The sequence below is a fragment of the Diplotaxodon limnothrissa genome, linkage group LG5, assembly GCF_057381915.1.
Source record: "Diplotaxodon limnothrissa isolate DT_005_m linkage group LG5, D_limnothrissa_male_GT1.1, whole genome shotgun sequence".
Taxonomy (NCBI): domain Eukaryota; kingdom Metazoa; phylum Chordata; class Actinopteri; order Cichliformes; family Cichlidae; genus Diplotaxodon; species Diplotaxodon limnothrissa.
Window position 1 is genome coordinate 29082283 of NC_140600.1, and position 72089 is coordinate 29154371.

Sequence of the window (72089 nt, forward strand, 5' to 3'; positions counted from 1 at the left end):
CTTATGGAGCTCCACAGTTCTTTTTCTGGTGTTTTGGTTGACATCTCTTGATTTTCCCATTTCAAAGAAACAGGCTCTGTGTTTTGCCTTATATGCATCCACAGGTGTGCCACCAATTTACTCACATGGACTCTACTAACCTATCAGAAGCTTTTTCAGCTCAGAATGGAATCGTCTGGAGTTTTCTTATTAATTAACAATAAACTTAGTGTATATGTACTCCTAAATTTGATCAAAGTGATAAAAAATAGACAGCTCTGTCTCTCTTTATTCTGACATTTAACTAATTCAAAAGATATTTCAATATTTATCTAAAACAAAAGTTTACTCTAAATTGATGTTGTACAGTAAAAATGTTTTATGTTTTCTCCCTAAAGTGTATGTAAATATCTGGTTACAAATGTGAATATCCTGCTGTGTACTGAAATCCCTCTTGTTTTGCATAGAAATATACTGAACAACATACAAAGCATAATATATAAAATAACATTTACCTGAGTTTTTTCTTTGAAAGAACCCTCTAATGTCCATTCTTATATTTCAGTACATAACTGAAACCGATTTAGTCGGGGAGGGTAAGAACTGAAAATATGAAATAAACACACGTAAGCTAAGACTCTCTAAAAAAAATAGCATTTGTTCGGCTTTTCATTTCGCCATTTGTTGATTCACTTGAAGAGCAAGTAACGTAATATTGGTCAAGTGATCAGTTTGATATCAATCTTTCGTGATACACCGTCATATTTACATTATTTGTACGGTACGAATGATTTGCTTTGGTACCTGGTCAAACTTAAGCTCTCCTTAGTATGGCTGGCTCAGTGTTGCCAACTCCTCAGTAAGGAAAATCGCTATTGGTTGTCCTAAAAGTCGCTAGAAGTCGCTAAATGACATCATCGCCTAATTTGCATAATTGGTCATGCTAATCTATGTTGTTGGAGAGAGAAATAACATCGTGGAAGAGACATAAAGTGAGTAAAAAACGTCCTAAATGCATTTAGAGTTTATTTAGAACTACAATTAAATTTCTTTTAGCAATTATTGTTTTTTTTAATGTCACAATTCCAACCCTGCTCCTTTACCCGGGATTGGACCGGCAAAAGTGACCCAAAATAGGCACTCTGGTGGAGTTACTTTGTGTGCGTGTGTTTATAAGTAGTTTTAAACCTTGTGATCCACAAAACAGCATAAGAGTAAAAGAAGAACTGACTGCGTTACAGCACCCGCTGCTTGTTGAGAGTAAAAGCCATACGCTCTTTCACGTCTTTTTTTCTGAAAACTCGCTAAATATAGCGACAAAGTCGCTAAGTTGGCAACACTGGGCTGGCTCCGTTTCTCCAACAGCGCACTCACAGGCAGCAGCTGCCCCGCCCTCTCGCTCAGTCGCTTAGTGCCTGAGCTCGGATCATACCAATATCAGGGGGGATTCACGCACAGTCGTAAATTCCGACAGTGTACACTATGTGCTTCGAATATGTGTGTACTTTGTGTTTTAAACAGTTGTCAGCCAGACATCTAACTATGAAAAAATTACACTCCAAAAGACCCCGGGCTTCTGACAAAACAACCCGGGCTTAAGCCCAGTAAGCCACCCCCACGCTCTGCCCCTGGTTGTGCGCACACCAAAATTGGACCTTATGTTTCAAATTTCACAGTTCAAACCCAGACTTATTAGACCAGGTAATGATTTCTAATCTTACTCCAGTTTTGGATGAACCAGTTCAAATTGTTTCTGTTCTTTGCTGACAGGAGTGGAAACTGATCAAAGGAGCTTGCAAAGAAAAGCGTCTGGACTTCTTTAAGTTGCTTGAAGACGTTTCACCTCTCATCCGAGAAGCTTCTTCAGTTCTAAGGTCAAATGGTGGAGAGTCCCAGATATAAACCTAGTGGGAGTGACCCCCCACAGAGGGACAAAAGGACCCCCTGATGATCCTCTAATCGCCTGAGCCAAGGTGGGAAACTGGGCGTGAAACGTCTTCAAGCAACTTAAAGAAGTCCAGACGCTTTTCTTTGCAAGCTCCTTTGACTACGATGACCTGGATGACTGAGAACCTTCACAGACAGAGTGGAAACTGATGTATTCCTCTGCTCCTGTAGCCCACCCACTTCAATGTACTTTTTCATGTTTGTGGGGCAGTATTTCCTCACTGGATCAAGATATTCACATTGTGTTGTTGCAGAGAATCCACCTGGCTACTGTCCCACTCAATGAACACGTTTCCTAAATATCATGTTTGCTGAAGATATTATGTCTTTATTTTAATCGAAAACCCTTCATAAATCCTGTTGGCAACAGCCAGTTTAAACAAAAATATTATAATTTGCACGTTCGTTGTTAATCTAAAAACAAATTCCTAGCATTTCTGTTGATATAATTCTATTCAGTGTTTTGAATTTGTTGATGGACTATTGCAGTGTTTATGGTGCGTATCATCTGTCTCTGGTGCATTGCAGACAACATCATTTATTGGATATTGTATGTGTGTAAATATACCTCTTACTGTAGAAATGAGTAATGCATCTTATTATTTTTATAATGTAATATAATCCAAGTAATATAATGTTCAAGAAAAGGTGCAATGGGTTCAAGGTGGGGACAGAATTACATCAGGGATCTAATGTATAGTGGTCTCTTATGTATATTTCCCTCATATAAAAACACAATTTCATTGTTAAAGCATTGCACAGTTTTGCACATTATTAAGGTTGCCTGATGAAGTCATGGTATCGGTTTGAGGCATACTAAGTTTCTAAATGCATGGCGCATCTCCACCTAAAGGATAAAGGTCATTCTTTCGATGATGCCAACCTTCCCATTTTGAACCGAAGAGACTGATTGTTTGAAAAAGGAGTAAACGAGACCATCTATGCCCACTGTGAACAACCAACTTTGAACAGAGGGCATGGCCTACGACAACAACTGTCTGCCACGTGCAATCCAGACCCCTTCCCAGCTGCCTCAACCTCCTCTCACGTCTTGTATCAGGTGACCTCAATAATTTGTCAATCACTAGCCAGTGAGCATCCCTCAATTATTCTCCCTTTTGACTCTAATGTTCCTCTTGTCCTCCTGTACCAACCTACTGTTTTCTATCCATTTGTCTTCCTTGGTTTTCTCTCTGTCAGTGTGAGTGGATTAACTCTGCTTGCCTGTTTCACATGTGGATTTCCTGAAGGAGGCCCCGCCCTCCTGACTTACACACTTGGAAGCTGTTAGCAGTTAACTCATCTATGTGCAATTGGCATTTCCTGTCTGCTGTTTAACACTGAAGAAATATCTCATATAATGCCAGACAACTGAACTGTGATAGTGTGGTTAGCCTTGTCTTGCTCTGTGGTTTTGCCTTGTTGTTTGGATCAGTATTAGAACTTGGACCCACCTTTTCCCCCTCTGCACAGATGCTTCTAGTCTAGTAGAGAAAAAGATCTGTAGATTTCCCATCCTGCCCCTCATTCCCAAACACTCCACACCCGTTTAATCAACATGTTTTCCTTCATTTCCTACAGTAAACCTGTTGAACTTTTAATGTGTGTCCAGCATTTGAGTCCAGCCTTGAGACTTTGCCTTGGCATAACATAGTTTTAAAAAAATTACAGTCATGTTATTTTCAATAAAACTTAAAATTAGTGACAGTAGATTATTATTTTTTGAAGTACAACTAAGGAGGATTTCAACATATGCAGCAGTGGACTTCAAGAAATCTCTAAGCAAGGGCAAGCCTAAATTAAATATAGATTAAATGTCAGTGGTGAATGGTGATCTTCCTAGTGCAAGTTTCCTAAGATTACAGCCAAAAATGCAACTTTAAACTCTGTCATGAAAGAAACAAACAAATAAATTATTGATATAGGTTGTGGATGTGTGCATAAAGTTTAGGTTCTTTGAATAAAATGTGTTTCTAATTAATCAAAGTTGAATTTTGTTTTCAGATGTACATGTTGTTTTTTTTTAATATTTGCCATAGAGCTGGGCGATAGAACGATAACGATATGTATCGCGATATAACTTTTACTCGATAGAGAAATTAAGCTATCGCGATAGACCTCGCCGCTCTTGTCCTCAAAAAAAAAAAAAAAAAAAAAAAGGTCAGCCAATCCAAATTAAGTAGCGCAGAGCCGAACCAATCACAGCCGCAGCGTCACGTCGCGTGACTTGTTAGGTACAGCACAAGTGCCAAGCCGCACGTGTGTTTGTTTGGGAAGCAGCCAGCGGGTAATGGAGCCAGCGCATAATGGAGGACATGAGTGTGCCGACTAGAAAAATCAACCGAGCGTGACCGAAGAGAAAACAGACGATGGTTCCAATGCCGGAGAGATTGTCGAACGGAAGAGCCATAGAAGTTCCGTAGTGTGAAGGTATTTCAGCTATTTCAAGTCTGACAAAAAACAGAGTAGCGTGCACTGTAAATTGTGCCGAAAGCAAGTCTGGAAATACAATAAACTGGTGCATGCGTCACACTGTGCGCCACGTTATTGTTTCGGTGAAATGAATTTCTACAATACTGTTACTGTTAATTCTACTCTCTGCAGTGTTTAAATGCTTACATATACACACAGTTACTGTCCCTCCACACATACGACTCGGTTCTGCTTCTATGCCCCAGCTTTGTTTACTTTTTCCCACCGAGGCTTCTAGACTTCTGATTGGCCAACATTTCTGCACGGTTAGGAATCTAGCTCCACCTGCTGCTTTGGCATGTTCCTAGCAGCGTTTTTCTTCATTTCTGCCTTTATGTGTGGACGGGATTATTTTTTAAAACGAAAACGGAAAATCTCAGTTTTCAAAAATACCCGTGTACGTGTGGACGTAGCCTCAGTCTCTGACTGGAAGCGCTAATTCGTCATTCGGCTTTTGTCAGACTAAAGTAACTGTTAAAACTGTTTGAAAAGCTAAGCTATACAACAAGGAGAGATTGAGAATTTCCTTTTAGTTCTCAGTTTATTTGATATTGACAAAAGTTAGTCAGTTTTGTCTGTTCTTCTGTAAAACAAACTAAGATTTATTTTTAGAATTAATATTTTGTTTCTAAGTGGAATTGACAATTTAGTCTGTTTCGTTTGTTCTATTTTGAAACTTAAACGCTTTAGTGGCTGCCTTTTGTGTAGTTTGCAATATTTGCCTTTATTTATCTGAAAAAGTCTCATGTTCCTTAAGTACATCTACCCTGTTGAACTTATTATGGGAAATAAATATTTAAATAAAAACAAGCTGCTGATTATTTCACATTTTACTTGTGAGCAACGGCACATTTAAATCTTACAAATATAGTTATTTGGCTTATATCGTGATAGATATCGTTATCGCCTGAAATGAAAAAAACATATCGTGATATGAAAAAATCTCATATCGCCCAGCTCTAATTTGCCATCTTCATTAGCCATGAAGATTTCAAAACTGATTGCTGAAAGAAAGTTGAGGGGAAATAAATTATGGCTATTTTATCATGTGAATCTAGTTATTCTCTGGTGTTATCAGTGTTGTTTCTGTTTGGCATCCTGTGTGACTAAGTCTCCACTAGATGGCATTACGAGACCATTAAATGCAGGCTTCTTTTCATGCATGAACAGTGGAGAAGCAACAATCTATGAGTGCAGAGTTGATATTCAGTATGTTGAATATTTTGGTAAAAATTAGACCTACAATAAACTTTAAAAGGCTTTAGGACAAGAGTAATACTGAAGGACGGATAAAAAACAAAGGGTCACCAAACCTGGATGAAAGGTTCAGAAAGTGTAAACTGGAATATAATCTAATACACTAGAAAAACAACTAAATAGACATTGTGATACAATTTTTGGCATTTTTGTCCTACAATCCATTGCCTCTTTAGCAAAAGAGTAAAAACAGACAACAAACCAAAATATGTTTCTATTATTAAATGTAGCTTAAATACATGAACAGATATGAACATGGACACCACATGAAAGACAGGTGTAATAATCTCTATATCTTGTCACAAGGTAATGATCATGATCTCCATGACTGCAGACCAACTCTCTTCTATATTCTGTTGGGTTGCCTGAAACTGTCCTTTGTTAACTGATGTTTTATATATTATACATACAGTAGCCTTGGCCATTGATCCTTTGATACAGTCTGTGCATTTGTGAGTGTCTGCACATCTAGAGATGTGTCTGAGCATAAAAACTGCCTACTGTCTAGGCCAAGTCTATATACTTACATATCTGAATAGTAAGCAATCACTCTCAGAAGTATACACACACACACACACACACACACACACACACACACACACACACACACACACACACACACAGATTGTTTGTTAGATTTTCATGGGATCATTTTCTTTAATCTTGTGCACTGAAACTTTCAAGGCCTTCTGAGAAATAAGCAGATATTTTTTTCTAAGATGTCTTGTGCAGAGAGTGGAGTTAGTGGAAAGTAGGATGGATTAGATAGGCAAGGAAACAAAGAGGAGCAAAATAGGATTCAATGCGAGGGTTAGCAGGGGGAAAGGGAAAAGAGGTGCAGGAAAGGAAAGTTGGAAGAGTAATAAAAGAAGAATTAGGCACCCAGCTAACTGGTCGATGTCAGATACACATGAGGGTTTTTTTTGGCTGTATTTGTCTATTACCATTGCCTTCAAATGTATACTGTACTCTACAATTAATTGCTTTGTTAAATATTTAAATCATTTTGATGATTTTTCCACATTTCTAAACACACTTAAGGCAAAAGATGGATTGGGTCATTTGCACTGAACGTTTCATTCATTATGGTTTTGGACTCAGAAATGATCTTTGAGAATTAATTATTCTGTTAACTAAATAACAGGACATTACATCCTGACATTACAGAGCATAAAACCTAGAGTTTGTCTCACCAAAAGTTTTCTCTTCTGGACAGTCATGTGCCAGGTTGTGTGCGTAATGTAAATAATAAGACAAATAGTAAGAGAAAGGAGCTGATAGTGGACTTCAGCACTAAGCAGGAGAGGAACTACCAGACCCCCATCATCAACGAGTGCCCAGTGGAGAGAGTGGACAGCTTCAAATACCTCGGAGTTCACATCACGCAGGACCTGTCATGGTCCTGTCACATCAACACCGTGGTGAAAAAGGCCCGACAGCGTCTCTACCACCTCAGACGCTTGAGAGACTTCCAACTGCCCTCCAAGGTGCTCAGGAACTTTTACTCGTGCACCATAGAGAGCATCCTGGCGGGAAACATCTTAACCTGGTTCGGAAACAGCACCATGCAGGACAGACGAGCTCTACAGAGGGTTGTGCGGTCAGCTGAGCGCACCATCCGCTCCGAGCTCCCTGACCTGCACTCAATCTACAGCAGGCGGTGCTGGACCAAGGCCAGGAAGATCGTGAAGGACCTCAGCCATCCCAACAACAGACTGTTCTCTCTGTTGAGGTCAGGAAAGCGATTCTGCTCCCTGAAGACCAACACAGAGAGACTGAGGAGGAGCTTCTTCCCGCAGGCGATACGGTCTCTCAATCACACCACCACACAGTACTGACCCACACATACAGTTCTTACACACACACTGGACTTTCTGGACTTTGGTTTTGCACAACACTGGTCACTATATTCTTCATTTCCGGTTAATACTTGTACAGCTGCTGTTATTGTGTATATATTTATTTATATTTAGATTTCTTCATACATTCTTATATAGTTCTATATTGTGTATTGTGTATTTTGTTGTACAGTTATTTTATTTTCAACTTTAATTTATATATTTATCTTTATCTTATTCTTCCCAGTTAAATTTACCCTTCATTCTAATTTGTGTTGTACAGTTATTTCATTTTTAACCTTAATTTATATTTTATTCCTTCCTAGTTAAATTTACCCTTTTTAATTTTTCATATTTATTTCCTATCTTATTCATAGCCTTTCCTTTTTTGTTTTCTTTAGGTCACGAGCAGTTGTCCAAGCATTTCACTACATATCGTACTGTGTATGACTGTGTACGTGACAAATAAAATTTGAATTTGAATTTGAATTAATAGCACCCCAGTTACATATTTCATTTTACTATAATGATTGTGTGGGCCAATCTGAAGGAAAGTTACATGGCACCATCACACATACTTTATTGTTATTAACATCCATCCATCCATTCATTCGTGGAGCCTATCCCAGCTGTCTTAGAGGCAGGGTACAGCCATAGACACAGACAGCCATCAGCACTCACATTCACTCCCACATTTACACCTATGGGCAATTTAGAGTTTCCAGTTAGGAAACAGTGCTAACCACCGTGCCTCTGTATAAAAAAAAAATATTATAAATCCAAGTTATTTTTGCTTTTCCTATATATTATGTTCATTTCATCATCACCCAGGAAATGTGGTGTTATGAATGTGTGAAGTTAAATGAATGTATACATATGTAACTTAAGGGTCCCCAACATTTATATCTAGGATGGGATTTTGTTTGACTCATCACTAAATATCCAACTGACTCCTTTCGATGTGGAGGAGCAGCAGCTCTACTCTGAGCCCCTCCCGGATAGCTGAACTTCCCACCCTATCTCTAAGAGAGAGGCCATCCACCCTTTTTAGGAAGCTCATTTCTGCTGCTTGTATCCGCGATCTTGTTCTTTCAGTCATTATCCACAGCTCATGACCATAGGTGAGGGTAGGGACATAGATCGATGGGTAAATTGAGAGCTTCGCTTTTACACTCAGCTCTCTCTTCACCACGGCAGACCGGTACAGCGTCCGTATCACTGCAGCCACAGCACCAATCCGTCTGTCGATCTCCGGCACCCTTCTCCTGTCACTTGTGAACAAGACCCCGAGATACTTAAACTCACCCACTTGGGGCAACAACTTGTCCCTGACCCTGAGTGGGCACTCCACCCTTAATAATAATTAGAATTATAATAGTGAGCATAAAGATGCCACTCTTATACTGGTATGTTTTAACTTACAAATGTTGTGTTTCTGTAGCTGCTCACCAGGTAAACTTCTTGCTGCATTTCACCCACAGTGGACGTCCTGATTACCTTTGAAATATACCACCTGTCTTCATTAGAAGAAGAAGAAGTCTTCAAGTAGCTCTTAGTGCTTTAACACACATAGATGGCACTTTTTGTGTCCTTTTTACTTTAATATACTTAAAAACCCTGGCTTTGTTATTGAAGTGAGCACCCTTCTCTGTGCATATGTAAAGACTGAAGCTATGAGAGAAATAGCAAGGACATGAATGAAAGGAGGTACTGGGTTAAAGGTTAGTTGTAAAGCATCTTGTGGATGCACAGCAAATGTTGGTAGGCTAAAAATGTGCCCTATATGAGATTTATCAGTTGGATGTGCATCAGCTGAGTCATCATCTCATGCTTCCTAGCATTTAGATCACCTAATCTCTGAGGATTGCGAACTGATCTTGAATTGGCCTGAACTAATGTTTAACTTTGTCTCTGTGCTGAGAAGAAAAAAAACAACAACATATTTTGTGATTGCCTATGAACTTGGGAAATCATTTTCAGTGCTGAATATAAATGAATGCGTAAACAGAAGCTTCTATTTTTTTATGCATTGATTTGTTTACACTGGAATATGTGACATTACTCCTAAGAAGGCTGGGTTCTTATTCTGTTTTCTGGTCATCCACATTCTGACTGATATCAAACAAAGACAAATATAATATATACTACTTCCAGGTAGCTTATCTGTAAATGCACATAGAATTTTGATTATCATTTTATCATATCATGATATTTGGATGTCTGGCTTACATTGTATTTGGATCTCAGCTAGGTGAAAGAAACAGACACAACGAGGAGAGTTTTCACCGCGCATTCACCTTTTCATGAAGAAATTTACTTTACTCACACCCAAACAGATTACACACATACTTAACAATGCAAAAAGTCTATCACTGGCTTATCTGATATTAGCTTGTGTTATCTTATCTTCTTAACCCTTCTGTCATATTTAGTCTTTGCATGTTTTGTCTGAAGTCACTGATGTGTTTGGCTTCTAGGAACTGCTATGGAATGTTTAGATTCAGTTTCTTGCATTAGCTGATTCATCCCCAGTGCAATTTCATGATTAAATTTGTACATATAATCACGTTGCCTCTAGAGCTTTGTTCATACTCATTTCTCACCAAACCAATCAATGCCTTTTCTTTCCTATCTGCAGTTGGATGTTATAGAGGTATTTACAAGGTAATAAATATTTAAATGATCTGGTGGTGGTGGTGGTGGTGGTGGTGGGGGGGGGGCATGGCAAAAGAGTTAATCCTCAAAGGCTAATGATGCAAAGTCTAATTTGAGGATGAGTGTTTTCTACCTCCCTTCCTCTGCTATTTCATCAAATACGCTCGCTTTCCACACAAATGCAATACTATTGTGTCAGATGAATGACGCTGAGGGCTTTTAATTAAATAGTGGATTGGAGTAAGGACTGCAGCCATTTTCACATGTTGTTCAATGGGACAAATTAATTACGCAAATCTTTCTCTAATCAGTTCCTGAAATTATTGAGTTCCTCTCTGCATTACTATAGAACAAGGGCACACTCAGAGGTTGGAGAGTTTATAAAATGTTTCAGAGACTGTGTTGTGATGCTACTACTGAAGATAAGCAGGGTAATATTCTTTAGATGTGCTTTATGATTTGCTATGTATCTTCACTTAGCCCCAAACTTAACTCTTAAATCTACAACATAAAAAGAGTGCATACATAAAAAGAGTAATGATCATCATCAATCATGGCAGTATTTCAAGATCAACAACATTCATTCATTTTCAACCTTCATTTAGCAGGAGACAAGAATGTCAGATTTGTCTGAATGCACACACACGCACGCACACACACACACACACACACACACACACACACACACACACACACACACACACACACACACACACACACACACAGATATGCACACCCCAGAGCCTTCACAAAGACACCTGCAGTAAAAAGCTGCAATAGTTTGGATTCCTACCTTGTAATTATCTAAGTTGGCCTTTATTATACACCCTCCACATCCCATCAGTTATCTTCGTACATTTATGGAGTGCTTACCTTGCACCTTAAAATTATATTAATAGGTATATTAAAGGTATTTCTTTTATTCTTATATGATCTGAATGTACACCATTTAGTGATGTCGCACACTAAAATGAATTAGAATATCCATTTAGTGATGTAAAACTATTGTGCTAACTTTTGGGGTGGTGCTATAGTTTGTCCTTGCCCTCTTCAGTTAACTCTATATTTCATAGAATTTTAGGCAATCTACTTCAGGCAGTGAACTTCCTTACAGATACTTTTGCATTACACATAAATTATACACAAGAGGGTTCCCATAACTAACTAGCAGGAGTGAGACAGATTGAACTTTAAGTTACTTCTCGTAGCTCCTATTAAGGTTGCAAAAGACCAATATACATCTTGTGCAAAATTCTTGAACCAACCCTTATTTCTTTATCTTTTGGTAGGTAAATGGGAAATTAAATTGTGGTCAGAACTTGACATACACTCATCACGGCCATGAATGTTAAGGTAATTTATGACTTTTAATTTGAACTCTAAATACATCATTCCATCCTCATTGTGGAACGTACTGGTATCACTGACCAGCCTCACAGCATGATGCTACTACTACCACAGCGCTTGACAGTTGGTACAGTGCTCTTAGGTTTGAAAGCCTCACCTTTACTCTTCCAAAGATGCCTTTTGTCATTGTGGCTAGTCTCAGTTTGAAAGTGTCAGAAACTTCTTTAGTCCATGGTAATGTGAAACTCCCTTCACTGTTGACAGTGACACTGCTGTTTCAGCAGTTTCCTTTAGTCTTGGTAGGTCCTGGGTTGCTCCTCAAAATCCAAACCAATTTCCTCCCATGTGAGGGTGAGTTTGCGTCTTCTTCTAGATGTTGTAAAAGTTATGATACAACAAAATAACTTGTCCTTCTTCAACATAACCTGAAAACTCTTAGGCAAGTTTTCTTTTGAGTTCTTTAAGAAGTCTGCAGTAATACTTCTCTAGATGTCTTGAAGATATTCCAAAGTTTTTCTTTAAATGTCGGCTTTCTTTTCCAGAGTACCTCAATAATGTTAAGGTCTGAACTCTGGGTAGACCAATCCATGACTGATAGCGTTTCATTGTGTATTTTTCTATCCACGTATGCTTTGATTTTATCGGCAGCGTGTTTGAGATAACTGGCATGATGAAACATGATTCAATTGCTAATTAGATACTTTCCAGGTATTAGCCTTTTATTGTGCATGGAAATCTAACTTCAATTTTTTGCATTCATTATTCCATCAATTTTGTTCCTTAACCCTTTAAGACCTACCATAGAACCAAGTCCGCCAGAGCTTATATTATATTTTTACATGTTGTAGTGCCATTTTTGGGAGCATTTCAAGTTGATATACATCAATACAACCATTATAACCCAAATTTTAATAATATGTCTGCATTAAGTGCATAGTAATTACATAAACTTCAAAAAATCGTTTTTGTTTTTTTAACATGTGTCACTAGCCGTGTCTGGGCCTAAACTCCGCTGCAGGTCCATACATCAAACGATCACTATGGCATTACTGAGAGTTGAAAAACTGTCTAAAGTCTTTCATCCTTAATAAAATGATCAGCGTTCTGCTCTACCAGGTGTAACAATTGAGTTTAACATTCAGCATAATGTAAACACGCTAACTTTTTTTCCACTCGATAAAAGTTAACGTGAGTGTTCTCGGTGGTCAGGAACAAATGTAATCGCATGGCAGGATGCTGTAAAAGGACCAAACTTCAGCCAGGAGAACAACTGAGATAATCCATCCACAATACGAGGTTAGTCATTCATATACTGCTGCATGGGATGGGCTGTAGTTACATCCTAAGGTTTTAAAAACTGAGCTTAAATAAATGATCAGCGGTAATAAAAGCCGAGGGAGGTCAACAGTGATTTTTGAGATTAAATAGAAGAAAATACAAAACATTAAACATGTTAACAACACAAAAGCCATATTAAACGCAGACTACTTTAGGCCCGGAAGTAGGATTCGTCACGTCATCACTTAACGACCAGATAGGCTCATAAGGCCCTGATGGTAAAAATTTCCGCAAAATGACGTCACTTCCGGTTTCGGGCAGGTCATGGCGGACATGCGATAGTTCGTGCTGATGGATGTAGGAAGTGTTACAAACAGCTGATCTGATCGGCAAAGCATGTTTCTGGAATATTGTGTTTTTGTTGCTGCAAGTGCTTTTTATGCAGTTTTTGCAAAGCTATATGTGGAAGGAAACTGTGACCTAGGACAAGCTGAACTTGGCGGTGTGAGCCCAGTGAATGACGGCAGAGTGATAGGATGAAAACACAAATATGCTTCAGCCCATGCATGCGCTTTCTCCCTCAGCAGTCCTACCAAGTAGAAGATTTTGGTGACATTGTTGGGGAAAGAGCATAGTGAGCGACTGAACTCGAGACAGAAACATACCAGACACTCACTCGGATTATAACAGTATGTTTGTTGTGTGGTACACTACAAGAAAAAAGTCTGTCTATAAGTCAGTTTAATCTAAGAAAGATGCAGACAGTTGAAGATAAAAGATACTACCTGGAGAAACAAGATGCCTTTGGTGAGAGGTAAGGAAATGGATAGTTCATTTGCAAAAAATGGAGAAGGTATGGCAGAATTAAAAAATATAAAGTGATATGGATACAGAGAACAAAAGACTTTGAAAGACAAAGGAAAAGAGGAAAGCATGGTGAGAGAAAACAGAAGGACGTTTATTAAAGTGGATTGCTATGTGTAAGCACCCAAAGGTTTACTGACCACACAATGTGCTCTCATCCCAGGGCATAGCACAGTACAGGTTTGTCAGATGCCACCTGTGTCTCCCCATTACACAAAATGGTGCTTTCACGCATCAGCTATGGCAGTATGGAAATTTTACTCAGCATAAACGCGTCTGAAGGTCTTTAAGGTCTTATTGTATTTTTACCGTCAAGCTGCTTATGGACTTTACAAATCATTCATCATTCTTAATATTATTGATGATATTTTCATCAGTATTTTGAGTCAATATCAAGATGCAGAAAATATCAGAAATTATACATAACCAAAGATAAAACTCACTTTAAACTTCCCAGTCACTGAATAATATTAGTTATCTGGCTTTACTGCTAAAAACAAAAAGGTTAGGCATTTAAAAGTTGTATCAACACACTTTTACATTTTTAGTCTAATAAATGGTCTTGAAAATTGCTTCACCACTTATAGTAGCACCACATGAATTTGGGGTTTACCTGAGAGAAATAAATAATAAATCTGTCCACTGAATGGAAAACAGTGTTGCCCCTGTTTGGCTTTGCTTTGATTGTATGCTTTCAAAGTTTATTTTGTAAAACTGCAGGAATAAACATCCCAATGATTATATTTTTAGAATAACTCTAAATAATGGTCTAGTGTGGAGTCTGAAGTTATTTTTTAATGGTTGCTTATCATATTTCCAAAAGCAGTACAAAAAGAGAAAAAATAAATCCACATGCATAATGTTTATGTGGTAGATCATTATCCATTCAATGTAAAACAGGTTAACAGTTAAACTATGAAGTAAGCCATGAGTTATAAAATAGCTTGGTCAAGTACAAGTACTTAGTCTTATCAAGTACAAGATCAAAGAACAGTGCGAAACACTGAAGAACTGGATTTGAACAGAGAAATTATCCCCCCAAAAAGCAGCTTAAGAGTCACTGAAACACAAGGAGATTGAAACTTTAAAACTGATTGAAAACAAACGAGTAAATGACTCAAAGAGGGGAGAGAAGTTGGTGTTTAAAATTACAAAAGCAAATAAGCAAGAGGTAGAACACTGCAGATTTCTTAGGAGGTTTTATTGAGGGGAATCACGTATACACTACACAGACTGGCACTTCCAATCAGTACAACAGGCGATGGATTTGTTTGCAGTATCTTCTTGATTCTTTGGAAAAGTGTCACTTAACTTCTCATATTTCAATACTGACTGGAGAAACAAACAAACAAACAAACAAAAATAGAAAGGGTGAGTGACGAGAAGGATTACTGGTAATTGAAAGATAAAATGTAGTCACGCATAAGGTGAAGAACATAGAACTTTTTCGTTTAGGAGATCAGCACATGGGAGCAATAGAGATGGTGAAAAAGACTAAGAAAAGAGAGCTTAGTAGAAGAGAGAAATAAAGAAAGAGAAGGAAGAGGAGATGGAGAAAAGTGTGAGAGAGAAGTGGATAGGAAAAGAAAAGAGTGATTTGCTCAAATTCCACTTTTCTACTGCTCATCTTTCTTCATAATAGAACTGTCAAAGTAGAGCTTAACGACAACCTGCTTCCCTGCCTCTTGCTTTTAACTCTTCTTTCTGCTATTCTCACTTCTCTCTCATATTCTGATTCTTTTTAAATCAAAACATTTATTTTGTTCAACTAAGTCTCTGAGCACTTTATTTTAAAGAAAATATCACTAAAAAATATGTGTCTTACACATTATCTCATCTTGTTGTCTTCTCATCTACAGCTCTTCTTTTTTGCTGAATCCCTACTCTCCTTCTGGCTTCCTGTTTTGCCCTCTGTATATAGTATTATTTAATTCATTTCTTCCTCCTCTGCTCATGTATTTTTATCTGTTCCACCTCCCCTTACTCTGTAAATGCCGCTTAATTTACACCCTCTTTAGTGCATGAAAATTTTCTTAAAGCCTTTCTACTTAAACAGCAGTGGCTGCCTGGACTATGAATATTTGATATAGGCTATATCCTACTTTCATGCTGAAAATGAACTTAAACAGACTTTAACCTGCATATAAAATAAACATTTTAGTAAAGTAATGTTTAGAAAGTAATAACATTACAATAGTCTAGTCAACTGTCATAAACAAGATGTGGCAAGTGATAATAATAATAACAACTGTACTGCATTAAAACATTCACAGCAGGTGGGATATCCGGTCTTTAAGTGATGACGTATGAATCCTGCTTCTGGGTCAAAACTACTCTGCGTTTATCAAGGCTGTTGTGTTTTTAATATGTTTTAATGCTTTGTATCTTGTTCTATTTAACATGAACAAGCCCCTAAAAAAGGCAGTGATCACTGTTGGCCTTGGTTTGTATTACAACTGTTTATTTTAAATCTCAGTTTTTAAAACCTTACGATGTTTTAAAAACTGAGCTTTCATCCTACAGCTTCACTGTGCTATTGTGTTTATATTATGTTAACCTTAGCTGTGTAGTTAGCTACAGCTAGCACATCATTATGTACCAGCTAGCCCAACTTCTGTAACCCTACAAACGTCACTACTGTTTAGTTTCCTGTCTTCATTTATGTTGGAAGTGATAACAGAGCGGTACGTTTAAATTTTTCAAAAATCCCTCAATCAGAACATGGAATAGTTTATCTTAAAAATTTTTTGGAGACTTCCCGTGTACCACTAGAGGGAGCCCACCAACCACAGTTTGAGAACCACTGGTCTAGAACACTCTACAGTTTGAAATTAAAGGTCAGTTTGTTGATTTGAGACATTTGAGGTCAGCATTCAGTTATGGCTGTAAAAACTAAATATATATCCTGTACCTAAACCATGAACAGATCATAGTGCCATGTTTATCCAAAACTGATTAACAACACACCCAGCACTAACATGTTAGGTGTTCAGTTTTTGTACACTTGTACACTTTCACACTGGTTGTTCAAAGGATTTAAACTATGACTTGTCAGCTTTTTTTTTTAACTGCCCTAATGGTCCTGCCAAGATAATGAGAGTAGGAGGAATTGCATCTTCCTATCAACGTTCCCCCCTCCTGGTTTTCAATTCCTCCCTTTGAGAGTGTATGGATAAAAACATGAATAATAGTCTCTCTCTGAATCATTCTTTCTGTTGCTTGCTCTCTCCAATACACTTTGCTGCAGGTTCTTGCAGGGAGAATGATTCGTTTCAGTTTCTTTCTCCATTTGTCTTCACTGTGGGCTGGCAAAAGAAAAATGTCGTAAAGGAATGCTCTCAATTTTTCTCCTCTTGCTGTCTTCCATGCTTGTCCTTTATTTCTTTTTTTCATTCATACATGTCTTGAGGAATCCTTAAGAAGACAAATAGTATTTGTTTGTTTGGTCGAACTTCCATCCTGCACATTTTGTAAGGTCTTTGGTAAAAGTCGTTACCATAAAGACTTGAAGATACTACCCATGCATTTTTCACTGCTTATCCAGGTTTGTGTCATGGTTCTTGAACACTGAAACCGCTTGAAGACGATACAAATCCTAAAAGGCATTCTAAATATATGCTATAAAAAAATTTTTTATAACATATAACTGCACTAACATGACATGCTTTGTGTCTTGATTCAAATCAGCTGTTACCTGTAAAACAAAAAACTGTACTTAAGCTGCGAGAAACCGCCTCTGTCCGCCGATCAACAGACCTTAATCCTGACCATAACCCTTTAATAAACGGTAAGCAGAATTAATATTGTCCTTGCAACATTGGAATTTCATAAATGCACGAATGGCGTGGCACGCAAAAAGAATAACGTCACAACAATGTGATTGGTCACTTGCAATGTTGAACCTGGAACAACATTTTCATGATGATCTGGGAACAACACCAACACGACGATATCAGATCATCCATGAGACCACTGGGAATGCCATGTTTTAGAGTGGTTTCTGTGGGTTTTGAGATGGTTCCTCAGTTGATTGTTTGGGTTGGAATCTGAAAAGTGTAGAGGCCAGATCAATGGCTTGGGCTCTATGCCGTGTTCCTTGATAACTTCCTAAACAATGCTCCATTGTGCCAAGTGTATTTTCCTGCTGGGGGAGAATCCTGCTAGTCTACAACACTGTTTAGGTGGATGGTGCTTTTGAATTTCCTTGACCTGATAATGGTTGTAATCGTACGGCTTGGTGTACAGTAGCTGTATAGCTTTTGTATAGATTGTTTAGGTAGACCAAATCACAGGGGTTAGAAGACATTCCATCTACTTTGAAAAGGTAACGGCCAAAGAGCTATCTCAAATCTTCTCTAGATTAGACAATGACTGCGAAAACTGGATCTTACTTACTAGATCACCTTTTCTTAAATAGCAGCAACAACATATTGTAAAACTATTGGGACCTAATCGATCCATTTCACATATGTTGTTGTGTCCCTGTTTTTCTTTACTTGAAATGTAATCTTTAAAGACAACTGATTTTAAGTATTCCTCGCTCTGAGTGGTAAAACAAGACATATTGCTAAAGTGTGTCACAATGCAATGCTGTAAGGACGATAAAATTTCATATCTCAAATGTAATACAATCCACACTATTTTGCCTCATCAGCAAGTAGCCGATGTATACTAATTCAGCCCTAAATCAACCTGCCAGAAGTTACGTGTTTGGTTCCACTGGTTCTGTAACCTTTTAAACTTCTATTTCAGTCCCCTCGTTTGCAGGGCTAGTGGTTCACTCGAGTGCTTACTGTCTAAGTTATTTTCCACAATAATAGTGCACAAAAAAATGAGGAAAAGGAATATTTTTTTCTGCATTCGGGGCACCTCTCTGTGCATGATATTGTGTTGGAACTGCAAAATCAAAAGCTGCGGTGTGCATACTCAGCTGCTGTATTTATGTGTGTGCTCCAGTTTTGACAAATAAATACCATCCCAGAGAGTAGCCTGAGGATGAGAACTGAATCCAGGTTACTCATTCATATTGGAGGACTGTGAAATTGTGGGGAAGAAAAAAAAAAAGAGCAGAGAGAAGAATGTGCTGAAAACAGGAAGAAGGTGAACAGGAGGAAATGCAGTCAACAAGGTGGTTTAGAGGAAAAGAAGGACAAGAAGAAAGAACATTTGATATGGGGATACAGAATGAAAAATCAAAGGGAAGTGGAAAGCTGGAGAGAAATTTTTAGATGCAGAGATGAGGTTATGGAAAATTTTCAAGGAAGGAGCAGGACTAATGTGTGATAATGTGAGGAATCAGTTTTGCATTTACCCACAATGTGTAAAACACTTCCATTACGTTAAGTCAGCCCCCCCCCCCGTTATAATTTGAACAGGATTCAGATGCATGATTCATACTTTATATTTGCTGACTGTCAGTGACAGATTTTGTCTTTTCATTAGAATTACAAGGTTATGCATAATGGAGAATATGCAAATATGATGAAGTAAAAATTGTATTTTAATCTGGACAGGTGTTTGTACTAATGAAGCAGAAAGGGCAAAATAAGCTTTTTTGAAGTGTTTTTTCATACAAGTGATGCATTCATTGCATGTCTTTTATGCAAAACATTAAGAGTTCCTTTCACTGAAACTAAGAGAGTGAGTCCAACTCCTGAAAAACACTCCCTTACAATAACCCCCCCTCCACCAAACTCTGCACTTGTCACAATGTAATCAGACAAATACCATAGTACCATTCTACTGGCAACTGCCAAACTCAAACCCTTCCCCCAGACCCCCTCTAACCCTTCCATCAGATTGCCAGACTGAAAAGCGTGATTTGTCAAGCCAGAGATCACATCTCCACTGCTCCAGTGGCGGCTTGTTTTACACCATTGCATCCAACACGTTACTTTGCTCTTCATGCAATTTGTGTTTTATTGGCCTTCAGTCTTGTTGTGAGTTCATTTGTCCTGCAGTATTTTCATACTGATTCCTCCTTCTGGCACCTGTGTCTTTTAGCACATTTCCCTGTCTGCTTTTTTCATGTTAACGCGACATCTTGTTTTTGTGGGTTTTTTTCATGTTTTAATTTCAAGGTTAGTTTCTTTCATCCACTGTGTTTGTTGTACTTCCTGTCTGCATTCCCCAGATTACCCAATTATTTTCACCTGTTCTTAATTAATTAAATCCACATTTTGTTCCACACCTACTTGTCTTCTGTAGTCAGTTCTAAAAGCTTTTATAGTTTTGTCTCCCATGTCTCAAGCTATCTGTTGATGTTCCCTGATTTGTGGCCCTGATTTCATTGTGGGTTCTTCTTGTTTGGTTCTTTGTTTTATTTTGGAACAAATTATCCTTTTGATTTGATTCCAATGTTTCTGCATCATGCATTTGGTCCTCTCAACTCCGTACCAAGTGACAGTATTTGACTGTGCATTTACCTCTGCATGTACCAATTTAACTGCATTGCATAGCAGGCTGATTTTGGATCTTATCCAATCTTGTTCATTTTCTCTGCACTGTAATCCCTAACAGTTGTCCTAGCTCATAACTAATAAGCTCATAACACTCAAATGTCGTTTTGTAGTTGAGCAAACTATAAAGTATTGAGCTCTGTTGGCTTTTATGCAGCTTTAATTGAATAGGGCTCAATATTTTTTAGCTAATTTTTTTGGAACGCTCAGAAAGTTTAAGAAGCATATATTAGTGACGTTCTGGTGGGTGGAGTCTTGTCGCTCCCTCAGGAAAGCTGAGTCAGCCATCTTGAATTTACCTTGATGCAGGGAAGATTTGGCCAGCCCTGTGGATTAAGAGTCCCCAACTTCAACCCACCACGACCACCACCTTATTTTTTTTCATCAACTGCCCTAAATTTGGTAAGTCTAACGTGTTTTTGTTTTGTTTAAATTTAATTTCGATAAACATTCTTTTTTTATTTTTTACTGGAAATATATTCGTACTTTGTGCACAGTGAATGTTTGTTATAAATGAATTCGAATCCAAGTAATTGTAATTTTTGAAGTTTTCGAATGTGACAAATACGTAATGTTATTTCAAATTAGAATGGTGTAACGTTTTGGCGGTTTTCCGTGGGGGACAACATTTCCCATAATGCATTGTATTCTTGCCCGGGAGGTTGACGGTGGCAGTTCTAGCTCCATGCGTTTGAACTTTCTACTAAAACGTTCTACTGTCCGTTTTTACCGGTTGTCGTATTCGCCGGTAATGCACGTGCGTATTGTGAGTATACTTATTTCAATAATTGTCCGTGTTACACAGTCAGTAGTTTACGCTGTTGAGCTGTGTGTGTGTGTGTGTGTGTGTGTGCTAGCATGAAGCGAACAATAATAAACAACATGAGTGTGTTATCATTATGGTAATTAGACACATGTTTGTATTTTTTCGTAGTCTCAAATGTGTGGTTGTGAGATAATCTCGAAATCCTTTTAACAGTTTAGAGGGGTATTCCACTAAGCGAGCTCTACAAGTCAAGGCTTGCGGAAAAATGCATCGCCTGATTCAGCCTAACATTATACACTGGTCGAACTCTGTGCTACGAACGAAGTTCAGCTAAATTGTTCACGCTAATTCGACAAGGCTCAACCAGCCAGACTGAGGCGCCTCCTTGACACCTTTAAGCCAGACCCTATCGATCTTTGATAGATAAATTGAAATGAAATGAAAATAAAGAGCCACGTTCTGCTCCCAGGCTAAGAAAGAATCATTGATGCAGACTGTGCGGATCACAAATACTCCATAACCTGTAAGGCTGGGGTGTCCAAACTTTTTTCTCTGAGGGCCACTTACTAGAAATTAGGTAAATAACCTTAACTTTAGTGTATTAAAGATCACAAAATCACTTAAAAGTGGTCGAATATGTTATATTGTTGAATATAATTAAAGACAAAACTGCCTTCATCACAGCTTTCCATAAATGGATCTTTATTGATTCAGTCAGAAAAAGCTTTGGTAGCTTATTTTCAGAACAGCAGCCTCAGATTTCTTCTTAGACAGAAGATTTACAGCACAGAGAAAAAACAATAAAGGGGAAAATAGGACGGGTAAATTTCAAGTTTGATATTTAAGTTATTAAGCTTAGCAACACACCTATCAACATTAGTTTGAAACGGTTAACATTAACAGACTGAACTGGACTTAATAACAGGAGTGCATATAATCTTAGTAAATTATTGTGGTGAGTATCAGCTGCGCTGGGTATGTAAATCGGGCCATCCAGCTGCGGTGCTGATTTGATGTCACACAAATGTCACTTGATCAAGGAGCAGATCTGCATCAGATGAGATCAGCTGACTACGTGTGTGTGTGCTGTGCAAAAAATGTTTTTGAATATTAATAAGTCGTCTTTGTGCACATATTGTTTACAGATATCAGACTGCAAAGAGTACTACAGAGAGTCAACATTTCACCAGTTGTCAGTGGGTGAGTTTTATAATTTGTCCTAATTTAAATAAAAAATAAATACAAAGAAACTAGAGAATTTTGCCCTGAATTATTCAAAATTTTTAGATTTTTTTGGGTTACCCTTCTAGATTGACAAGTTTAGCCCGTTACACAAAAAGTTTGGACACCCCTGATCTGTAACAATGACAATCAGAACATGGCTATCCAACACTTTGTTTTTACTCTGCATTTGTGTAAATACTATTCTAATAGATATTGTATGTTCATCTAGGAACAGCATGATGTAAATACAAGACGGGCCCTCGTCCTTCGTGCACTTCCTGTGTACACCTGCGTGAAGATGCCTCCACGTTATTCAGGACTTGTGATGTAAGTGTACTGGCCTCAGCATCAACCCCTTTGCCTAGCTGTTCAGTCAAACATATGACATCACTCAGAACTCAAGGAGAACCAGGGTGTATATCAGGAAGGAGGTTCAACACAGTCCTCATCTGACTTGTTTTCTCCCATATATCAACTATTGTTGAATAAGATTGCAAGAAGATTGTTACGCATAAACCAGAAAACATGAAAATAGTTGAAAGATTATTAAACAAAAACAAATCCACAGATAAAAACTCTCCCTTTTAAAATTCAAGTGTTCTATTTTTTTGGAGGTGCCATGTTGTGGTCAGAGAAATGTTTGGTAAATAACAAAAACAAATATCTTGGCATATATTTATTATTGAAAACATTTATTTAAACATATGTTTTGAAACCAAACCCAAATTAAGATTATTGTAATGCATCATGATGTATCGCAATATCAAATTAAATCGTTGACATTATAATCCTAAAAGAAACGTGTGACTTATGAAGATTCACACCTCTAATCAGTAGCATGATTTGTGTCCTTGTGGGGCTGAACTCATTCTTGTATAATTTTTGTTTTGCAGTCAGCAGATGGTCCAGACCTCACTGACACTCCTGTGGCTCTGCTGACAGTTGTCACGGATGACACTACTGATTCGGCCCTCTTCAGTCCCGAAAGCATCTGCATTGTCGTTGAGGATGAAATACTTGTGAATGGTCCCACAAATCTGGCTGAGTCATTTCTCCTGCTCTTTGGGTACATCTATGCACTAGACCTACAATACCCAAAGAAACTTGAGCTTACATTCACATTTATCCAGAAGGTTGTGATGTGCCTTGAGGACAACAAACCACTGAAAGGGCGTCTACTGATGCTGAAGAATGATTTGTTCAATGAGTGAATCACTCAGAATGGACTACTTGTTGAGCTGAGTATTGAGGAAGCTTTTTTTTGTTTGTTTTTTTCCTAATCATTTGCCTCTCCTACCTCACATTTAAGATGAATGACTGTTCAGTTCATGCACTATTCATGTTTAATGTTCTGTTGCCTAATACGTAAATGCACTGCCTTGATGTTTGTTCCCGATAAGTACAGCAGTGGAAACAGTACTGTTTTTTTTATGTATTTTTAAAAAAAGAAAGTGAGCTGCAGCTGTCAAGGTACAGTAAGTGTTAAATGCCTCAATGTTCTAATAGCTGCAATTGCTGTTAATACTGAAAATGTTATTGAATTTTAGAATTGAGATGGAGACCCTTGGAGTCTTTTTCTCTTGTTTTATTTATTAAGCACTTTTTTATGAGTGAGCTCTGTTGTTTGTGCCTTTTTAAAAGCACATTGTGTTTAATAAAAAGTTGTTAAATTGTTAGTGTTGTTACTTTCATGTTTTCTAACACTTTTAGCTGATTATAATTTACTGGGCAAACAGTTTAGAATTATTTGTAAGTGTATTTCCCACAGTATTTTAAAAATATTGAAGATTTTAAGTGTTATTTCCCATATTATAAGTGAGAAAATATGAAAAAGTTTGAGTTTATTTCCCACATCGTATGAGTTGCAATATGTAAAATATTTTGAGTGTATTTCCCACCTTAATTAAGTTGAAAAATATTGAACATTTTGAGTTTATTACTCCCTAATTATAAGTTGAGGAATATCAACATTTATGAGTTAACATTGAGGTAATTTAAGGCAACTGCAACTATAATTTTTATTTTAGTTAAACTTAAAACTTTTAAAAACATCACTAAAAAATTGTTGTGTAATCTGTTACACAACAATTTTTGAGTTCTGTGAACTTATTAGGTTTTACAGTGTGGAGTGAAAGCTTTAGTGCGGCTAAAAGTGAGCCATAGCATCTATCCCCTCCTCAGCAGGCCATAAGTGCTATAGATTTGGATATTGCTTGCATGTGCTTCTTCCGAATATAAAGCGCAGCTCCTTAGTAGCAGACAGACAGTTTTTAACAATCACCGTAGTACAAAGTAAGGATTAGAGTATAAATCTTCTTATCTGAAAAGTAACTAAATAACATTATTGTTAGTGTTAGGGTCAGTGTTGACATTGTGGAGGACTATAAATACCTTGGAGTACACATTGACAATAAACTGGACTGGGCTAAAAACACCACAGCACTTTACAGGAAGGGCCAGAGTCGTCTCTATTTTTTGAGGCGACTGAGGTCCTTCAACATCTGCCAGAAAATGCTGAGGATTTTCTATGAGTCTGTGGTGGCCAGTGCGATCCTCTATGCTGTTGCATGCTGGGGGAGCAGGCTGAGGGTCGCAGATGCCAACAGACTTAATAAACTGATCCGTAAGGCCAGCAATGTTGTGGGGATGGAGCTGGACTCCCTCAAGGTGGTGTCGGAGAGGCGGATGCTGTCCAAGATAAAGACAATGTTGGATAACACCTCCCACCCACTCCATGACATGTTGGTCAGTCACAGGAGCTCGTTCAGTGAGAGACTGAGATTACCGAAAAGCACCACTGAACGACACAGGAAATCATTCCTGCCTGTGGCCATCTCCCTGTACAACGCATCCACTTAACACACTGTTTGCTGCTACAGCTACACATGTTTCTTTTCCAAATATTTATTTATAAGTGACTTATGTATGTATGTATGTATGTATGTATATATATGTATATATTGTACTATTCTTAGTTAGCGTATTGTCTGTCTTGTCTTAATGTTGGTTTAAAATGGAGCACTGTAACAAAAAATAATTTCCCCCAGGGATCAATAAAGTATTCTGATTCTGATTCTGATTACAACAAAACAAAAACTGAGTACTCAAATGCATTAATTGGGTTTAATATAAAAACAAACAAAAACACACAAACTGTTAGAATTTTTTTTTTTAGATTACAATTTTGTAGTCTGTAAGGTTTGATGTCTTCACTACAACTAAATCTGCAACAACAGCAGGATCTTACAACATTAGTAACTGGACAGCATATAGAATAAAGTGTACCACGCACATATGTTAGACACCAAAAAAGGAAAGTGGGAAAGAAACCATAAAAATGAAAAGAAAACGTAAATAGTGAGATAGTAACAAACAAGAATACAAAATAATACATTCACTGCACAATCTCAAACACAGCAGAAATCATTTTATCCAGCATTCCTTATTTACCCTGCTGTCTAAACTGATTCCACAGCTCTGTTATTTGTCAACTATTTAACAGTCCTGATACTCAGCATGTGTTTGTGCAAAATAAAGATGGATTGAAATGTAAATTATGTCAGTGGCCTATTCAGCCAAACTGTCTGATGACACGTGGCTAATGACTTGTAAACTTAAGAGTTTTGACAGCTTAAGAGTATGCATGTGTACTGTGGTGCGATTTTATGCATGCAAGCGCGTGCGCAAACACACACACACGCTCAAACATTAAAATTAAGTTTAATGTATCTATGAATCAAATCTTTAAATAAATTACATTAATAAAGAAGATATACAAAGTCATAAAAAGTGGTATCACTGTATACAGCTACAGAGATCAACAGCACCATGTTAATGATGACATTAACCTTGTCACTAAACCTGCCTTTCTATAATGCTGTTATGTGACGGCTGTGTGCAGGCAGGAAAAGGACCCAAAGTGCAGACTCCGGAGACAGAAAGTAACTCAAAACAGCTTTAATGCTGAACTCAAAGTAACAAACCTCCAAAGTACAAACAATAACACAGGCAGGGAAAAAACAAAACACACAGCATAAGTGAGGGTAGATAAGAGTAGATCACGACACTGACAAACTGAAACACAGGGCTTAAATACACAGAGGGAGCAATCAGGGAATGGGCAACAGGAGGGAGACACAGCTGGGGCAAATCAGGCCTAACGAGACAAAGGAAGCAAAACCAGACACATTAACATGAGACATGGACTTTCAAAGAAAACAGGAAACACATAACACAGACTGAACAAAAGACACAGACTCACATGCAGGCACTACAACAGAGGGAACAGAGACGTGGGACCAGGGCAGACACAGACACTGACTGGACACGGGGATATAGCGGACAGGGGAGACAGCAACTAAGGATTACACAGAGACAAACCATAAGACAAAAACCCAAAGACTAGAAATTATAAATAATATAATAAACTCAAAAACCCTGGGTCAACGACCCGGGCATCCTAACAAATGCAGCATTCCTGGTAATGACCTGTTAATTACCCTTTTCTGTGTATGTGTCCTAGATCTATCTAACTCTTTCATCTGTCAGCTTTTTAAGTTTGAGGTACCACAAGAGAATAATTCCATTGTGGAAAAAATTGATTCTACTGCATTTTGCCAAAATGTTTTATTTTATAGAGAATTTAGAGACAAATTGAAGACATTATTCTTCACTGCCTACACCAAGCCAATTTACACATTTTACAAGATTAAAATTGAGTTTACTAAAAACATCAATCCGTATAAGAGATTTCTTTTAATACTGAAAGTGGAGTTTGAATTTATTTTTAAATTTTATTCTTTTTTTTTCTTTTTCTTTTTTCTTTAAAAAAAAAAAAAAAGAGGTTATTTTGCAGGACTTTAAAGGAATGAGCCCCTTAATAAGGGTTATCATCTACATCAACCTTCCTTTCTCTTCCCCTCCTCCTGACAATCCTTGTCTTCACAGATCATTAAAGGAATGCATTAAAGCGTGGGCTGATAGATGGATAGGTGGAATGTTGAGTGAACATGAACACACACCAGTGAGCACGCCTCCTCTTCTAAGATATAATTTCTCTGACACAGCAGGTGGGATACCTAGATTTTGTGTTTGTGTATGTTTTTAAATGGGAAGATCATTTTTTCATGTTCTGTTTATATGTGTTTGTATTTGCTTAGTTGTGTCATTTGCATTTAAAATTGGATTTTCCTTATTTGCCTTTGCTTTATTTGCATTTACATTTTTTTTTATTGTTTATCTCTGTTTTTTCATGTTAATTTACCTTCTGAGTATACTCAGAAGGTAAATTAAATTAACATATCCTGCTTTTTCTTGTCTGCAAAATAAAACATAGATTGGGCTATGTATTTGACTTTCCAGTAGGATGATAGGTCGATTGACCAAACAATGTAATAATATTGGAAGACTGGAGTTGGATTTCAAGTTAAAGTCCTAAATTGACTGAAAAAAGTCACTTTCCAGATGCAGAACTTTCATGTCATCAGATTAAACTATGTAGATAGTAAATTACAGACTATACGTTTCAGTAAAAGGACTAGATGTTACAATACCTGATAATGCATTGCTTTAAATGGAGAAAATCTTGAGGGATGGCTGTTATGAGGAAACCCAGCCCACAAACTTTATCAGCGGCACACATCATTGTGTGCCTCAACTTTCGGTCTTTTACCCATTATTCTGCCATTATTTCTTCCTTGGTTAGGATTAGGGATTAGAGATCTGATCTAGATTATCATATTAAAATTTGGGACAAGTTGAAGGGGGGTGCCTGATCTGGCTTTCCACACCTTCCTTCACGATCGGGCTGTATGCTCTACCTCCCCAATACCTCCCAGAAAAGGGAAGAAGTGCAGAGGGAAGAAGAGCGGAACATTTTCCTTTTCTTTTCTTTCATTCCTCCTTTTGGTTTCACTACCATGAGGTTAACTGCACAGTCCCCAGGAGGCCCTGAGACAACTGTATCAGTCAACCAGCAAAATTTCTAATGTTTTGTTTTACCCTTTTGATGCCCCCTGCTGAGGCAGGCCCACAACGGGTTGATCAATCCTGGGCGTGTGTCTCGCGGTTAGCAGACTGCCTTAGCTGCCCAAGTGATGTCAGCCCTCTTTAGCCACAGTGACCTCTCAGCAGTGTTAGCTAATTCTCTTATAGCCTGCTGTTGCGCCTGTCTTCTGATCCCAATCTCTCTAAGCAGTTTTGCTCTTGTACTGGCAACAAAGCCCCTGCACCCCACTTCCACAGGCGCACCTTGATCTTCCAGCCTCTGTCCTCTGCCTCAGCTGCCAAGTTGGCATACCACAGCTTCTTACGCTCAAATGCTTCATCCATTGCTTCCTCCCATGGTACCGTCAGCTCAATGATGTACGCGAGTTTTTGAGAGTTAGACCAAAGGATGAGGTCTGGTCGCAGAGTAGTTGTTACAATCTCTGTGGGAAAAATTTGCCTCTGATCCAAGTTCACTTGCATTTGCCAGTCCCTGGCAACTTTCAGCAGGCCCAGGTTGAGGGGCTTGTCCTCGGCTTGGGCCCTGAGCTAGAATCTAATATTGGGTGTGGCTGGCTAAGCTCTAGACTGGGAACTGCTACTGGCTGGATTGGACTGAGTTCCAATCTGGAGACTATAGGAGGGTCCTATGGCGTTATTTTTGTGCCACTATTCTGAGCGCACGTAAAAAAAAATTGCAGGTGCAAGTGTTGCATTTTGAGGAGAAATTTATTTTGAGCTTACAAAAGCTGAATTTGAGTGAACAAAATTCATTGCTGCGTGCAAAAAACGTATTTCAGTGTTTGCGCTTATCCATATACACACACAATAGCACCCCCTCTCGCTCAGTTTTTTCATTTGCGCTTGCTCGCAATGTGTTGCTTGCGCTCACAACATTCTCTGCTTCGTACGCTCAACTCTCTGTACACCGTTATAAGTGTGCCACAAAACCAACCAATCACAGACTTGGTTTCAAAAATTCTGATTGGCTCTTACGGTCTCCAATCAGCTCGCTAGCTACTGCTTTCCGGAAACACTGTCCGAAATGTAGCTAAATCCAGCTAAAATCTCTTAAACCCCAATTTGCGGATAATATCTTTAATCATTTTATTTTAAAATATATTATTTTTTAAGACTATTGTTGGTGTAGTAGAATGTAGTTGCATCATACAACCATGCCAACTGACTAATTTTTCCAAATTATACTTGAGTAGCTCTTTTTTATGTCGTCGAATACTGAATAGCAGCACGAAAAGAGCATGTCCCGGCCACATGTAAGTAATATAAAATCATTTTGTTAATTATTATTCGCTTGATAACTGACGTTAGCTAATTTGCAAACTATGCAAACTTGAAAAATGATGTACCTCATGTAGTTTGTTTTATGGGTTGTTTATTTTTGTCTGAGATACATCATTTCATTGTACTTGTCCATGTTCCTTGCTGCTTTTAACAGGACATACTGAGACAGCAAATGATGCATAGACTCCTCTCTAAACTGGAAGCTGCTTTAAACCAACAACCACTAAATCTGGATTATTTGGAGTTCTTGACTCGTCATGAGCTTGTTCTGTTTGAATCTTTCTCTCAGCAAATAGGCGGTCTGTCAGAGATTACAGAGGCTCTACAAAACGTTCATCATCTGGTTCAGTGTGAAATTAACATCAGCTCTGTGGCCATTATTGAACTGGAAACAGAAGTTGGTCTGGGACCTGGCCACCCCAAAATCGTACTAGAGAGAGAAAGACTCAAGAATTTGTTGGACATTCAGCTGCCAGTCAGCTGCATTGCTAAATGTCTTGGTGTTTCAAGAAGAACAATCTACAGGAGGATGCAAGAATTTGACTTGTCTGTGAGAGGAACATACAGCACAATGAATGACCAAGAGCTGGACAACATCATATCGGCTATCAAAAATCAGATGCCAAATGCTGGCTATCGAATGGTTCAAGGACATTTGGTTTCTATGGGTCTCCGTGTTCAGTGGTGGAGAATGATGGCCTCCATGCATCGAGTTGATGCTGTAGGGATCTTCAAACGGATCACAGAACTAGGCTGTGTTGTGCGAAGAAGCTACTCGGTGCGAGGCCCTCTCTCCCTGGTCCACATAGACACAAATCACAAGCTAATAAGGTAAAATACCCACTTATATAGCTTTAACACAAGTTGGGCAGAAAGATGCACGTTATACTTTAAATCTGCTTTAATCAACCTTATCTGATAGGTCTTTCAGTGTATTTATAATATTTTAAAAAGCACTTGATAGAGTAATATTAAGTAAAAGGAATACAGGATGTGTAACAAAACCAGCAATATTGGTAATTGTAAATTTTCTTGAGCAGTTATTTACACTTTGTATATCGATATTTTCCATGATAACAAGCCTATCAACACATAATATGTTAAGTGCTCCAGAAAACTTAAAAAAAATCATGACAAGAGAACTAAAATATTTAGTCTCATTGAACTTATAAACATATAAAAATGTTGGTATTATTTTCAGCACACCTGACAAGTGTCCAGTTTAAGTCAGTGGCAAGTGTGCATACTGAAAAATGTATTTTCAATGTCTTACATGTTCTGCAAATCAAGCCTTAGTGAGATTGTTTTCCCTCTGAAACAGGTACAATGTTGTGATCTTTGGTGGAGTGGATGGCTACTCAAGGAAGGTAAAAGTGTAACTGTTATGTAGAATATTTGGTAGTTTTGAAATGAGAGCTTTATTAGGTTGTTTTTTTATGAACATGAATTATTCAGCAAGCCAACATAGTGGACGATTTGCAATTATTTTTTTTTAAATTTCTAATCAGTTCTTTACCAAAAAAGGTTAAACTAAAAGGCCATTTTCATTTTTTGATAAGTACTACCAATATTGATGTATAGACTACTCAAGCTTTGAATTATGGTTATGAACATAGAACCGTACAATATTCCTTGAACACTTATTATGAAACTGCATTATTAACTGAAAAACTATACATGATCTGAAACCAGATCTTTAATTTTCCATTTGTTTTCACTGCAGGTCCTGTACTTGGATGCAGCAACTAACAACAGGGCAAAAACTGCATTCTCATTTTTCCTGAGATCAGCCCAGCTTCACAGCTTGCCATCAAGGTTTTATGCCCTGATTTAATTTATATGCTAGCAACAAGTATCATTAAAGAAAACTTTAAAAATTCCTTAAAAATGTATTTTTATCATAGGGTTAGGGCAGATCAAGGAGTAGAAAACCTGGACATTGCACATTTCATGTTTGCCACAAGAGGAACAGGGAGAGCGAGTTTCATATCTGGAAAGAGTGTCCACAATCAGAGGTTAGTCTTTTGATGTTTTTTATATTATTATTGACTGCATGGGTAGATTGTTGTAGCAGTTCTGATATTGATTTGAAGCATGAAATACCTGAAATCCAAATTCAAATGTATTTACAGAGTAGAACGACTTTGGCGTGATGTCTGGATTGCAGTCACTAGCAAGTACCATGATATTCTTCACTCACTCGAGGAGGATGGCCTGCTTGACATTTCAGATGTCATTCATCTTTTTGGTGTCCACTACATCTTTGTCCCTCGACTCCGAGCAGATCTTGTCACCTTTGTTGGAGGATGGAATAATCATCCCCTCAGGACAGAAGGTGGTCTCACTCCTGAACAGCTCTGGTGTATGGGACATCTACAAGAGCTGGACGAGGGCGAGAGACTTGAGGTACCAGCTCATAATCTGTTTTTTTTTTTTTTTTTTTTTTAATTTAAATGTTGAATTTCAAAATTTTAGTTAGCAGTTAACTCTTCTCTTCTGAAATTAACAAATTAAAACACTTGCAGCACATCTGGGAGATGCTTCTGGTGATTTTATACATTCTTGCTTATCAATTACCACTAATCTAAATTACAGTAAGAAGAACATGAAAACAAAGGCATTCTTTTTAAATTGTTGTATTTTAATGGAAAAAACGCTTACACAAAATAACATTCCTCCCAAAAGTACCTATTCTGGAATAATGACCATTATATATGTTTGTGGATTTGAAGGAGCTTCGGGATCCAGGCATTGACTGGGAGAGTGCTGTACTGCAAGAAGAATCTAACAGCACAGTTGTGGTTCCTGAAGTTGAATGCCCACTGGATGAGGAAACCCTGGAGGGGCTTCAGAGAACTATTAATCCCTTGGAACATTCTGAGTCACACGGTCGTGACCTGTACATACAATTCTTGCTACAGGTGTCAAACCAACAGTGACACTTAACATGGACGTGAAAGTCAACGTTCTTTTAAGTTCTCAAATACTGGATTTCTTTGCTAAAACATTCAGATTACAAGTAGACAAGCAAACAAAACACTTGCTTATTATCTATCAACGTAGGACCCTACACAAAGTTTTGAAGTCTTGTCATTTTCATGAAACGGCTACGAACATCTTAACAGCTAATGTTTACAAACATTTTTACTCATTTAGTTTCCAAATTACAAGACAACAATGTGTTAAACTCTGTGGAATCCACCACCATATTTAACTGCTGCACTCATTATGGTTTTAAACACTGTGTAAGTGTCCAGATGCTGCACTGGAAAAGTCACAGTACGAGTGCATGCACTCACAACTGGGTAACAAATGGAGTGATCTCCCAGCCGCTCCTTACATTCATGGTCAAACGTGCATGTTATTTTGAAATGTCTCTTTTCATCAGGAAGGATGGGAACATGGGACTGGCCGGTCATCCACTGGAGCACATGGTGGACAGCAAGAGACTCTGATTTTTCACCACCTGCACCGCCTGTGTTTCCATCTGTGATGTTTGAAAATGTTTCTGAAGTCTTTTCTAAATAAAAAGCAATCTGGATTACAATGTTTTAAATTAACAACTAAGAATACTTTCTAGTGCCCTGCATGTTAAAGCAAAAATATTTAACAGATGCATACGGTATATATACAATACTATAGGTATATACAGCTAATACTATATAGTACCTGATACTTCAATCTCCTGCAAGAAATCTTGCAAAAAATTTATGATCTTCCTCTCAGTTCTCTCCCTAGATGTCCCTTTTTCACTGAAATGTGGTTGGCAGCTCATCATAATGAAATCAGCGTCTGGCTGTAAATAAGGAAATAAAGTAGATTATATTATAGATATATTGTTCATTCAAAACTAATAAATAAATACAGGATAACTACAGTACAGATAAGTGGACTGTCTTTGGATCAGACTGAAGCTGCTATGTTAATACTTACTTTGAGGATTTTCCCAGGAACAAACAAACTGTGGCAAGCTTCAGGATTTACAGCCATCAGGTTCACAAGACCATACAGTTCCATGCCCTTTCGGAGCTGCTGTAGCATTGGAATCAGTCTTGTTGTAGAGTGTAAGACAATAGCACTTAAAAAAAACAAACAAAAAAAAAACAAAATGAAAAACTAGTTGGGGATGGGGGGGGGGGTTAATGATCTCTCTGATTTTTTCTCCCTTACCGGATCATGCTTTCCTTACTATCCATCTTTATCTGGTTTGTGTATCCACAGCTGACAATTTCATCAGCCCACATCATCAGAGACTGTATGTCTGCTGCATCTTCAACCTGGAAATGTATAATGTGAAAGAGGAAATACAGAAGGTTAAAAGTGTTTAAAAACACCATACTCATAATATATCATGTGCCAGAGCTAAACCAGGTGCTCACTTTGCGGATGAGCAGGGAAGATTCCACATCTGCAACATCCTCCTTAGACAGACAGCTGAAATCAACCTCTCCTGAGCAGAGGAAATTGTAGCACCATTCTTTGAAAAAGGCAGGAGATGGGCCTCCTTGGGCGTATTAAATGTAATACACAAAGCTCGTATGTAACCAATCTGAAGTTTTCATTATCAAGATCGGTCAGAGAATACTTCGGGTTTTTGCCCTTGTTCTCAAGTCCTTCAAAGAATCTGCTTTCAATACCTGAAATCATGTCTTTCATACAAAAAATATCCGCATTTTTAAGTTATCCATTATTTATTGACACTAGGACAAAACAGGTAATAGGCAACTCACCACTCAAAAACTCTTTCCTAAGTGCTCCTGTATCCACGCCTGCCTCTCCAATGAAAGCCACCCTAAGAACACTGGTGGGAGATGCAGCTTTTTTTCTCTGCCACTGGAGAATGCCTCTGTCTGGAAGGTCTTCTCTGTCCACACACAATTTAAATTCTGTTGTGGTGTCGACTTGTTGTTCAAGGCAACGCAATACATCTTCCACGCTTAACAAAAACAGGGTAGAAAACATCCTAAGCTCTCAAAGAAAAATAATCATCTTTAGATTAAAAGAGGCTACCACATTAAACGTGATTAGAAATTATTGCAGCATGTTCTGTGCAACAACCTTTAACAATAATTTAAAGTAGTGTGATCATAAAATTTTTATATGAAATTAAACCCCAGGTATTGTGTAAAAGATCTTACACATAATTTTAACAAATGGTTCTGCATAATAGTGTGTATATGAACTATAATAGAGCAAAAAGTACCTGTCTGTTGTGCATACTGAAGTTTGAGCTGGTGTCCCTGTAGTTTGGTCATTTTCTTCAGGCACCATGCATTGAAAGCTGATGACAAAACAAAGTTTAAAAAAATAAAAATAAAAAATACATATGTTTGTGTGGACTGTTACTGATTAACATTTTTTCATAAACGGCTGAAAAAAGATTACCTATCCCCACACAGACTCGCATGGACTGTGATCTCATCTTCAGGAAAATCCTTAGTGCATATTGGACAAATAACCTACAATTCCAAAAATGGGTACATGTTAGGCATAGTGGGAAAAAGATCATTACCGATACAAAATTCATTGTAGTTACTATGGTTTTTAGTAATGTGCTAGGTTTACCTTGCATTTGCTTTTCACAATGCATAACTCCGATTCCTGCTGAATCAAAAAACAGTAATTGTGATACTATATTATTTAATCAAAATTGCTCATTTTGATTTCATCAAAATTGTCTCACCTCATCATCAGTCTCATCAGGAGAGAATTTTCCTTTGCACGTATTGATGTGTACTGCAAGCATCTGCAGAGGCATAACTTCATTACACTGGTAACATATCTTCTTTGGCATCTTTGAAAAGTGCTGTGAGTCGGGAGGTAGAGGAGATGTGTCTAATGTTTCCTGAGGAGGTACTATGTAAAAAGTGGATTTGCCACCTCCTGACACAGCTTTCAGTGTTTTGACAGAATATCCTTCTGTTTCAGGTGGAATTACAGTGAGCTTTCGTCGACCACTGCCACCTTTATTGACAGAAAAATAGCATAAACAATCAAGCAGCAAAAGTATCAACTACATAATCATAATGCAGTATGAGCACGCAAGAATGCCAAAAAAATACATAAAAACTGAATTAACAACAAACCTGTTGCCTTATGTAAGAGCCATCCTCCACAAAGATATTCCATTTTTGGAAAGGTTTCTTCCAGAAGTCTAGAAATCTTAGTTAAAAACACCGTTAAGCAGAATGGAACACTAAATGGACTGTGGCATATGATTCAGGCTAAATGCGTCTGCCAATGACTGATTTTAATACTGACTACACAAACTTACCTCTGCATGGTCATCATCTTCTGGAAGAGACACTGTTTGTCTCCCCATGCCAGCTTGTAGGAGTTCAAGCTCCTCAGCTGGCAAAGGTGTGTAGGATGTGTTTTTTGACAGCAAATAAAAACTGAGGCCTGTGGTCTTACTGCCTGCCTTAACAAGCTGCTTAGTAGATGTTAAACATCTCTTTTTACCACGGCTCAAGTGTGATTTGAAATATCCTGGAAATGATCTGTGGGATGAAAATGCATGAGTTTAAAAAATGCAGTGTTGCATAACATAAGGGTTATTGTTTAATAAAGTTATTAAATATGACATCAGTCCTTAATAGCACATTTTAATTTAAAAATCAATGTTGATAAATCCACAAACCAAATAACTTTAACAGAAAAGATTGCAAAAAGTTAAAATAAAAAAAACACACAAAAAAAGCAAAAATCTTGTCATCTCTTGCTGGATAGTCAGATTTCTAGGCTCCGGCTGCCCACTCTCTGTTGGCCTCCCTGAAGGATTTGTGGATATGTTGTTAAGCAGCAAAGACACCAGATTTCTTACTGCTGACTCAACTGCACCATTACCCTAAAAAACATGATTACGATACACTGCCTCAGTAAGACAACTACGCTGGTAATTACCCATAAGGATAGCTTAAACTCTACAGCTGCATCTGTAACTACAATTTCACAGCATATTAAACAGAAAGGACAGCAAATTACTAAATTCACACAAAAAAATTAAACTCACCTGATACTGTGGTGTAGTATTATTGGAGCCATTGTTTGATTCTGCCATCTCTTCTTTAGCTGCAGAGTAAATCAAAAATCCCTCTATCTGCAAGAAGCGAGGCTGAGTGGACAGTGTTTCCGGTGTCCGGAAAGCAGTAGCTAGCGAGCTGATTGGAGACCGTAAGAGCCAATCAGAATTTTTGAAACCAAGTCTGTGATTGGTTGGTTTTGTGGCACACTTATAACGATGTACAGAGAGTTGAGCGTACGAAGCAGAGAATGTTGTGAGCGCAAGCAACACATTGCGAGCAAGCGCAAATGAAAAAACTGAGCGAGAGGGGGTGCTATTGTGTGTGTATATGGATAAGCGCAAACACTGAAATACGTTTTTTGCACGCAGCAATGAATTTTGTTCACTCAAATTCAGCTTTTGTAAGCTCAAAATAAATTTCTCCTCAAAATGCAACACTTGCACCTGCAATTTTTTTTTACGTGCGCTCAATTTTTTTTTTACGTCCGCTCAGAATAGTGGCACAAAAATAACGCCATAAGGGTCGGTACAACAATGAACTTCGATCAGGGTGCTGATACCCCGAGGACTGTGGGGATTCACCTGCCTCTGGGCTTCAATCGATTGATTTGACTTACTTCTTTAAAAGTCATTATATAAGACATTATATTAGGAAAATATGATTCTTCAGTCCATGCCAACTTCTCTCACTGCTCCGTGGTCTAGTTCTAATACTCACAGCCCATTGTTGGTAGTGATGGGTCGTTCGCGAACGAAATGGCTCTTAGAGCCGGCTCTTTGACGTGAACGACGCGAGCCGGCTCCTTATCGCGAGCCGTCACGTGGTTTTTTTTTTTTTTTTCTTTCTCTCAGCCTCTCTCTCGCACTTTTTTTCCGCTTCACTCTGCACGCGAGCCTTGTGCTTTACGCTGGGCAGAGGGGGGAGGGGCGGTAGTTACACTCAGTAGCACAGGAACAGAGCCAGAGAGAGAGAAAGAGAGGCAGGGACAACAACATTAGAAAGGTATAGTAATCATCCACAACTATTTTCGGTTGCAGATGATAAAGGATTGAGAAAGTTTATTCATGCAGGTCCATATGACAGAGAATATGCATGTTCTTTTAGTTTTCATATTATAATTTATATTTAATTGTGTTGTGGTTTGCAGTGTTTTGTGTTCTTTTCACTTTAAATTTGTGAAAGGAAAAAGCTGAAAATGTAAATAGTTAAAACTTGAAATGTGAATAGTTGATTTTTGTATTAGATGATTTATTTATTACATTTTATGTGGAGTGAATAAATAAAAGTATATTTACGGTGGCCCCTAGAGACAAAGCACATACAAACTTCAAATCACGTACGAACTCTGAAGCATGTACAAACTCCAAAACACGTAAAAACACGTACAAACTCCAAAACACGTAAAAACTCAAAAACACGTACAAACTCCGAAGCACGTAAAAACTCAGAAGCATATAAAAACTCAGAAGCACATAAAAACTCAAAACACGTACAAAAGAACAACAGAAGTGCTCCAGGATGCTGGGCGCAGTGTTGAGCCTTTGTTATCTTGTGGCTACACAAGCCAGCAAGTACCAATGACCGGATTTGGTGTGTGGTAATAACAGGTAAATGAACTTTTTTTTAAATTATTTGAATATATATATGAGTGCCTGTGTATAAATACACAAACAATACACACATGCTTTCAATTGTGTAATTTAAGTGATCTAGTAGCTCTGCTTTGGAAGTTCAGTTCATGCTAGAAATGTGTTTTGGAGTTTGTACGTGTTTTGTCTCTAGGGGCCACCGCATATATTTATATATAAACATATATAAATAAAACCACTTGTTTTTACGTTAGTAATTCCTTTTGTGCATAATTTTATATTATTGTTAATAATAAATTAATTAAAGCAACAAAACAACCTGAAGAGCCGGTTCGGAGCCGAAAGAGACGGCTCTTTTTAGTGAGCCGAACCGAAAGAGCCGGTTCTCTAAAAAGAGCCGGAAATCCCATCACTAATTGTTGGTGCTTTTGGTGGTAGATAGGGGTCAGCATGTGCACCCTGACTATGACTATGCAGATAATCAGTATTATTCACGTCACCCAGAATTATGCTTGATCAGTACCCCCTCCCTTAAACCTCCCTTAATTCTGTGTCTGCCCCCAATTAGTGCAGTTCCAATTCTTTTTGCAAAGCGAGCTAGGGCATCGGTTTGGCTCACTGGGATGAGCGGGTGAACAAATGCCATATGGCCGGTGTACTGCCTGTCTTTCTCTCTCCCTCCACTTTTCTGTGTCTCTACACTGTCACTCTTGAAAAAAGGCACCCAAAAAGCAAGATATAGTGTAAATACCCCAGCTATTTACAACGCACCAATATACTTTGCATTTGTCTAGCATGTGTCTATGTATTGTAGTGTAGTACTAACAACGCAGGACACACCCCATCCAGTAGTGCAGTATGAAAGCTTTTGACATGTGGGTTCAAAACATGTTGGCTTCAAGCTGGGCATGACCTCACATATCCATTGTAACGCACACACATCCACACACACAATAAAAAGTTATTTTCTGTCTGACACAGCATGTTCTATTTACACAAATGCATGTATTCCCACACATTTGCATCACACTGAGCTTTCATATAAAACATAAACACACAATTACTGACAGGCCTCCTGTTGTTGCTCAAATTTGTTATGTTTCCTCTCTGAACTGCAGGTCTAGAATGAACACAAAAGCACACAGCAGTAGGGACAGCTTTTCATATTTGTCAGCAGTTAATACTTTGTAATTAGCTGAAGCAAAAACTGAGTTTAATTGTCTTACAATATAATAGAATGATGTTTGTGCTAGGTTTTTCATTTTGGGCATACAGTGTGATCTCACATAAAACTGAAGCTGAGAAGCTGATATTAAGTACCCAAACATTATTGAGATGTTTTAAAATGAAGTTTTTAGTATTGTTTACATGGACAGAATCACTAAGTCACAGGTCAAACAACGATAGGTAAAGTTTATTAGGTTTGAAGCTTAATAGTTTTAAACAAGATAAGATGTATATATATCAGGAAGATGGCCACAACCGATCATGTGCTCAGCGAATAGCTCAGGCATCAGAAACCTGAGAAGGAAGAGCAGTAAGGATGGGAACCATCAGAGCCAGGAGCCAAATTCTACTAGTGGCTGAGGCTGGACAAAGCTAGATTGCAAGACAGCACAGAGACACTAATCATGGCAGCACAGGAATAAGCTTGATTGTTACTGTAGACTGCACTGCATAGCAATAAGCTTATGGTCTTTTCCCTGGGAGTAACAGCAAGTAAATTTGTAATGTTTTACAACTGTAATTAGAATTAAAATCTTAAAATATATTAAAAACATGTTTGTTCTTGCAACATGCCTCCACAGTCTCGCTATTAATGAACACCTACCTCAGTCTCTTTGAAACAGCATGTGCTGTAAAACTTCAAGGTAAACGACTGACTCAGCCTTGTGACCATGTCTGAAGGGAAATGTGTGTATCTCCACTAGTGTATATGTGTGTACCTTTTTGATGGACCTGAATGTAGTATGGCAGGTGTTCCTGCCAGAGGTGCTGGAAAAGAAGGACAGATCAGAACAGCTTTCACAGAAACACCCTGAAACTTGCTTGGATATTGCAAGGCTTTGTAAGGTTTCGGGCATTTGTGTGTCTGTTGTGTCATTCATGTGCGTTATCTACGCTTAGGTGTGACGAGGACACATTCTCTTTTTCACATTCTTTCCGAGAAGCTTAATTCTACAGGGTGGGCCATTTATATGGATACACCGTAAAAAAATGGGAATGGTTGGTGATATTAAAGTCACATTAGTATATGTGAAGGGGCAAACTCCTCAAGATGGGTGGTGACCATGGTGGCCATTTAGAAGTCGGACATCTTGGATACAACTTTTGTTTTTTCAATAGGAAGAGGGCCATGTGACACATCAAACTTATTGCCCACCCTGTATTTAGACAAGAGAATAACTAAATTCTCTGGCAATGTGCATGTGTTTTTTTTTTTTGTTCTATAAATACATTTTTGGCTCCCATCAGCTTTTTTTGTAAACATGAAGTAAATGCAAATAATATTTATTCTGGGCACTGAACCCAAATGTGATATTGTGTGATCCTTTAATAATCTCAAAGGGTGATGTAGGTGTACCAAAAGGAATTATGTTACACCAAATATGAATGAGTAGGAGGTTAATTGTATGTATCCTCTTCTGTGTGTCACAGTGTTAGGAATGACAGAGTTAGAGAATGAAACACACAAGGAGGTCCAGATTATGCTGGCTCTTGTAAAAGTGTACTGAAAAGAAAATGCATCTAGCACGAAATATGTAAAGCAAAGGAGCTGAGCTGGAATCTTTCAAGAGCTTTCGGGAGCTTGTAGGCAGCCATCTATTTAGATTAAAAGAGGAAATGTAATTAGCACAAAAAACTAGGAAAGATAAGGAAATTTATGTTTGGTCAATTATCTATTTGTTGTAACGATGCATCTTGGCAATAAATCTTATTCTGTGGGAGAGACTGTTCATTTCTTCTTAAGTGGTGCCACATTTGTAATGAAAATGTATTTGTTAGTTGAGTAGCAAAGTTGAGCATGTAGGTTGCACTAATCTCCTCTGCCAAGGCCAAACAGCTTCTGCTGTTGACTCTTATTTTCAGCTTCTGCAGCTGATTACCAGCACCTGCACTGACATAGACAGACAATCTGGAACAGACTGGACTGAAAGGATGCCTATCATATCTGCCCTTCACTGGCAGGCCCACTTGCATTGGTGTTGGCAACATGTGCACTGGGACCTGAACATGTGGACGAATGTTATGGGTTATACTTGTGTACTGAAAAGCCATGCGACAAGCAGGATTATGACCCAGAATTCAGGACTTGGGAAGCAAAGCTGGCCTTAAAATGAAGCTTTTGTCGCTGGCAACTTACAGGTTAAGGAAAATAAACATACCAAATCCCACCGGGTGGGGTGAGAGGGAGATTTTTTTTTTAGTAAGCTGTATGCCAGGAGTGAGCTAGACATTGACTCACTGATCCACCAGGATCTACATTGAGGCCACTGAGACACTGTCATTCGGAGTAGATATGTGCGGTCAAATGATTACATTTTGTGTGTAAAAACAAAACAAAATTTAAGCCATCAATACATATGCTCAACCAGCTGAAATAATGAGCTGATTTTTGTAAAACAAAACTTGTTGTTAGTGCTTGTGTAATGTGTGTCTGGTGGAGTGACCACTGGAGATTATATATGTTAATTAAATAAATAGTCCCCTAACACCATTATACAATTGCTCTCATGTGACAAAAAAGTTAATGCATTAATAATGCATGATGTCCGATAATGTAGCAATAAGGCCAAACAGGCTCTTGCATGTGCAGACTGGTGTCACAATACACAAATGCATTGATTTAGTCCAGGGACACACATGCCTAAACCACATTTGCCATTTATTTTGATACAAATTCACTCACTTTGTCACTATTTTGAGTCATCTCATGTCAGGACACAGAGAGACAGAAGTAAATGTTTTTACAGAACTTACTAAGCAAAAATTGTATTTATTTACTGTAAAGTACACGACACACACGGTGATTGTGCTCACGAGTATTGTGTTTTATTGACAGTTCTGGATTCAAGGGAAACAGTCCGTTCCAGTCCAGCTCTTTCTCTCCCCGCTCGACTCGGCCTTCACTAGAAAGAAACGGAAAGAGACACTGTCATCAGTCAGTCGCCACCACCTGTGGCTCACTTGCCTCCCGGTATCGCTCCCTTGAGCTCACTGCACCACTCCTCCCCTGCAGCTAAGCCAGGACCCACACCTCTGCCACATTTACCTTTACATGTGTCCCCAAGTTCAATATAACAACAACAAACACAATGGATGCCCATTTTACAGAAGCCACTTCAGCTGCAGCCCAGAGGCTCATTTACAAAGGCCAAACCTGCGCCGTCCTTCAAAAAACCCTTCTTTTGAGTAATCACATATTATGATGTCATCATATTGCTTGGTAACCACCTAATAACAGGCTAAAATCACCAAGTGGTGTATTTACCTATAACACCTTAGAAAATCATTGTAACATATTATTTCATGACAGTAACATTTAATTTATAGTCACAAAATGTCCAAATATTATTTGAATTAATATGCTAAATGCAAAATATTTGAATTTTGAATTTAATTTGAAATAAAACTGGCTTTCAAAATTTATGTAACAATATCTTGTAATTGACAGTATAAGAGGGCTTTCTCAGGTCTCAAAATACTCCTCCTACTACTTTAATACGATCTAGATATCCCTTAATAATTTCTGTAAGATAATATGTTGCCATTTATGTTTAGTCATATAAATAGCCTAAACATTGCATATTAAGCTAAATTGTTTTGGCTTAATAAGCAATGCACAAGGCTGTCTGAAAGCTGATGAGGAGGTGACTTTAGTTTGACTGTTCTGTCTGGATCTGGAAGGACATACTGTCATACCCAATGATACCAAAATAAGTTTGGTCTTTTCACTTTTAGAAAAATGGACTGACCAGTGACTGACTAGGCATATTTCATATGCATGTAAAAAAAATATGTATACAAAAAACACATTGTATTGATTGAGGGACTCAGCCATAAACACAGTGTTTCTTTAATTTCCTTCTTCTGTCATCATCCACCCCTCTTCCAACCCAACATGTAAATGTGTCCATAATGTCTGTTTAAACGCTTTTCTGTGATTATTTTCCTGCTGGCTTAAAATAAAATGTCTCCCTCTCCTGTAACTGCAACTTACTGCAACTTCTGCATGTTTGGAGCGATGTGTCCAATGCACACTTTGCCGTGTTTTCGGGTTGCCTCCTCGGCTACTATAAACTGTCTTCAGTTATGTAATCAATCACCCCATTATATACTGTTTATACTATACTATACTATACTATACTACCCTGCTTCCCTTTATTGCCTGCCACATTGTCTGTTTTATTTTCTTGGTTTTCCATTGTTTCCTCATTACATTCCTTCTCTGTGGCTTTTTGCCTGTTTTGAGATTTTTGCCTCCAGCTTCATTTTATTTCATTCTTTCTTTTTCACAAAGACAGACTTCCAGCAAATAACTTCTCATCTTATGCTATAGTTTAGGGATTTGATTTTTTACTGTCTCTATTCCATGTTCTTCCATGTAAACCCCTGTACATGTAGATATGTTGTTACTTATATCTCTGTAGACTGTAGTAATTGTGTGTCTATAACCATACACACATACACACACGCATGCACGTAAACTTTCACCAATAACACCTGTTCGAGCAGTTTAAGCTTTCCATCTGTGCCTTTTTCCTTCTTTCCCTCGTGTACCTGATTCTTGCAGTGTAGACATCATCCAGGCAGTCTGGAGGATGCAAAGGTTGGTGCCCACCTGGCTCGGTGCCTTGTGACTATTGAATACATACATTGTCTGACAGAACCTTGGCTGGCAATGTGCATGTGTTTTTATGTCCATGCCAGCCTGAAAGCCTAACAGGCAGGATGGAGAAAGACCTCTGACAGTGATCGGACACTTCTCAACAATTTGTACAATACACACACACTCATATGGCCTTGTGGGTTTCATGTTTTTGTTACTCCTACAAACACTTGTCGATTGCGCCAAATTTCCCCACAAAGTCTAAGCTTATGTGGGTATTTGCAGGGTAGAAAGACAAATTTATGTCTATTATATTTGTGAGGCCTATGACCAGTGTACATGTGTGGTGGTGCACATCCATTAACAATGGTGGATACAGGGCATAAAGCTGTGTTTCTGTTGAGAACTCAGCAAAAGTAATTAATTATCATTTAGGGTCTGAGGGCCCAGAAATTTCTAATTAAAAAAAAACAAACATGGAATAATCACACTTTACAATATCTAGTTTAATGGAAACTTTACAAGCCCATTAACAATACAATGAGCACCATCTAATTTTCTCCTTGAGTCTTTTTTTAAATTTTCCCTTTCCAACTTGCTTTTATCTCTCAGCCCCTTTCAGCCCAAGGCTACAACAGTATGTAAGCAACCCTGACTGAAAAACCAAAGGGTGGAAACTTTTACAAAATGCTATTTTTCATGAAAAATGTGTTGTGTGTATGGCTGAACATTAATGACCTGTATCTGTAGACTCAATATCTTTGTCACTCAAACCCTGTGATGAGTCAAGAAACAAGTTGTAAAATTGAAGTTTATAGTTGGTTAATTTCCTTAGAGTCTTGAATATAATAATAAATAAATTCCAGTGACAAACTCTTCTGTTGGATTGTTCAGCAACATGTTTAAAGCCTAAAGCAATAATGGACAGTGGTGCTTGTCTGTATATCTGTGTGTTTTAACAGTGGTTATCGTTATGCTTACCAGCTATAATGTGTATGCTCAGTATCTTATTTTAGCACGTTTAGAGGTAAATACTTGCAATTTAATGATATGTTTTCTTAAGGACAAAGTGCAGTTTTGGCTTAACAGTTAGAGTATTTCAAAAATGACAGTGCATCCTTAGGACACTGAAACTCACATTTATTCCATCTGATCTAAACTAGAAGCTGATTCAGTTCAGCATGACTCATTCTCTTGAGCTCATGACCCAAAATACCTTTGCAATCCCACCTAATACTGAATGTTTAACAAATCATGGGAGTTCTATTTATGGTTATGATAGCACCACAAAAATCATATGGAGTTTAAACCAGGATCCAACAATAGGTTGTCCCGTTCTTCATCCTGGAGTGTGCTTACATGGAAAACCAGAGAGAGACAGAACAGCAAAACAAAGAAAGTAGCTATCAGTGATAACACATGCAACGTGACACTCATAAGGAACTGGGGTGGGCGTGGATTGCAAATCAGCTTGCAAATGTGGAGCAATTTCAGTCAATCTAAACAAGTTAAAGTGCATATCCTATGTTACATTTGCCATCTGTTGGCAGTGATACCAGCTCAGGATTTCAGGATTACAGACTGAGGTCAGTTTTTGCTAGGAAAACATGGAAATAGGTAAATTCCAAAAATTGGAATTGTAATAACCTTGAATATCTGTATTTAGTATGACTGCCTTTATTCTTCAACAGCCTGAACTCTCTTAGGGAAGCTTTCTTCTTTCAATTTATTTAAGTAATCAATGATGTTGAGACCATGACTAATAGTGTTCCATTTTATGTTTTTCTATCCAGATATACACCGGAAGTTTGTATAATCTGACTGTACTTTTCTGTTTTCATTAATTAGTTCATCAATTTAGACATGATCCCGAACACTGGTAAAACTACCCCCCAACCATGACAGAGTCTGCACTGTGTTTTAGAGATGGTGCTGATAATGAAAAGATAGAATTTACTATTCTTTTTCTAAATTGCTTTACTCCAATATCCTGCATTTAAAAGTTCTTTGTGGAGATTCCCCTTTTAACCCTTTATAAAACCATGTGCATTATTATAAGATCATAGGTTACTCACAGGTTACTCACAGGTTACTCTCAAAAATAACAGATCCTTGGGTCCTAGACAGACAGGAATACAAACTTAAAACCTAAATTATAAGCATGCTTTGAAATGTTCTCCAGAGAAAACATCATGCAACCTGGGACGTTGCCCCTCAAAAGAACATATATAATCACCTTGTCAACATAAACATAAACATACAGATAATGCGAATATCAACATAGTTGAATTTTACAGGAACGCACACAAACACATGCACACACATTGTGAGTGGTAGGGTGCCTCATTATTCCTGGTTATTAAAGTGTAAAAGATTTTCATTAGTGCTGACAAGCCAGCTGGCTGAGGAAATAGCTGACTGACAAGAGGTCAGACAGGAAGAGGAGAATGGATGATACAGGGATTAGGGGAGTAGAGGGAGAAGAACAAACACAAAGAGGTAAGTTTGTTTATGATGGGGATGCAGAGAAGGATACATCCATAAAAAGTCATGAGATTGAGTGAATGATGAAAAGAGAGAGAAAAGGTGATAAAAGTGAGACCGAACAGAAAGAAATTCAAGCTTGCTTAAACTATAAGTTAAAGAAGAGTCTTTTAAAGTCTTTGAATAAGCCAGACTCCAAAAGTCATCACAAATTGAACACCATAGAAGACCTGAAAGATTCAGTCAAACCACTTTTTGTTTTTTTAAAGCCAATCTTTAAAAATAAATAAATAAATAAATAAAATAACCAAACAAACAATACGACATTAACAATATGAAATGACCCACTGCACTAAGTGAGAGACAAGGTATAAAACATTACATTAACACATAGAATGATTGAATGAATGGTTGGACAGACTGGTGAAAGCACAGTATGTGTTTTTAAAACTCAGTATTATATTGAGAATGAATAAAAGAATGTTAAACCTTTTCTGTTATTGTTATTTTTCTCCATTTGTGGCACTTTGGACATAGTGTGATGACAGCTCAATACATACCATGAGCTGTTCTTCATTTCTTCTTATTTAGTTAAATAATTTAAATAATTTCTATTCCCAATGCTTTTATCTAACAATCACTATCCAAAAAAGTGACATGGCAGTGCCTTATCACATTCTATTCAGTATTTTCAATACTTTCCATGCTGCACCACACAATGAATGTAATGAATTTAATGACTTTATAAGAAATATATCAGTCCCAAAGTATTCAGAGATTACATTAATTATAATGGATGTAATTTGCCTTGCAACAAATAAGTCATCCCTTGTCTAAAATTAATATTGACTCAGAGTTTTTCTTTTTGGTCATCTAACATTAATGTATTAAGTATAGTACATTTTAAAATGAAATGAACAACATGCGTCTTTGTTACTGGCATTCAGGGTTGACACTTTTCAGTTTGCCAAGGCACACTAAGAGACAGTGTGTGTATACACATGTGTATCATTGGGTATGACAGTATGTCCTTCCAGATCCAGACAGAACAGTCAAACTAAAGTCACCTCCTCATCAGCTTTCAGACAGCCTTGTGCATGTGTATGTGTGCGTGTGTTTGCTTAAACATTTGTAAAAGGTTTTGTGTAAGTTTATGTGAGTATGTGTTTCCCACATCATATACAGAATGACATTATGTGCACTGCGGTGCACAAGCTCACACATCTGAGGTTGCAGCGAGAGTTGCAAAAAGCTGCAATCAATGTTAAAGTGGAAAACATAATCAAGAAACGGGAAAATTAAAGCAAATATTATAAACCCAGTTTGCAGCTACTGTGGCATCCACACAAATATTGACTTGCAGAAATCTTTTCTGGGACTTTGAATCCAGGCAGAAGAGGACATACCGTAATGTGAATTTAACCACGCAAGTTTTCAAGAGATTTGTCTCTCTCTCGTCTCCAATACAGTTTTTGGCCTAAGCTTGTTTCTCTGTTTTGATCTGTGGAATTACTTTATCTATATTTAATGGCCAGTGTTTCTCTGCTATGTTCTGGATGCTCCAGCTTCCTCCTACAGTTGAAAGACATTTAGGTTAGGTTAACTGGTGTGAATATGAGTCTGAATGGTTATGCATGTTAGTTCTGTGAAAGACTGGTGACATATCCAGGGTGTAGGCTGTGTCTTGTCCCATGACAGCTGGGCTATGTCTTATAAATTTTGTTGGTTTTCTGGTTAGTTTGCTTTTCACAGTTTTTATAGTGGTCTAGTTTGAATTACTATTGTTAGACTAAGTTTTCTTATTGTTTGTTTCTAATTATGCTAACATTCCGAGTTCTTTTTTTCTGTTGAATTATAATTATGGGTTAGTTTTGGAGTTTGATTAAAACCAGCATTGAAAGTCCACAATCCAGTGAACTCCTTGTAGTGTGCCTAGTGCCAGTTCCAAAGCCTGATAAATGGGGAAGGGTTGCATCAGGGAGGGCATATTGCATTGAAAATTTTCCAAATCAAACATGCAGATAACCAGTAAGATTTCTCTAATAACTGGGTCAGGGCTCAGGTTAACATCAACATTGTCCCTCAGGGTGGTAGTGGAAACTGTGCTACTGTTAGTCAAAGACAAAGAGGAGAGGGGGAATTCGTGGACTTATAGTGTAGGAACTATGACTGGTAAATTAAGAAAGCTGACTGAAATGATTGAGAGAAGGAAAGTGGAAGACCAGGTGGAAGAGAAGCAAGTATGGCAGCATCAAAGGTGGATTTGAAGTTTGGAGCTGGAAATTGAATGGGGTGATGTTTAATGTTGTCACTGCTTATACACCAGATGTTGGATGTCAGAAGAGAAAGATGAATTATGGAGTAAGTTGGATGAAGTAGAGAATGGTGGAAGTTACAGACATTAGAAGGCTAGGGCAGGGGAGGTAGGGAAGTTAGATGACTGAGAAAGTACAACTAAAGAAGTGAAGGAAACTATCAAGGAGGTATTTGGTTAATCCTTTGGAAAGAGGAATGAAGGGTAGGTCACTTGGTGGTGGAATGAGCAAGTACAGAAAAGTATTTAAAGATGGTGACAAAGAAAAAATGCAATAGCACGGGAGATAAAGATAGTAGATAGGACTACTGGAAAGTTAGGTGTACTACAAAGGAAGAGGAAAGAAAACGGTTATGACGAGTTGAATTTGAGGCACTAAGGACTGACAAAAAGACTTGCTTTAATTGGCTAGACAGAGAGGTCAAGCTTGAAAGGATGTGCAGCAGGTTATGGTGATTGTGGAGAAAGCGAACTATTAATAGAGAAAAATATAAACACAAGTGAAAACAACATGTTGAGAAGGTGGAAGCAGTACTTTGAAGAGCAGTTGAATAACAAAAATATGAGAGATCAGAATCAGAATACTTTATAATTACACATACTAGAATCCCCCACCCCCTCCACACACACACACACACACACACACACACACACACACACACACACACGTCCTTCACTTTTGCTCATCCATTATTTAAAACAAATATCTCCCATTCAGCAGTGTAGAGGTATGGGGTAGAGACACTGAGACTGAACACTCTAATTAGCACAGTGAATGGTAAGCTTGTTTTTGGAAGAAGAAGACAGTGGAACACTGAGAGTTTTGACATATTCAGCTGGGAGACAAAACAAAGACAGAAACATTGCTTGGAAGAAAAAAACGCAAGGAGAAACCAAAGTTCAGTTTATAGTCTTTGGATGTTTTTTAATGATTGCTTCCAATATATTACAGACATTAGAGCATGGAATAGGCACTGAAGGTACTATGCTGCAGTGGTTTAAATCATATCTATCTACATGACAACAATTTATTCATACTGTGTAAATGTGGCGTATTCCTCATATTCTCATGTTAATTATGGAGTTCCACAGGGTTCTGTGCTAGAACTTATTCTGTTTACATTATGCTTCTCTTACCAACCAGATTGGATTCGGGAGATAGACACCCACTCTACTTTTAATATTACACATGGAGTGTTTCTTCTTCACTCATCTTTTTTCCCTCACTATGTTATCATACACTACTCTGCAGTCAGATAGAAAAAATCAGATATTTGTTTAAATTGAAACTTGGAAAAAAGTAAATAAACAACGAAAAAAGTGAAAATTCACAAAACTTAGATTTCTAAGGTGGACAGTGCAATTTATGTGAGTGCGTGCTTCTCTGTGTGTAATTGTACAGCTTGTGGGAATCACATATAATGAATGGGGTCAGCTGTAAATGTGTGTGCATGTAGTTCTCATTATATGGTGGCTGAGAGCTGTTATGATTTACAGAGAGACAGAGAGGTTAGAGGTCACAGTATACTGCTGCTCTGACCCTGAGAAACACTGCCAGCAAGAAGTGCTGTTTGCACACACAGACACACAGATGAAGATGTGTGTTGTGTGAGTAACATCTGTAAAAACACAAGTAAAGAAAAACATCTCCACAAGATTTGTTTCTCTAACTCTGGAATGGCATGCCGGGTGGAAAAGATGTTAGGCTTCTGTGCACAAGTGCGTATGAGTATGTGTAACTTTGCTTACTGTGTATTTGTGCTACATGGACATAATTAGCTTAGTAAAAAGGCAGAAGACAGCAAAGTTTGTGCCCCTCACCTTTACCACTTTCAGTAATATAATTAATTCAGGATGAGGAGTTATTCCTATGTTTACTTGTGTTGCTGATGTTGTACGGGCATAATCGCATTATGGCAACTTTTTTCCCTTTAAAGTAACTTATGTTGTTTAGGGAAGGCATATGAAGCAATTTAACGTTGCATTTTAATTTAAACTAAGGTCATTTTTCTCTCTCCAGAAGTATTTGCTAAGAAATTTTCTTTGTCCTCCTCTACTTGCCTGAGAATCTTTTTAACCCTCTTTGGGACTCCATGATTAAGTGTTTGCAGTTGCCTCACCCACCAGTGAAAGCGATGGCTTTCTTTAATATTCCACACTGCAACAGCAGTAGTCTCTATACTGTTGTCTCAGTGTTAAAAGATGTTTTTTATATAACAGTTTAGGGACATGGAATAGTCTCTTGAGGTTAGTAGAGATTAAAACACTGGGTTTGCCCTGCTCCGCATGAGACGTTTGCCTGCTCAATTCAATTCAATTCAATTTTATTTATATAGCGCCAAATCACAACATAAGTTGCCTCAAGGCGCTTCATAGATACAGAGAAAAACCCAACAATCATATGACCCCCTATGAGCAAGCACTTTGGCGACAGTGGGAAGGAAAAACTCCATTTTAACAGGAAGAAACCTCCGGCACAACCAGGCTCAGGGAGGGGCGGCCATCTGCTGCGACCGGTTGGGGTGAGAGAAGGAAGACAGGATAAAGACATGCTGTGGAAGAGAGACAGATGTTAATAACAGATATGATTCAATGCAGAGAGGTCTGTTAACACATAGTGAGTGAGAAAGGTGACTGGAAAGGAAAAACTCAATGCTTCATGGAAATCCCCGGCAGCCTACACCTATTGCAGCATAGCTAAGGGAGGATTCAGGGTCACCTGGTCCAGCCCTAACTATATGCTTTAGCAAAAAGGAAAGTTTTATGTTTCTATGCCATATGTTAAAACAAGATCTACGTAGAGTGTGATTAAAGTGGTGGGTGGGTTCTTTTACATTTTCTGCGAAGCCAGTTGAGTCTAATAACAGATTAAATGCCATGTTGAGGCTGTCATTTTTAGCATCTACATGGATGTTAAAATCACCCACAATAATTATTTTATCACCAACTCAGGTTAATGCATAATATTTCTTTGTTGTTGGAATGAGCATTTATAGATAGTGTTATCAATCTTAAAACAAGGCTTTTGTTAAAAGAACAATTGCTACAGTGTTCTGTTAATATCATAGAACAGCCTATGTCACATTCTGGAAGACATGTCTATGCAGTTTCATATTTAATAATTTTTTGCGTCATATTTTATATTGTTATATCACACACCGGGTCGGGTACGAGTTCCTGCCCCAAGTGGAGGAGTTTAAGTATCTCAAGGTCTTGTTTGCGATAGGTAATAGGAGAAGGGAACTGGAGATCGACAGACGGATTGGTGCTGCGGCCGCAGTGATGCGCACCCTGCAACGGTCCGTCATGATGAAGAGAGAGCTGAGTGTAAAAGCGAAGCTCTCAATTTACCGGTCGATCTACGTCCTTACCCTCACCTATATCCACAAGCTGTGGGTAGTGACCGAAAGAACGAGATCACGGATACAAGTGGCGGAAATTAGCTTCCTCTGAAGGGTGGCTGGATTCTCCCTTAGAGATAGGGTGAGAAGTTCAGCCATCCAGGAGGGGCTCAGAGTAGAGCCGCTGCTCCTCCATATCGAAAGGAGCCAGCTGAGGTGGTTCGGGCATCTGACAAGGATGCCTCCTGGGTGAGGTGTTCCAGAGATTATAGCTCTCGGCTGGCCTGGGAACACCTTGGTGTTCCCCCGGATAAGCTGGGGCTGGGGAGAGGGAGGTCTGGGCTTCTCTGCTCAGGCTGCTGCCCCCGCGACCCGGCCCTGGATAAAGCGGAAGAAGATGGATGGATGGATGGATGGATGGATATCACACACGGCTACTCAAATAGGGAATGTGGGATTAGATGATGGAGGTCAGCTTTGTGGGTCAGCCTCACCTTACACCATACCCTGAACCCACTGCTCCCCTGCAGCTGAGCCGCAAATCACACCCCTGGCACCCGAGGAGAGGAAATCAGCCACAACAGGGCTCTAGACTAACTTTTTGACATGGGCGCACCGGTACGCCTAACTTTAAAAATGTAGGTGTACCGGCACAAAAGTTAGGCGCACTCAAATTTTTCAACCGCATTGCTTAACACCGCAGTTTTACATGTGCACTTGCACTGTATGGAAGTCCATACAGTCAATATTGTAGAAAATGTTAAACTTAATCATCATCTTGGCCTCCTCTGACGACCTGTTTGCTGCTGTCTGCTGCTGAAAGGCCGTGGGGAGAGGGGACACTTGGGCAGTGCATTTCTTGCAGCATATAATGTGTTTTCTGGATACACTGTGCTTTTTCAGCATTCAAATATTGATGGCACCATGTCAGAGCACTGGCTATGAATTTCAGACAGATCAGGCCTTAACTTAACAAAAAAGTTATCAATAGTTCTTTTCATCTTTTCTTATTACCCACAGCTACATCCACTTCTCTCAGGCCTAGACTGCTCACTAGGGCTGGGTATCATCACTGATTTCTATAATCCATTCGATTCCGGTTCTCAAAGTCCTGATTTCATTCAATTTAGCCTCAGACAGTCAGAAATATTATAATTCTGATCATTTATCAGTACTGATACACATGAGACTTCATCAGAATTGTGAACATCACAGCAGATGCCTTTGTTTTAAAGTAACTGAGAATAAAACACAGGAAAACATGAAGGAGATTTTCCTGGTCTGGCTTTTTATAGCAAATAACCTTAAAAATATTCTGCAATATTCTGAAATTTTGCATAATTCTAAGAGGTTTAAATTTCTTCAGTATTGAACAGCAGAAATTAGGCTTTCTTGTCGAGGTCATTTAAGTGAAAAAAGAAAAAGCGCTGTAAACAACGGTAGACTGGTGGGTAATAAGAGAATGAATAATGCAGAAAACAGAGATTTGAGACGGGAAACTGTTCCTGAAGTACAGAGAGAGAGAGAGCTGTGCAGGAAGTGTGATTTTTATCGTGGTGGAAGCAAAACAGCAAAAGTCAGAGGGAATTCATGACGACATTGATCAAATGTGAAGCGCAGTTTGCTGCTTCTTTTGCTGCTGGCTCGGCAAATTTTGGTTGGAGAGAGACAAAACCTGCAGCTCAGAATCAGCGCAAAAAAGACGTAAACACAGAGTGGACCCGACGCATCAGAATCGCTAAGCTCCGACAGCGTGTCCGTGTTCGGGCCGTCGGGTGAGAAAGCCGAGAAAGACGAAGCTGATTCTGATGTGTCGGGTCCGCTCTGTGTTTAGGTCTTTGTGTGGAATCCGTTAATGAATTGATATCGCTTTATTCAAGCTACTCACTTCTCTCTTCCACCTGCACTACCTCTGATTGGTTTAGTCCACAATAGGGGCATAATGTGTGTCTGTTGTTGACCACACAGAGAGTTGCAGAGATTTTTTTTTTTTGTTACCCGAACAGTTGGTCGCACAGGTGCGACCAAATATTTATTTTTAGTCGCACCACTGAAAAATTTGGTCGCATTTGCGACCAAATTGGTCGCACTCTAGAGCCCTGCACAACCATCTGCGCATTGGGCCTGTGGAACACCTTGACCTTAAAAGGCTGGAGAGTCAGATAGCAATGGGTGATCCGGGTGTTGGCATCCTTCATATGTTGGAGTCACTGCAGTGGGGCATGACCTGAGAGTGAAAGGGTGGCCCTCGAGGTAATGGTTGGCCAGGCACTACTTTTCCACAGTACTTCCACTGCAAGATATTGTCTGAAAACCTGTTACTAGTGTTGATGTAAACCCTACCAGAAAAAGGATGATGGGTGCTGACCCATCAAAACACCAAGACATGTAGAAATTAGGCATTAGGTCAGCTTAAGGATTGTACTCCTCTCTTACTGTTCTCTGTCTGCTGTTGTTGTTTTCTCTCCCTCACTCTCTTTGCATGCACACATGCATCTCTGTATGTACTGCTACCAGTTAGTTGTTTCTGCACTCTGGGGGATCAGAATGAGACATGGGCATAAGGAGCTAACATTTTCCCACAGGGCTGCTCATGCCAAAACTCCTTCATATGTATGAGATTTGCTGTAAGCCAAGTGTGTATTAGTGAGTGTTCATGCATGTGTATATCTGTGTAGAGCATTAACATATTTCCACCTCTAGATTGCACTTTTTTTTAAAGTATGACTTTATAAGTAATGTTTACATGTCTCTTGATTAAAAATCTTATGCTAATTTACATGCATACTTATATAGATTTATCTATCTGTCTAGGCTGGTGTTTTCAGTTGCTCTTACTGATTAATCCTCCTTCAAGTTGCAGCTGGGATAGGCTTAGCTTGAATCAGCTGACACCCATAATATAACGAAAAATATAACCTTTTTACCTTAAGGGAATGTATAATTCATCCATCGGTCTATCCTGTTTCCATATCCAAGTGGCAGGGGTACACTCTGGACAGCTAGCCAGCCTGTTGCAGGGTTAACACAGAGATAAAGAAAACCATTTAGACTCACACTTACGGGCAATTTAGAATCATTAATTGATCCAGTGTTCCCAAAGTGGACACTGCTAGCATAATGGACAGGTTTTTTCACGGGCTCCCACACAAATGGAAAGCAGCGGTTGAAGCATCGCCAGATATGCTTCCAAGCCAAAGACTAGAACATATGATGAAGCATATCTTGCCTTTGTTCTTCACCTGCACAACAGCTGTCATGCCAATTTTCCGTTGTAACCCTCAAACTGAATGGAAATGTAACAACACTTATTTTTCACTTTTTCACAAAACTAAAACATCACTCCTTCCACGTCTAATTGTAACTGTAATGGAGGTGGAGTAAACTGGATCTGCACTCTGTGCCCAGCGAATGCTTGCAACACCTATCTTGGTACAACACTGATCCTGCCACAGTATCCCACAGTTGTTTATGTTTTTACACCCATTTTGCACAGAGAGACATTTTTTGAAAAATGTACTGATAGCAGTGTTGAACCTCCCCCCCCAATTTTTTTTTTTTAGGTTTGATAGCATTTTAGTAGGTAAAGGTGAATGCTTGGACATGAATTGAGCTGTGGTTTGGGGAAGGCCTCGAAGGGGACTGGCAACGGCTCCCGGGCCTGGCAGATCCCCATGTACTAAATAGGAGTCAAGAAGTTAAAGAATTTAAAACAAGGAGGGAGGGAGGGTGGGGCACGTAAACGAGAATGAACAGCTTGAAGAACTGGGGGAACCTATATAGATGACAACCGGAAGGAGCGTGTTTGGAGGCATGGTTGCTCCTAAAATTCCGATACATAATCTCCAAAAAATAATTAAAGATGGTTTGTTTTTCTGTTTTTTTTGTTGTTTTTTTTAAAGCGAGTGGTTTATTTAATTGCAACCTGTAATTTATTGCAGTTGTATTTGTTTACAAAAGGTTTGAGGTGTGGAATAAACTCCAATGGAGTTTGAAAACAAAATATGGGTGTGTGTGGTTGGAGGATGTGTTTGTGCGGGAGGGGGTGCATGCAACGATTTTCTTGTAAAACAAAGAGGGGCCTAGCAAAAAAAGTTTGGGAACCACTGAATTAATCTAACCCCACTAACTGCATGTCTTTGGACTGAAGAAGCCTTGTTCATGAAGAGAACCCACGCAGACTTGGGGAGAACATGTAAACACCACACAGAAAATTGTGTGGATTCAAATCCGTTCTTGCTACTACCTTTTTGCTCTAAGGCAACAGCACTAACCACCATATCACCGTGTTGGTCTGAATGTATTATTTTAAGAAAAAAACCAAAAAAAAGGTCATTTTGAATTTGATGGCAGCACAAAAAATTATCAAATAAAGTTGGGACAGGGCCATGTTTACCATTAATTTTAGCATCCCTTCTTTTTAACAACAGTTCAATAAGGAAATGAAGGAGAGTAACATGGGAGAGGTGGAGATGGGGAGGAGGTGGGTTGCACAAAGGTGTCTGCAAGGGAGAATAACAGATGTGCTGTGAGATTTGAAGCACACAAAGTTGAGGCAGAAAAGCAGGGAGAAAGATGACTGGACTAGACAAGTGATGTCAGCAATGAGCTTGACAGTGTGGGAAAGTGGAAGTGATGTAAAGCCTGCTGCAATGGCCCTTGTTGAGCTTACACATAAAGTTCATTTTATAAATGTTTTGGGAATTGAGACGATCAGTTGCTGGACTTTTAGAAGAGAAATATCTTATTTTTGTTTTATATAGGGTTCTAGCTCCACAACAGTCTTGGTTCTTTGTCATATTTTTAGTTTTATGATATGCCGAGTGTTTTCAATTAGTGAAAGGCTATACCATGGGCAAGCCAGTTCAGCACCCACATTCATCTACTCTGAAGCCATGCTGTTGTAATAGATGCAATATGTAGGTTAGCATTGTCTTGATGACATGTGTGTATGAATGTTTTTTCCACTTTTTTTTTTAAACAACAAGAAAATGCAATATATGTAGCTTTCAATTAATAGACTGTTTCACACAAGTGAAAGTGTTCCTGCTGCCACTGTTGTCTGCAGTGAGGATTAAAAATCTGCTGCAGAGAGGGAAAAAAATAGATGTCAGAGATGGGGGACCGATTCCAGCTGTGTAATTACAACAAATGAATTTGTAACAGTATCAACATGGGTATCAAGTGAGAGTGTTGCAGCTCAACAAAATCAGGTGAATCAAAAAATAATGTCTGCCAAAGATAAGCTGTGAAACAATAAGACTGAGAAAAACATTTAGAGATTTTAGAGCTACATGTAAAGAGTATGCAGGCTGACCTTAATATAACAAAAACGCTCTTTGCAGTCCATTGTGAACATTTCTAAAACAATAAATGAAATAAATTTTGTGAAGCTTCTGCTGCTTGCATATGTTGTTTTAGGGGGGTCCTTTTATTTATATTTGAATTAGTAAGTGCAAAGCATGACCCATATTGACACAGTAGCCACGCTTATGTGTTGTGCCAGACTGAAATAAACCAAAATTATCCTTAAGCTCATAATAACATTGAATTATAAGCTGAAATATACTCAATGTGTTTGTCTTCTTGGATTTCACAAGCAGTAATGGAAATGAGCTCTGCAAAAATCTGTTTTGCAGCTTTACAACATGAGGCAATTTGGCATTTTGAAATAAGTACCCGCCTGTACAACGTGCAACAGTTCCTGCTCCCAATTTAACTCTTATAATTACATGCCTTTGGAATTTGGATTGCACAGTGGCTGCATGGTGTGTGCTTTTGGAAGCAATATTGGATATGTTGTTGGTTTGGGGGCCAGAAGAGTGCAGAAAATGTAGGCTGGTTCTGGCTGCGAGTGGAATCCACTGTGGTTTACCTCTATCTCCCCTCATGCAGGGCTCTGTCTTTCTCAGCCTCACTGTGTTTTGTTTTCTTTAGGGGATTTGGAGGTCTCTAACTCTGCCATCCAAATCCATTGTATTTGCCATACACTCTCCTTCAGTCCTCCTGTATCTCCTCTGCTTCTTCTCATGCCTCCCTACTCTTCATTTCTCCTCAGACTTTCTCTAGTTCCTTCTTCTTTTCTTCTCCCCAGATAATAATAATCACATTTATAAAGTGCTTTTCGGGGCCCTCAAAGCACTGTACAATTCCACTATTCATTCATACACACTGGTGGAGGCAAACTACAGTTGTAGCCACAGCTGCCCTGGGGCAGACTGACAGAGGCGAGGCTGCCATATCGCACCACCAGCCCCTCTGGCCTTCACCAGTAGGCGGTAGGTGAAGTGTCTTGCCCAAGGACACAACAACCAAGACTGTCCGAGCCGGGGCTCAAACCGGCAACCTTCCGGTTACATGATGAACTGCCAACTCTTTGAGCCAAGATCGCCCAGATCTCATCTCTGCCAATTTTTTTTATCCTTTGTCCATCTTATTTGTTTTTTTTCTCCTACCTAGCATCACTATTCCTTAATTTACCTGATCACATCTCTCACATGATTATTCTTGTCTCATTTTTTCCCTTCTGATTTTCTCACTGTCTGTATTTCTACTTTTTTTCCCCCTCATCATTACTTCTTCTACCTGATCTTAACTTTTATTATCATCTCCTTATTTATTTAATTATATTTATTTATTGTCCCTCCTCATCCTACTAATATTTGCTTAATTTCTTGTTTCCTGTATCTTTTACACCCTCCCAATTTCATTATTTTCTTGTGCCAGGGAATAAAATGCTGTTCTGTCAGATCAGAGGGATCAGAATTGATGAGCGTCTAATGATTCAGATTCCATGATCAGCATCACTTATCAATTCAGTTTCTTGTTAATTCTCATTGGGTCCGCTTTGGGAGCCACCACCATCGATAAGCAGCATATCAAAGACAACGTGCGTTTAAATGAATTTACTCTGCTTTAACACCACTCTGGGTTCTTCGCTAACTTAGTGTTAGCATGTGTCATGGTTAAGTTAGCATGCATCACTATTACACAGATGTTATTTACGTTATCTCAAAAAAAATGATAACAATAACCACAAGAATCAAAGCACCATAATTTATAAGCAACACACATCTCATATCACCTGGTTTTGTTCAAAAGAGTTAGAAGGTAAAGATTTTGAGGCATATTCACCACAGAGAGGGTGCGATATTTTAGTGAGGAGTGCTTGCCCTTTTCTTACTGCTCAGGGCTCACAAAGATGTATCAAGGTTTGTTCCTGTTGATCTTTAATGTTCCTGGATATATTTACAATCGTTGTTGAAACTCTCTAGAAATGTGTGTCTCTCCATGTCAAAGTGTTATTATGACAGTCAGTGAAGGAAGAGAATTCAAACACAAGATACACATAAAAGACCATAATTCAGCCTTTGCTACTAAAAACCGGTGATAGTCATACACGGAGAACAGTGATGATAAACAGTTCCAATGAGAAGTAGGCCAAAGTCAAGGTCCATAAAACACCCTGATGGTCACATACAAAGAAATAAACACGCAAGGGATAAAAACAAGAAAAACATGAGCAAAACAAAGAAGACTAGAAATATAAGAAAGGCCTGGGTGGCTTTACTGTCGGAGGAACAGTGCAATATGACAAGTAGAAGTGAACAAGTGGAGTCATTTTCACTGAGAGTGATGGTTGAAATGGAAACAAGTGACACTAATATTGGTTGAGCAATCATGAAGGAGAGAAAACTAATAAAGAAAAGAAGTAAAAATGCCAACAGTGTAAACTGACTAAAAAAAATAAAGCAGGAAGAAATATCTTGAATAATCAGGCCCCATCTTATCTTAAAGACCTCACAGTACTATAAGACCCTAATAGAGTACTTCACTCTCAGGCTTCCTTGTGGTCTCTAGAGTAGTTAAAATAGAATGGCCTTAAATAGAAAAGCCATCAGCTTTTAGGGCCCTCTTCTGTGGAACCAGCTCCCAGTTTGGAGCCATCTCTAATTGGGCGTAAAACTTTCCTTTTTGACAACACTTATAGTTAGGACTGGGTTAGGTGACCCTGAACCCTCCCTTAGTCACACTGCAATAGGCCTTGGCTGCTGGACGCCTCCCATGAGGACTCCCATGAGTGTTTCTTCTGCACTTAAATTTTTTTAAATCTCTGCACTCTCTCTTTAATCATTAGCTAATATTAATCTCTAACTCTGTGTCTTTTGTTCTGTCTTCTTCCCCTCTCCCCCAACCAGTAGCAGCAGATGGCTGCCCCTCCCTGACCCTGGTTCTGCTGGAGTTTTCTTCCTGTTAAAGTAGAGTTTTTCCTTCCCACTGTCACCAAGTGCCTGCTCATAAAGGTGGTGTAATTGTTGGGTTATTTTTTGTAATGTTTTAGAGGCTTTACGTTACAATATGAGGCACTTTGAGTTGATTGTTGTTGTGATTTGGTGCTATACAGGGACAGGGATAGCACAGTAGGTAGAGTGGTGGCCCCATGATCGGAAGGTCGGTAGTTTGAACCCACTGAATGGCTACCCTGAGGTATCCCTGAGTAAGGTACCGTCTCTACACACTGCTCCTCAGGCGCCCAATGGCTGCCCACTGCTTCACTGAGTGAGTGGGTTAAATGCAGAGAGGAATTTCCCCATGGGGACCAGTAAAGTTTTCTTTCTTCTTCTTTTATATATACCGAATTGAATTAAATTGAATTGACTTACTAGGAGCCCAACATCTTGGCAGTCTTGGCTTCTCCATGAAGTAAAATTGTTGCAACCCTTTCTCATAAATGCTAATTCTTTATATTCTATGACAATTTTTCATCAGTCACTTTTGCTTGGCGCAAATGTTCTGCTGTGATACAATGATTAGGTTTAGAAACCAGAAAATTACTTGGTTAGCTTTTGGGTTAATTGTTAAATGGTTAGCCTATGGAAAATAGAGCACTTTTGGTTTGAATATGCCGCTTGACAACATTAAATCAGCATGAGAAAAAGTATCCAGCAAATTTCACTGTGACACCAAAGAGTTTTCCACAAGCCATCATACATAATAATTAATCTCTTCTGGCAGAATTTCTTTTTATTTCCATCTCCAGAATCAGAGGCAGGTTTGGTCACTTTAAGTAAACTCTTAATATTTCATTTTAAGAGTTTATTAATGCATCAAATTTAAGATAATCCAAAAATTGGATTTTGCTTTCTTTTGTCTGCTGCTGATAATTTTGTAAAGAAAATGGGCAAATTTGCAACTGGGCTGTTGCAGTTAAAATAGAATAAGGGATCCTTAGAGAATTGAGAAGAATGGGCAACTAGAACTGGAAAGCATTATCTATTTATTATAAGTGTCCATTATAGCTCTTGCCTTGAGTTTTCTTCTCCAACCACTCGTTCCTATATGCTTGACATCGCAAGGAGTGGCTTTATTAAAATCAGTGGTCTATACTAAAACAGCTCTTCAAAAATTTAAAGCATTTAAAGAATTTGTGTGTTTTTTTATTTGTGCATTTAATGAGAAAGAAGCATGTAATCAAACAGTAGTGAAGAAAAAAGAAGAGATGCTGTGAGGCTGGTGGTTGTGTGTCGGTTTTGAGGAGGAGGCCTGCTGCTTCTTTCCTGCAATGCAAAACAGCTTTTTGGGATTAGCTTCTGTGGTCTCCGGTGGCAGAAAATCTGTGGAGGAAAGGGGATGGATTGGGATAAGAAGAAATGAGAGGAAGTTTGGGAGGAAAAAAGGAAGCTAGAAAAGAGAACTAAACAAAATCAGCAAGGATATGAAAAGGCAGTGTCAGTGGGGGATGATGGGGTTGAGAAGAGAAAAGTTTAAAGAAATGGAAGGAAAGGAACTGAAGGGTTGGAGAAGAAACTGAAAGGAAAGTTGATCCAGGAAGGTTGAAGAAACCTATTTATACCTCTCTGGACCTCTTTACAGATGTTAATAAAAACATTGCAATGATTGGGAAATTGTTTAAATCCTATACATCAAAAAAAAAGTTTTACTTTGGTATCACTTTCTCTTTTGTGCTTTGTATATAGTTTTACTTTCCTTGTCCTGTTTTCTGTGATTAGTTTCAGCTGTGTTCCCCTGGTATTGTTCTTTTCTGTGCTGTACCATCTGAAGTTGTCCCATCGCCCTCCCATCATGTTCCTATTAAAGTCCCTGTCATATTTTCTGTTTAGATACTTGGACTTTGTGATCTGCTGCTGTTGGGGCAACTTCTGTGCCTAAATAAAGTTTTACTTTTTCTACATCAATCCTGTACTCTGAGTCTGTGTTTGAGTATGCATCCACACACATTACGACAACATTGTTGGATTATTTGTCCACCCCATTATTCACAAAGTAAATAGCTTTGTGAATGACTATGTTTGTTTATAGACTTCAGCATCTACAGTAGATATATATATATATCATTAAAAGATATATATCTATCATTAAAATAATTATTGCAAAATCTCTGCAGGGCAGGGACAAGATTGAAAAATAAGATTGAATGGATGTGATCCTTGGGCCATTTCAACTAGGGGTACGCAATAATAACGGACATCTAGTAAAAATGGGCTCAGGGACACTATTTAACATCTGGAAATATGAGTGAACGCTCAGCAACAAGAAACAAAACAACAAAGACTAAAGTCCAGATATTTCATCCATTGAAAATCCTGTACTTTATGAAACAAAAACTACAATAAAGAAGACATCATATTTTTGCACAGCTGAAAATGATCTCAAGTAATGAGTAATCTCATGTAACTGGAAACATTTTGCTTTCTGAGCTATAGAAGTTGGGATTATCACTTCTAAACACTTATCGAGGGTTGGAAACTGCTATGTTATATCAGTATCTCCTTTATGTAATTGTTTCATTATATTATCCATTTTAAGTCCCTGCTATATGTATTGATCAATGGGGACAGGACTCAAGCTGCCATTGGCTATTTAAGTAGAAATGTAAACCTGCATGAGTATTTATTGTACTGTATACTGACAGCTTTTCACAGGAACTTGTGGCTTCAAGACTGCAACCCTAGAGTTAGTCTACTAGTTTTCACATCACGTCATTAAATGTGCTGTTTCTCACTGCTTTTCTTGTGCGTGGGAACATAATCCAAATTCAAAGTATGTCTGCTACTACATACAGGGACAAATTCTTTTTTGCTCAAAATCCTGCCCATAATTGAATTCTTAGGGATTATAACATAAATCATATTTCACTGCTTGAAAAAGCAACTGCATGTGTGCTGAAGGTTTGGACATTCATAACTGAATCAAAATTAAAACATTTTCTAACTACAGTACGCATTTCAAAAAGTCTCTTCATATGCCAGTTTCTCCTTTGTTTTCTTTTTTTTTTTTTTTTTTTTTTAATTCATATTTTTATTAAGGTTTCAAAAGCAGGCATTCACAGTATGTACATCATGTAAGCATTCTTCATACTTAGGTTATCTGCCTTAAATACTGAAATAGTATTTTAATTTACATCCAAGTCATAAGGGAAGAATACTTACAACGATAGAAGTAATTGAAACCATCACATAATCCGAAAATCAAAAAACAAAAAACAAAACTAACAAACCTAAGAAAAGAGAAAAAAACAAACAAAAAAAAAAAAAAAAAAAAAAAACACGGATGTGTTGGTATGGGGTGATCCTATAAATATATATACATACATCATAATTATTGGTTTGTAATAGTAAAATCTGGCCTATGAGGCGTGATATATTTAACCCAGTTTTCCCAATATGATGTAAATTTCTCCAGCTTGTGGTTAACAGAAGCTGTTATCTTTTCCATGTTATAAATTTCCATTGTGATTTCCATCCATGTACTTATGTTTGGGCTCTCTGGGGATAACCATTTTCTGGTGATATTCTTTTTACAGGCCACCAGTAAAATATTTATTAAATGTTTATCATATTTAGGCCATTCCTGAGGTATATATCCAAAGAACATAGTCTTACTCTCGAGAGGTATTTCACGTTTAAAGATATCCTGTAAGGCATTATGTATTTCTCTCCAATAATCCCTCAAGATTGAGCAGTCCCAGAAAATATGGTAATGATTTGCACTTTGATTTCCACAGTTCCTCCAACAAGCAGGGGGGTTATCATCATAATGAGACTTCTGAGAAGGTGTTATAAAGTATCTAATTAGGCACTTCCAGCCAAATTCCCTCCACTTTTGTGAGCTGGTACACATCCACTGATATCTCCATATTGCCGTCCATTCTTCCTCTAATATTTTTATCCCTCCTTCCTTCTCCCATTTTGTTCTAATATATGAAGTCGAATGTGGTTTCAAATCCATTAGACCCTTATAGAGACATGATACAATTCTATCAATAGTTTCTGAGTTATAGCTTTTTATAAACAGTTCCATCAAGCGTGTGTTTATCATTGTTACGTTTCTCATCTTCGTGTCGGCATAGTGCCTTAACTGCAGATATCGATAGAAGTCTTCTTTTTCTAATGAAAATGTTTTTCTAAGCATGTCAAAGCTGAACAATTTTCCATCCTTCATTATACTGCACAGGGCTGTTATGCCCTTACCTGTCCAGTCCTTGAATCTAGAATCCAGTTCATTAGGTTTGAACTCTGAGTCGTAAGCACACCATTTAAGAACTGTAATATTGGTCTCGAGTTTATATTCCTTTATAATAGTTCTCCATGTTTTAAGGGTCCTTTTCACCCACATGTTATCAGTATTTTTTATATAGGTTTGTAAGTTATTGTCAGCTAGAGTTGCCTGAATAGGTATAGACAGCATTTGTTCCTCAATGGTTTTCCATTGGGCAGTGTATGATTGGTTACACCAGCATATTATTGCTCTCATCTGCGCTGCAAAATAATAATATCTGAGGTCAGGGAGGCCCCATCCTCCCTTTTGCTTAGCCAGCTGTAGTGTTTTAAGGCGAACCCTTGGTCTTTTACCTTGCCATATATATCTAGATAACATTTTATCCCACTCATTAAATTGACTTTGGTTAATCTCTATTGGTAGGGTTTGAAATAGATACAAAAATCTTGGCAATACATTCATTTTAATAGAATCAATTCTTGAATTAAAACTAAAGAAAGGAATTAAATTCCATCTTACTATATCTTCCTTTATTTTTTTGTATAAGGGTAGGTAGTTCTGTTCGAATAGTTTTGTAAGGTCTTTCGGTAAATTTATGCCTAAATATTTAAAACACTCCGTTTGCCATACCAGAGAGTAGCTACATTTTATTTCTTCTGGTGGGCTGTAGTTATATGAGAGTAGCTGGGTTTTACCTATATTAATTTTGTTTTCTGATGGCAGTAGTCTCAAAATCCTAATCATTTTGGATAGAATGCAGATACATGGGAAAGAAGGCGTAAGAGCATTTCATTGCAAGGTGTATTTTTTTTTAAAATCTCTATTTCACATACCCACCGTCCTTACATGTCCCACTCTATCCAGTTCTGCATGCAGCTCTGCGATATGCTTCTGCCATCAGGTTTCTGACGAGATTAGGCACCGATTTCTAGTGAGGATGGAATCTTTGCAGATGACAAGTCTCCTGAGCAGAGGTACTCTTCACATCCTGAAAGACTGGTTAATGAGTTTGTGCATACAGACACCACTGCGATGGCTGGCAGTGACACTGGATCAGATTCCAGCCATGGTATGTCTTATAGACTCGTATAACTCAATGTTTCATTTAGCATTCCACGTATGTTATGAATGGAGTATAATAATAAACGGATAAAATTATATGTATATACAGTGGGGCAAAAAAGTATTTAGTCAGCCACCGATTGTGCAAGTTCTCCCACTTAAAATGATGACAGAGGTCAGTAATTTGCACCAGAGGTACACTTCAACTGTGAGAGACAGAATGTGAAAAAAAAATCCATGAATCCACATGGTAGGATTTGTAAAGAATTTATTCGTAAATCAGGGTGGAAAATAAGTATTTGGTCAATAACAAAAATACAACTCAATACTTTGTAACATAACCTTTGTTGGCAATAACAGAGGTCAAACGTTTACTATAGGTCTTTACCAGGTTTGCACACACAGTAGCTGGTATTTTGGCCCATTCCTCCATGCAGATCTTCTCGAGAGCAGTGATGTTTTGGGGCTGTCGCCGAGCAACACGGACTTTCAACTCCCGCCACAGATTTTCTATGGGGTTGAGGTCTGGAGACTGGCTAGGCCACTCCAGGACTTTCAAATGCTTCTTACGGAGCCACTCCTTTGTTGCCCGGGCGGTGTGTTTTGGATCATTGTCATGTTGGAAGACCCAGTTCTCACTGATGGAAGGAGGTTTTGGCTCAACATCTCACGATACATGGCCCCATTCATTCTGTCCTTAACACGGATCAGTCGTCCTGTCCCTTGGCAGAAAAACAGCCCCATAGCATGATGTTTCCACCCCCATGCTTCAGAGTAGGTATGGTGTTCTTGGGATGCAACTCAGTATTCGTCTTCCTCCAAACACGACGAGTTGAGTTTATACCAAAAAGTTCTACTTTGGTTTCATCTGACCACATGACATTCTCCCAATCCTCTGCTGTATCATCCATGTGCTCTCTGGCAAACTTCAGACGGGCCTGGACATGCACTGGCTTCAGCAGCGGAACACGTCTGGCACTGCGGGATTTGATTCCCTGCCGTTGTAGTGTGTTACTGATGGTGACCTTCGTTACTTTGGTCCCAGCTCTCTGCAGGTCATTCACCAGGTCCCCCCGTGTGGTTCTGGGATCTTTGCTCACCGTTCTCATGATCATTTTGACCCCACGGGATGAGATCTTGCGTGGAGCCCCAGATCGAGGGAGATTATCAGTGGTCTTGTATGTCTTCCATTTTCTGATGATTGTTCCCACAGTTGATTTTTTCACACCAAGCTGCTTGCCTATTGTAGATTCACTCTTCCCAGTCTGGTGCAGGTCTACAATACTTTTCCTGGTGTCCTTCGAAAGCTCTTTGGTCTTGGCCATGGTGGAGTTTGGAGTCTGACTGTTTGAGGCTGTGGACAGGTGTCTTTTATACAGATGATGAGTTCAAACAGGTGCCATTCATACAGGTAACGAGTGGGGGACAGAAAAGCTTCTCACAGAAGACGTTACAGGTCTGTGAGAGCCAGAGATTTTCCTTGTTTGAGGTGACCAAATACTTATTTTCCACCCTAATTTACGAATAAATTCTTTACAAATCCTACCATGTGAATTCATGGATTTTTTTTTCACATTCTGTCTCTCACAGTTGAAGTGTACCTCTGGTGCAAATTACTGACCTCTGTGATCATTTTAAGTGGGGGAATTTGCACAATCGGTGGCTGACTAAATACTTTTTTGCCCCACTGTAGTATATATATGCTTTTTAAATAAATAGTAACAGTAGCTGGGAACAAAGGTGGCTATGTTATTGTAAACTAGGAATAGCTTAAAACTGTACAACAGCTGCGACTGATCCAGCCATCTTTAGCCGCATAAACATTGTTAGGTGTAATTTACAGCTGAATCTCGATTATTTCAGCACATCTCTGCTCTGGTGTTAGTAATATGGCCTGAATCATTTGAATTATTTTGTGTGGTTTCTTCAAAAAATTCAGCTATAATGAAGAATTAGGTGTATAACCCTGAAAATGTGGAGCATATGCATTAGAAGAAAGTGTACGGGTGCCTGTGTCTGTGAGTGCGTGTACGAAGCTTTTCTGATTTTCACCATTAAATATTAAATATCACCGTTAATATTTGATAGTGAGACCTAACTCTGGAGTTTCTGGATGAGTTTACAGTTGAAGTTCCCTGTTATTTCTTACATTTCCACACCTGTTCTTGTTTTCTTGTGATTAATACTATTACAGTGTTCTTCTTAATCAGCTTATTACATCTTGCTTTTTTGTGCTTTCCCTTTTTCTAATATTTTCTCCATATTTTAAAAACTTTGTCTGAGCTATCTCAGTCTGAGATTGAAGCATCTCTTCAAAATTCAGATTCAGGTTTGGAATAAAATTTGCTACAGACATCACTGGTTCTTAGAAAATAATGACTGATTTAACCTAGCATTCCTACAGTGTTTATCTTTATCTAACTATTTAATGTGCTGCCATCCATCCATCTATCCTACACAGACTGGAAAAGTCAGGGATCAAACCACAAACCTTCTGATTAGTAAATGGCCTTTTCTACCTCCTGAGCTATAGCCAGCCCACTGACAAAGCAAAGTATGCCCCGAAAGGGACCCAGGATGCTTTTGCTGTAATGCAACATTGCTAACCAGTGCAATGCCATACAACCCTGGATGCAATTCCATTAATACAAACATTCATGACTCCCTTAGGAAGATTTAGAACTCTGGTGCTTGTGGCCAAAACATTTTCTTTTTTCTCTTACTCGTCGCTTTTGCTATTTTTCTTTTTTTTCTTTTATACCTTGCTTCAGTTATCTGATTTGCTTTTGTTTTTCCCTTTAATATTTAATCTTTATCTCCTCTTTCATCCATTTGTTCCTTTTCCAATTTTCTCCTTTTCTTTCATCATTACGCCACTGTTTCCCTTTCTTTTTTGCTCCGTTTTTTGCAGGCAATTTCTATTATTCCCTTGATCTTTATTACATCCCCTTCATTTGTCAAATGTATTTCCTTCTTTATTTTATTCCATTCTTCAATGTATGTTTGTAATTTAGTCCATCTTGCATGAATGTGTGCACTTTTTATTGGCTGTTGGTTTTCAGTGTAACAGTAACACTTTTCTTATTTCTTATGTTGCTGTGTATTAGCATTTAGTGATTCTGCTTTTATGGACAACATGTCACTTATCTTCGAATGTGGTATATGTTGTGGTTTGTAAGGAGGTCAAGCTATCTAAGTACGATCTGTGATAAATTTATTATTATTATTATTATTATTATTATTATTATTATTATTATTATTATTATTATTATTTGAGGCTTTATATCCACTTCAGGATTGTAACAGTGCAGGATGCAGAATGGAATACGAAAATGATCATGAACATGAATAGATGTTCTTGGCTACAACTGCCACTTACAGTTGATGCTAATATTTCTTTTCTAATCACCTACTGTATGATAACCAGAATGCCAAAACTCCATTGGCATACTCAGAACAATAGTCAAGGCACATTCCAACTTTCTTTCTCTCCTCAACTTGATTCATGAAAATAGATTGCAAACACATGTACGGGGACAGGTACACAGACAACTGCCTCTTCCCTTCTTATCAGTTCTGCTTGTGTTCTGTTTATGAGTGGTAATAAGACACATCAAGCTTCTGTGTCAGATGAGAGACATGACAGCCGACATGAGCAAGCTGGCATGACACAAAGGCAACAAGAGTTGCAGAAAGAAACATGCTACCTCTCCTCTATACTTCCCGATCCCCTCTCTCATATGTGATCCAGTTGGAACTGATGTGCAAGGGCTTCACAACAATGAAAACCAAAGACACAAAAGGAGAAGTAGGTGGAGGAGGCAGGGTTATCAAAGTAGGGAACAGGGGCATGTAGGTGGGGGTCACCAAAGTAATCAAAAGTCTAATCTTGCACTGTCTTGCTCTAGATTTTGATCTTTAATTCTGAGTTTTCTGTTCTTTTCATAACAAAAAACTTACACCTCAGGCTGCTTACTGCTTTTCCTTCTGTATCCGTATTGTTTGCGCGGTAGTGGTGTTTTTTTTCTTCTTTCAAAGCACACGAAGTGAGAAAGAATTTAAAAAGAAACCCTTGCAGAAGCGGCTTGTAATATTGACCTCTGCCTCCTGGATTTCTACTCTCCTCTCTCTGTTGTTTTATTGCAGTTTATTGCTTGTCTAATTTGTCTGCATATTTAGATGAAGTTAAAACATTTCACACAAAAACCTGCGCTGACAACCCATTATATTAAAGCACCCCACTCCATTTGTAAATGGGTATGAACACCATCATCCAGGCTCAAAATTGTTGTTGGTTGTAAAAAGTGTTTTTTTGAGTTACACTATACTAGCTTTAAGCAGTCTGGCCATTCTCATCTGACCTTTGACATCATCAAAGTATGTTCATGAGAGAACTGCTGCCCTTTCTATTTTTTCCTTTGGTGTTGGAAAATCTCAGTAGATCTTTAGTAGATTCTCGATTATTCAGACCAGTCAGTCCAGCAACCATGACACATTCAAAGTCACTTAAATGACCCTTCTTCCACGACAAGTATGTTTATTTTCACCCTTGGTTAACTAAAGGGAAATGTGAATTAGCCCTTTTTTTCTTTGTCATTTTTTCATTTGTTTAGTGCTCAGGTGAAATACGCCGAAGGCAATGATTATGTTTGGATTTTGGAATGAACTGTTAACAAAAAACTTACACCTCAGGCTGCTTACTGCTTTTCCTTCTGTATCCGTATTGTTTGCGCGGTAGTGGTGTTTTTTTTCTTCTTTCAAAGCACACGAAGTGAGAAAGAATTTAAAAAGAAACCCTTGCAGAAGCGGCTTGTAATATTGACCTCTGCCTCCTGGATTTCTACTCTCCTCTCTCTGTTGTTTTATTGCAGTTTATTGCTTGTCTAATTTGTCTGCATATTTAGATGAAGTTAAAACATTTCACACAAAAACCTGCGCTGACAACCCATTATATTAAAGCACCCCACTCCATTTGTAAATGGGTATGAACACCATCATCCAGGCTCAAAATTGTTGGACTCTTGGATTGAAAATGTTTTTTAATAAGATACCAAAATAGCTTGAATAAATTCCCTGAGGGGTGGACTGCAAAGCAAAACTAATGGGTTTGGGAGGTATATCTAGGAGAAGGTCAAAGTTTTCAATGTCATAAAGGTACATCTCTTTTAGCAACTTATACAACATAGCAGCTTGTGATGAATATACAACCAGAATTGGACCTGTAGTTTTGGTTCAAAATAAGATGTTCAATATAGATCATCTGCTTAAGCAATACATATTGATCAATATCACCAATTGATGCTCCATGTAAAGTTACAGTCACACAAATGGTATAATCCATTGTACAGACAATTTATATTTATACACTTGGTGCAGAATTGTAGAAATGTTTTAATGCTTTTTTACTGGTCCTAATCTGATACTAAACTGTGATCTAAACAGATGTGTTCCTCAGAGAACATTTCAAACTGGACAAGGCTGGCTGAACCATTTTATGCCGAAAAAGAATCAAGTGATGTATAAAATTCACCTTTTTAAGCAGAAAGCCTTGGTTAACAAAGACAAATTAACAATGCTACAAACTGCTGAAAATGATGGCTCATTCAGAGATTGTCAAAGCCAGGAGACTGGTAAGTGGGAGTGGTACCAAGTGCAGACACAATACAGAGTCGCAATAAGATCTCACAAGTTTACAGAATAAACAATGGCAATGCATGGATACGTGGTGGGGGAATCTTTGACATGGGAACTGAAAACCAAGGGAGAGGATGGTTAAAATCTGGTCGGGGAAGTGGGAGTGACACTGGTTTTAAGTACCATCCTGGTGATTGCCAGAGATGAAGAACAGGTGGTGAGGTCTAGGTGTGGCACCAGGGCTCTGCTCCAGTTGGGTGGATGCAGAGAAGCTGAGCCAGCATTAAAAAACACTGGATACTCACCCAAATCATGACAGATGCTTTTCTGCGTACATTAAGCCATCCCAACAATGGACTGTTCTCTCTGTTGAGGTCAGGAAAGCGATTCCGCTGCCTGAAGACCAACACAGAGAGACTGAGGAGGAGCTTCTTCCCCATATGTGTGGGATACTGACCCACACATATGGTTTTTACACACACACTGGACATTCTGGACATTTGTTTACACTAGTGGCCACTGCACAACTACACTGCGTGGTCATCAAATCGAATCACTCTATCACAAGTCACTTAAATAAATCACTTTAAGCATATTTGCACTGCACAAGACACTTACACATGTGGATTGCACAACCCTGGACATTATATTTCTTCGTTACCATTTAGTACTTGTACAGCTGCTGTTATTGTTCTATATTTCTTCATATATTCTTATATATTTCTATATTGTGTATTTGTGTATTGTGTATTTTGTTGTACAGTTATTGTATTTTTAACTTTAACTTTTTATATTTTATTTTATTCTTTCCTAGTTAAATTTACCCTTCATTTTAATTTGTTGTTGTACAGTTATTTTATTTTTATTTTTAACTTTAATTTTTATATTTTATTTTATTCCTTCCTAGTTAAATTTACCC

At 38.3% G+C, this 72089-nt stretch overlaps 2 protein-coding genes across 2 annotated transcripts; one reads left to right on the forward strand and one right to left on the reverse strand.

Annotated features, from left to right (window-relative positions):
- The first annotated feature begins 29305 nt into the window (after window positions 1-29305).
- Window positions 29306-32363, forward strand: LOC146632563 (uncharacterized). The gene is made up of 7 exons (XM_085354485.1): window positions 29306-29344; window positions 29527-30203; window positions 30694-30739; window positions 31096-31187; window positions 31277-31387; window positions 31505-31778; window positions 32105-32363. Exons 1-7 carry the CDS (start codon window positions 29330-29332, stop codon window positions 32309-32311), a joined length of 1422 nt encoding a protein of 473 aa, XP_085210611.1. The 5' UTR covers window positions 29306-29329; the 3' UTR covers window positions 32312-32363.
- A 667-nt stretch (window positions 32364-33030) lies between these two features.
- Window positions 33031-35501, reverse strand: LOC146632564 (uncharacterized). The gene is made up of 10 exons (XM_085354486.1): window positions 35459-35501; window positions 35056-35336; window positions 34938-34976; window positions 34758-34831; window positions 34576-34653; window positions 34103-34308; window positions 33752-33822; window positions 33543-33649; window positions 33306-33450; window positions 33031-33168 (listed from the first exon to the last, which is right to left on the reverse strand). The coding sequence occupies exons 1-10, from the start codon at window positions 35499-35501 to the stop codon at window positions 33031-33033; spliced, it is 1182 nt and encodes a 393-aa protein (XP_085210612.1).
- Between the last annotated feature and the right edge of the window lie 36588 nt (window positions 35502-72089).

Coding starts and splice junctions, on each gene's coding strand:
- LOC146632563 (XM_085354485.1), top strand. Junction 30,204..30,693: donor ACAAATCACAAGCTAATAAG/GTAAAATACCCA, acceptor CCTCTGAAACAG/GTACAATGTTGTGATCTTTG. Junction 31,779..32,104: donor ACGAGGGCGAGAGACTTGAG/GTACCAGCTCAT, acceptor GTGGATTTGAAG/GAGCTTCGGGATCCAGGCAT.
- LOC146632564 (XM_085354486.1), bottom strand. CDS start 35,501: ATGGAATATCTTTGTGGAGGATGGCTCTTACATAAGGCAACAG. Junction 34,309..34,575: donor TCAGTATGCACAACAGACAG/GTACTTTTTGCT, acceptor GTTTTTGTTAAG/CGTGGAAGATGTATTGCGTT. Junction 33,451..33,542: donor AGTAAGGAAAGCATGATCCG/GTAAGGGAGAAA, acceptor GTTTTTTTTAAG/TGCTATTGTCTTACACTCTA.